The 72,089-nt window shown below is 41.4% G+C and overlaps 4 protein-coding genes across 4 annotated transcripts; 3 read left to right on the forward strand and 1 right to left on the reverse strand.

Annotated features, from left to right (window-relative positions):
- The first annotated feature begins 18,399 nt into the window (after window positions 1-18,399).
- Window positions 18,400-19,305, forward strand: LOC120359456. The gene has a single exon (XM_039456943.1). The coding sequence runs from the start codon at window positions 18,400-18,402 to the stop codon at window positions 19,303-19,305; it is 906 nt and encodes a 301-aa protein (XP_039312877.1).
- Window positions 19,306-19,596: 291 nt separating this feature from the next.
- Window positions 19,597-23,612, forward strand: LOC113004619. The gene is made up of 2 exons (XM_039456944.1): window positions 19,597-21,685; window positions 21,781-23,612. The coding sequence occupies exons 1-2, from the start codon at window positions 19,597-19,599 to the stop codon at window positions 23,610-23,612; spliced, it is 3,921 nt and encodes a 1,306-aa protein (XP_039312878.1).
- Window positions 23,613-35,969: 12,357 nt separating this feature from the next.
- On the reverse strand, window positions 35,970-51,901 carry LOC113006179. The gene is made up of 6 exons (XM_039456945.1): window positions 49,483-51,901; window positions 47,247-49,295; window positions 46,874-47,160; window positions 37,145-37,767; window positions 36,195-36,570; window positions 35,970-36,143 (listed from the first exon to the last, which is right to left on the reverse strand). The coding sequence occupies exons 1-6, from the start codon at window positions 51,899-51,901 to the stop codon at window positions 35,970-35,972; spliced, it is 5,928 nt and encodes a 1,975-aa protein (XP_039312879.1).
- A 973-nt stretch (window positions 51,902-52,874) lies between these two features.
- On the forward strand, window positions 52,875-54,062 carry LOC105205001 (zinc finger MYM-type protein 1-like). Its single transcript, XM_026132378.2, has one exon. The coding sequence runs from the start codon at window positions 52,875-52,877 to the stop codon at window positions 54,060-54,062; it is 1,188 nt and encodes a 395-aa protein (XP_025988163.2).
- The last annotated feature ends 18,027 nt before the right edge of the window (window positions 54,063-72,089 follow it).

Genomic DNA, 72,089 nt, shown 5'->3' on the forward strand with positions numbered 1-72,089 from the left:
ATAGGCAATAGTCTCAGAAGCAACCGCCATTCCAAAAGCTAAGTCGCAATACCTAATAAAGCATGTCACATAACACGTATTTCTCAACCCGAGCCCCTTACTTCAATTGGTTTAACTCCGCGTTGTGTAGCCTAGCCACCTTCCACCAGCACCAAATTAATCACACTATCATTTGCGACAGGTGCCAAAATAACTTACCCCCTCGCGATCGCGTATATTACAACTCAATCACGCGTCACCATTTAATTGTCGGCGGGGATGAAGAAGCCATACGGTGCTCGTCCTGCAATAGTTTAATCTCATTTACGGAGACCGCGGTTGACTGCGTCGAGTGCTACGAAGCACTAAACGATCTCGCGCGTCATTTATACGATTCAGAAGACAAGCCGTAGGCTCTTAACATCGAGCCTACTGTTATAGAGATCGAAGAAACGTTTACGTGTTCATGCCCCGAAGAATAATAATCACATACGATAAACTAGAGCATGTGCCCACCGCCGCGCATTGCCATTTTCTTGGTCCGTGCCCAACGCGAAGCGAATCGCACGTTCGGTGCATGGTTACGCAGTGCCCGGTGCGTAACCTCTCTGTATTTTTGCAACGACGATAAATCAACGGTATTATGCCTCGAATGTAAAAGCAAGCACTCGAGCACCAAAAAGGGAGATTACCTCAGGGTAATTACACACTATATTCATCTCGGCCATTCATATAATCCGCAAAAGTGCGATTCTTGCCACGCACCCGTAGCTGCCCGCCGCCACCCTCTCGATTGTGACCGTTGCCCACACGAGTTGGAAGAATTTATAACGTATTTAATCCGAGAAGGAGATAGTCCCTGGAACGACTATGACGCAACCATACTTGCGCTCTCGCGACACACCCTTTAAGGTTATAAAACCCTCCTCTTTAGGCCGTCGGTCGCGGAGAATTGGGCCTGTCCGCCGATAAATCCGGCCACGCAATTTGCTTCTGGGCTGTGGAGCCCCCGAAGCTTAGGCTTCGAAACAGCCAGTTTTGCCGAAACGCGCGTATTCTGCCCAACGGCGACCGCGCTCGGTCGGGACGTAACATCAGAAATTGAAGAACAAAAAATCTTAGAAATCTTAGGATATTTTATAATTAACAAATATAAAAAAAATTTTAAGAAAAGATGTAAACACTTTAAATATTTCTGAAAAGCATTCTTACAAAAAATCTGAAAAAGTTATAAAATTATACAAATTTTCTGAAAAATTATATGAAAAAATGTAAAAATGTTCATCAGAGATCTTTACGTGTCACTCGAACTTGAGCGGATTGCATACGCGCGGTCGACCGAAGCAGCTGTCATTATAGGAGCGTTTAATAAATTATAGGTGCAGTCAATAAATCATCTGTTATGGTAAAATTTTAAAACAACCATTAAGACTCATTCTGTATACACAGGACGTTGCAAATATATTGCAGCAAAATTGCAATAATCTTATATATTGCAATGCAATAAAAGATTGCTCAGAAGCATTGTTAAAATATAGATGTGCAATACAATTTTAATAATGTTGCACTGATATTTTAAATACGTTATAAGAAAGAACTGTTAAAAAACTGCTTTAACAAGCCAGAAAGGATTGTTGCTGGAAAAGATGCGAACATAAAGCACAGTAGTCGCACAAGGCCGTACAATTTAAAAATAATATATTCATTCTAAGAACATAAAATAATGTTTCTTATTTGACTGAAACAATTGTATTTTGTACTTCAAAACAATGTACACTTGATAGCTTAAGATTGATTCGTCTAATTTTCCTTCCATTGCATATTATATTTTTTTTTTAAACTTGTTGCCGCGCGAATGAGTCTTCGTATTTCGTTTTAAGATAGTTTAAGCAGCTATTGTTTTGTGAACAATGTCACAATTGTTTTCTCGTGCTGCAAGTATTTCCTACTTCGAGATTTATACAGAGTAGTAATAATCCGGTTTAATGCATTGTTCGGAAATTTTTCAACAACATTCACAAGTAACATTTATTATCTGATGTCATGTCGCTTACAACATCATTGTTCAGATTTCATGTTTGTGACAATATACAGGATGTTTCAAATCTACTGCACTGCCTACTAATAATAGATTCTTAAGATTATTGAGAGATTCTAATACAAAATGTTAAGGATACAATAATTTTTAAATGAGAAGTATTTAAAGATATCCAATCGGATTATCCAATTTTCGCGCATGCGCGCGGCGCGTTTAGGTTCGATGAATAATAAATATGCCCGTAAATATTAATATTTAAATATTAATATAAGTTTAAGTACACTTTTGAATTTTTTCTTTATAATTTTTCTCTTTTAATGTATGCTAATATCAGTATTATTTCTTCTTTCTATGTATGCTAATATTAATATTAATTGCGGTTTAGAAATTATTTTACAAAGTATTGATCTTGGAACCCATTGAATAGATCGAATTATCAATATATATCAAGCTGTCAAATCTGTCATGTAAAATATGTCGTAAATAAAAAGATCAGAAGATAACTACTTTTTCAAAAGAAAGGTAAAAAAGGCGCCAAGTGCGCGTATTTGCACGCCCCCACGTGTCTCAAATCTATATTTTTTCTGCAAAATCTAATTGGTACTATCTTTGTATTTTCATTGAAAATTTTTCCTATTCAAACTCAAGTGGCATATATTAATATTTTCTATAAAAACCGCAAGGTAATGATCAGTGAGAATGACGGCACAACGACAGGTATACAGCATGCTAAACAAAAGATTGAAGCGCGAACGAGAGCAAGGAAAACGAGCGGATGATGCGCACGGCCAACTCTGGATTGCAAGGGTTTTACAGGAATGTATGTAAATGATTCGGATAAGTATGCGGATTAAATATTGGATAAGTTTATATTTATGTTGCATGGGTTAAAAGTAATGTAAATGCGGATAGAATTAAAAGTACGATAAGTATAGATTTGTACTATGTGTAAAAACAATTACGCATAGTAAGTTTAACACCTACTATTAAGAAATCTGCTATGAAATCCAATGTTTCTTTCTCACATAATATACATTCCTCACATTTAGAAATCCAACAGTACTAATAACGCGCTCGCCGCGCAGAGAGTTGTGTATCAACTTTATTTGACAAAGACTCAAATTCAAATCTAACAAAAAACATTTGATATTATTCGATCGCTATCTCTCGGAAACAGAAAATCACCGAGAATACATTGCCACGAGAACACCTTTAATTACGTGATTCGGAACCGGCATTTAAAATATAAATTTTGTATAATTGTGTAAATGTCTACACTGGAGAATGCTAAAGAATCACAATAAGAGATTAAGGTCTAAGAAGAGAACAGAGAATTTTTTCCAATTCCATACAATTACCTTCTTAAAATGATGTTGGAGTGACGGATGAACTCACTTGATGTTGGTACTGTAGATTTGTCTTCGACGAAGAATCAGGCGACAGGCGGTCGCGCGTGCGGCGAAAGGTAAAAAAACAGTACTTAAACCAAGCAAGTAGGCTAGCGCTCTTTATCAAGCGCACTCATCAAAACATTATTTGTTCTTGTCTTCGATTTCAACGCCATCTAATTCAAGATCTTTCAAGTATCATGAACACAATTACAGCTTTTTGCATCAAATCTGCATGTAAATTTACATAAATAATTTTTAGACACTTATTTCTTTCGTACTAAAGCTTCTAAGATTATGCTGCAAACACTGTATTGTTCATTTGTTTAATTCACACGCTAGGAATTACTTCATACGTACCAAATTTAAAACTTTTATATGGGGCACATGTTGTCACGAGTTGGCTACAGAAACCGATAATTAAACTGTAATTTTTCAATCTATTTTTGTTTTTTGTATTAAATTGTAGTTTCCTATTTATGTTTTTGTCACTACAGTAATTGTGGAAAAGGATTTTATAATTCGTAAAGCCAATTAAAAATCTAAACTTGTAACGACCGTGTTTCGCGCACGGACGGTCGACGGTACAGGATCGGGCGCGAAAGGTCGCTTGGAGGAATTAGACGTTTTCTTAAAGGTAGAAGAATATCAACGTGTTTATTCTACTCGACGTTTTTACATTTGGCATCGGCGGTTGTACGGATGCGGTACAGAGCCTTGTGTTCGAGTGCGCGGACGAACGTGATACAAACTTGTTGAACTCAGATTTACAAGACGCGCGGACGGACGCGACACAAACTTACTTCTCTTAGACGCTCGGACGGACGCGATACATACTTAATTTTCTTAGACGCTCGGACGGACGCGATACATATATCCAGAGTTATATCGGTTAAGCGCGCGGACGGACGTGACACAACAATTCGGCTCGGCGTAGTCTGTATACGCGGGAATCTGTTTACAGGTGCACCTGTTGTGCGAGACGCGGTTCGGCGAATTTAGTCGCGTGTTTTTCGGCGAATCCCGGCGGCCTCGTTTTTGTGGTGCAAACTTCAGTGCAACTTCTTAAACGTGCAAATGACCCGGCTTATCGTGTGGTTACGCGGGTGGACGGAGCGAAGGCGCGTGTATGGTAGAGAGCGTATTGTTACAAATAAAGTATTAAAAAATGTTTTATATCAAAGTTTTACAGTACAAATATCTATTTAACTAATTTATACATTTTCCGAAAATGTTTTTTTTTTTTAAATTTACTTACCATACTTCGTATTTACAGATTATGTATTGCATTAAAATTCCTATTTTAATGAAACTTGGCATAAATATATAGAAGATAAATAAATGAATTTACAAATTTTTAATTGTGGTTAAAAACAGTTTGAGGAGCTGAACTAGTTATTTTTCTTAGCCCCGTATTTTTCCTAACTCAACCCTGTCACCGCCATCCATCCATTCTACTCTATCCGCCTCTGATTGTTTGCAGGCGAAGGGGAACGACTACCCGGAGCAATAATGCCAGTTGTTCAAAATGGGTGGAAAAGGAAAGATCAATCGCACAAATTTTTAAGAGACTCAGCGAGGACGAGATTCCACGCACGCCGGAGCGCGCCAACACCCCAAAGGTCGAGGCGCCAGCCAGATGCGACAGCGCGGTCAACATCGAGCTCGAGCGACCAAAACAAAACAAAGCGTGGGAAAAGAGCTACAAGCAAACTTTATTCAAGTAGTTTAAAAATGTAACCGTTCCAAGTTGGCTTGCCAGCCAACATTTCAGTTTTCTAAGTTTCATAATCGACAGTAAGCCGACACTTCTTTCAAGTTGGCTCGGCAGCCAACAGTTTAGTTTTCTCTTTTTTTCAATCGGTAACATGCCAATGTTTGCGTTTAAGTTGGCTCGCCAGCCAACGTTTTAATTACAAGTTTGTTTTAATCAGTACTATACCAAATGTATCAGTTTAAATTGGTTTGTTAACCAATCAGTATTTTAAATTTGACTTAAATTCTCTATTACACTGCTGCGAGCGCATCCAATCAAGCGTTAGAGACGCGCGTTGTTTAATTTATCATATTATTTTACGTCATTTACTTTTAATTAGATTAATTAGAGTTTAGTGTTTGAGTATGCGGCATGTGTGTGTGATTACGGGAGAGTGAGAGTAGATAATGGCTTGCCAGCTAATTGGCATTAAAAAAAATTTATTAAATAAGGAAAGCGTTATAACACCCTCGAACACGCAAGGATGTGTTCAGATAGCATGAGAAGCCATCATGCTTTCGATTATTTTCTATTGTCCCCTCTCACGCATCCGTAGCGTGACGCGCGCAGTGCGCGCCCGTACAACGTCACGCCAAAGGGCGTGACTCTCGCGACGCGGCGGCCCGCAATTGGCCAAGCGCAGCAGCGAGAGATGCCGTAGAAGCATTAAAGCCCCAAACGAGTTCAGGGAGGACGCAGTGTCAGTTTGGTTTCAGGACTCACCAAAGATAGAGTCACACGCAATAAAGAGTTCTCGAATAGAACTTTTGGGAATTTTTGCGCAAGATATCCCGCAAGGATATTAAGTCCGATTCGACGGCATTTTGAATCGTAGTATTCTTTTCTTTATTAACTTTTAATTATTTTCATTATCAAATCGCACTGCGATTACTTTTCCGTATTTAATATCGCAATTAAACACCGCGTATTAAAATCGTCGTCACAGGCGACGTCGGTGTTGCGTGAACCATCACGCAGCGTTTATGAGTGCGTGTTGAGTGCATGAGCGCGTTACGGGAAGGCGTACACGATTTTGCGAAATTTACTACGTTGACGCGAATTGAACATGTACTTTTATCAATAAATTTTGTTTATATCCATGCACTCGTTGCGTCATTATTTCAAGCGCCACACAAGATCCCGACACGCGCGTTCGAGCGCACGATATACATGCAGTGTTTAATACACGAGTCGAACATTGGATTGTCGAGGACCGAAAGCCCGAGGAGCGTCGTACGAGAGACAATGCCGAAGAACGCTAAATTCTACAGAAACGCCGTAACAGATCAGCAAACTTGTACGTTCGTTCCATCTAGAACCTTTCCCGTTAAGAACAAGTAGCGACCGTAGTTTTTGTGGCTGGCACGCCAGCCTTTCAAAGCAAATATCTGGTTTCACGGTCTAATTACGCGTCCACAATCCGTGTCCGGTTACAACCTAACCCTATTTTAGTCACAATTTGGCCATAATTTCAAATCTAAAATCGCAACGTGGTCAATTGGATATTCTTGACCAAATTACAATTAGATAGGGTTAGGTTAGATTAGAAAAAATACGTGATGGGGTGCAGAGGGAGGGGTAAAGCCCGTCTCCTGCCCATGCAGTCTTTGTACCACGTGGGTTTCTCAATTTATGAATAAAATAAAGGAGTTTAAGTAAATAATGTATATAACATTTTTTATAAAGTTTCTTAAGGTCTTCATTTTTTATCTAAAACTTTTGTTTTTAAAACAGGGGGGTGGGGCTTAAACCGTAGACCTAACCTTTTGCAATCCCCCGCCGTGCGTGCGTGCGTGCGTGCGTGGGTGCGTGCGTGCGTGCGTGCGTGCGTGCGTCGTGCGTGCGTGCGTGCGTGCGTGCGTGCGTGCGTGCGTGCGTGCGTGCGTACGTGCGTGCGTGCGTGCGTGCATGCGTGCGTGCGTGCGTGCGTGCGTGCGTGTGTGTGTCAGGAAAACTTGCGTGCCGCGAAACGTGCGTGAACGTGCATAACTGTCTTAGTGTCTTGAGAGAATTCGCGGATTCGCGTAATCCTACTAGGTTAGACGTGCCCCGTGGCTATACGTTCGTGTAATTTTGCTGCCGATTTACAAAAGCGCCTGGACCGCGAAACGTGCTAAGCATGATCTCGCGATCACCCGATGTGCCGCCAGTTTTATATCTTATTGCGTATTATATTCCCGGCCGTATTTGTATCGTGCTACTTGTACTTATAGTGCCCATCAATGCTATGAGTGTCCACTGGTGCTATTAGTACACATCAATGCTGCCAGTATCATCAGTACCTATTAGTGCTATTTTGAATTTACGTTCATCTGCGTTTTTACGTTATCTACTTTAATACGATCACGTCTGCTGACTGGATGGGGATTTAAAGAAGCAGTAATAGACATTTTTGTAGGTATGTACAATAATTTATCTATATGTAAAATTTATATTCAAAACGATAGGATTTTTTCTATTGGAAATCTTTACCGGAGTAGGGAAATTTTTACCAGATAGTTCTCCATTCACCGATCATATACGGGGTGTGATCAAAAAGTAAGGTGACTTTTCATTTTTATAAAAGAATATTCATTTATTCATCCAAAATTATGTTATCCCCTTCAAAATAATCCCCCTCTGATACAATGCATTTGTGCCAGCGCTTTTTCCAGTCGTCAAAACATTTCTGAAATGCACTTTTGGGTATTGCCTTGAGCTCCTCCAGCGATGCAGCCTTAATTTTCTCAATCGTCGCAAATCTTCGTCCTTTCATAGGCCTTTTCAATTTTGGGAAGAGGAAAAAGTCGCAAGGGGCCAAGTCTGATGAATACGGTGGCTGAGGCATGATGATAGTATTGTTTTTGGCCAAAAAAGTACTCACTAGTAACGACGTGTGCGCAGGTGCATTATCATGGTGCAGAATCCATAAATTTTCTTTCCACACTTCCGGACGTTTTTTTCTTATTGATTCACGCAAACGCCGCATAACCTCAAGGTAATACTCCTTGTTTACCGTACGACCTTGTGATAGGAATTCTTGATGCACAACGCCATGGTAATTAAAGAAAACTGTGAGCAAAACTTTCAAATTCGAACAAACTTGGCGTGCCTTTTTCGGTCTTGGCTCTCCTGGGCTCTTCCACTGGGATGATTGGGCTTTGGTTTCGACGTCATAACCATATACCCATGTTTTGTCACCAGTTATAACCCTTTTGAGCAGATCAGGATCATCATTGATGTCGTTCAACATGTCTTGGGTGATGTTCATGCGACGCTGCTTCTGATCAAAATTAAGCAGTTTTGGAACAAATTTTGCTGACACACGTGTCATACCCAAAACATCTGTTAAAATTGATTAGCATGAGCCAAACGATATGTTAAGATCATCAGCTATTTCTCTAATCGTGACTCGACGATTTTTCAACACAATTTCTTTCACTTCCTGAACATTTTTGTCGGTTTTTGACGTGCTGGGGTGTCCAGAGCGAGGTTCATCGTTTTAACATTTTCTCGGCCCTCTTGGAATAACTTATACCATTTATAAACATTTTTTTTGCTCAAAGTTGACTCACCGTACGCCACTGTCAACACTTCAAGAGTTTTTGAACACTTAATACCATTTTTTACACAAAAATTAATACAAACTCTCTGCTCCATTATTTTTAACAGCAAAAAATCGCCGAGCACGCAAACACGAGTCTAACCTTTATGCCTCTCATATAAAAACAACACATGCTATATAATCAAAACTGTGAACATATGATCGTGACGAGTGTACCAACACAAAAAAAAATTTTTGAAATTAGAGTGTACAGAGCGCGCGAAATTCAAAAAGTCACCTTACTTTTTGATCACACCTTGTATATATATTGTTACGGTTCAACTTGCGTTTGTTGTCCGTCACAAGGGCCGTATGGCCTGACTGCAAAGCGCGACACGGATGCTGCGTCCTTCCAGATCGGGAGCAGGCGCGATTCCGTTGGCGCGACCGTTTAAATGTGTGTGTTCGTCTCTGTGCCATCCCTGCGCCCACTATTAATTTCAAGTAAGCGGTAGGTCCGTCGAGGAGAGAGACGGTGACTGCGAGAAAACATCTTGTACGGGTAAAACGTCTCATCCACCCAGAGGCACCGGGAAAGAAGCAAGAATCTAGGAACATTGCCAAGGGATTTACAGAGCACCCTGAGACGCGGGGGCTCGCAGATTGTACCGCTCACACTGTCCCTTTCGTTTGCCGCCAAACAAAAACCTTGTCCGTCAGGAATTAATTTTTCAGGAAGTTATCAGTTCCCAGGGAGGCCAAGAATTACCTGCCGGATTTGGGTCTCGTGCGCTATCGACGTCGGAAGCGCAGAGCGATAGAATAATGCGCACACCGCCAGGATCTAGCCGCCTGATAACAGCCAATGCGGAAACGGTAGCAGCGATAAGTGGGGCGCGACGCCGCGAGCCTCCCGCAGGATTGAGGATCGATACTCACTTGTGCTGTGAGCGTGTCCCGAGCCGGAGAACAGAATACCAGAGGCTAAATCACGAGGGGACGCAGAAAGAGGTTCCGTGCCGCGCCGAAGGGTGAGACGAGCGCAACTCAAGTATTATAAAGTCACCGATTTCGCGATTGAGGGCGAGTGACGTCGCGACTGACAGGATTAAGTAGAATCCACTCCGTACGGTCTCGTATTCGCGTGTAATATCGTAAGCGTAGCCGTTGTTACAGCCGCGACGTTGCTCGCCCGATCCCGCCGTATTAATGCAGTTTCTTTAGTTTCGGTATTCGCGCCTGTATCGCCACAGCCAAGCCGTCGTTGTGTCGTAAGTTCATGTAATTGTACGAGTGTGAGTTTTGTCTAATTTTGCGGGTTGAACGAGGCTCAGTTACGGTAGTAGCGGTGAGAGAAAACGCGAGATCTTTTGGGTAGCGTGTGCATGACTCGCTTCGCGGAATTCCGCTTTGAAGTGTGCATTTTCTCCCGCGGCGACCGCCTCGCCGAGGCAATTGAATCGTTACGCTTGTGACTGCCGTCCGATTACTAAGCTTCGAGTAACATTCCGCGAATCTGTACCGCATTTCGCTGGTAAACCGCATGCGAGGTTTTGTAGTTTACTAACCCGAAAACTCCAAATATACGTTGGTATTCTCTTTGTTAATTCTTGCCTCGTTATTCTGCAATTCTCTCTCGCTCCCCCGATCACCACCTGCCCGCACCGACCCACCCCCGCGCCTCTACCAACTTAGCGGGGAGCTGCCGGATAGTCGTGTCGTCACCGCTCATGTTTAGTACGTTAATGTAGAGTTGCGAAATTAATGAGCCGAAAAGAGTGGCACGCTCTCTTGTGCCTGGCCGAGAGCGTGCAATTCCGTCCGTTAATAATTATTTGAGAGAAATAAATACCGTGTTCCTGTGATCCGCCGTAAGCGTGCGACTGAAACTTGTGTCAGATGCGTAAAAACACCGTCACAATATATATGTTCATATTTTATATGTTATATACGCTGTTAAAAATATTATAAAATTAAATATAGTTTTAATGCTATATAATATTTTTCTGTAATGTATACATAATTAAAAATTATAAATAAATAATTGTATACATTTTATAAATATATTGTAACAAACCGCCTCCGCGCAACCTCCCCTCAACGGACCGGTCATCGCCAAAACGCCAGCCGAACATCCGCCGAGCATAGAACGAGGCGCTACGCGCCGATAAACAACTTCAAACGCGCCAATACGAGCAGCGAGGCATCCGCGCGTCGCGATACCTCGCCGCGCATGCGCACCGGCCCAAACCGGCACGCGATAACGACATGCTCGCTCGCCTCCGTCCGCTCGCCACGCAACCGATCTCGAGCGGCGGGGACGCTGGCACCGACGCGAACCGAACCGCCACCGAGCGTTCCCGACGTCTCGAGATTCGGGTATAAAAGCGCCGGAGCAGCGAGATGCTGCGCTTCTTCTACGCCGACTGTTCGGACCGCTACTCCGCCGACTAGTCTCCGAAGAAGTCTCCCGAGGTAGTCCTGGGGTCAAGTGTCTTGGCCTCTGTCGAGCGTTCTCGACAGCTACCGCTGTCACGCCCGTCTCTCCTCGCCGAAGCTGGGCTCAAGCGTCTTGGGCTCTGGCAAGCCTACTTGCCCGACCGGCTTTCTCGGACCGATCCGATCCTACCACGGCGGCTACAGAAAAACGGGGTAAAGCGTCTTTGCCTCCGTCGAGTGTACTCGACGTAGCCGTCGCATCCTGCCTGCGAGAAATCACGCGTTGTACAACCAGCGGATTTAAAGGGACGCTCAGCCGAGCGCCGCCCCGCGTTCCGCTACCGCTCCGACGACCGCGAGAGCCGTGCACGCGACCTCTCAAGGCCGATAAACACGGGACCGCCCGGCGCGCCGAAAAGAACGCCGGCAACGTAAACACGCACCAGTCGCACGAATAACGGCAATCGCGCCGACGATCCGCGCACCGAATCCAGTACACACCGATATTCGCAACATTCGCTACCGAGATAACCGTCGCCCCCGAGCGATACGGCCGACAACGTATCAGCGGTGACGCTCTCGCGACTTTTGTAAATAGTAGTAATAAGACATTTGTATTTCGTCCGTGTGCCTTACATAATAAAAACTGTACATATCTTACACGTCAAACCGCAAATCTAATTCTCTCTTAACCCAGATCGTGCCCTGCAATTCCCGACGAGCTACGTCCGTGCGCGATATCTAATCAAGAAATATGGGTTGTTACAATATAATTTTATTACTTTTCAAATATTTTGTATGTCCCTAAACTACAGCAAGAACAAAATCCATTCACTAGTTAATTAATGTATCTACTTTGGCTACACTTTTAGCTGTAAAAAATATTTTGGATATAATCATTGGTTTGATTGCTACAACGATACTTGCAACGATAACAAACGTTGTGTCTTCCACATATAAATATGTTGTTCCCTGTACAACTACGATAATTACATGCATACCAACAGGAAATTAAGATTCCTATTGCTATGCATACGCGTAGCGGACTCGAATTCCGCATACGCAAGAAATATCGAAAGACGTTGATGGTCTGTCGGGCTTCCGGCCCGCAACACCATCGCGCTGTGCCAGCTAATGCTGAGTCGCTTTCCGGTATTCGGATTTTGGCTAAGCGTGAGAGCTGCATGCCGCAAGAATACAATTGGCCGAACCAAACGACGAATTTCCGCATAAATATCGCGACAAAATCGGAAAGCGACGGGAAAGTTTGACGAACAGCTGTCCGTGGTGTTATTCGCCATGCGTGACTTACACGTCGAGCTTGTAACACAATCCGAAGATAACAGCTGACTTATATATACCGGGCCGTCCGGGAAAAGCAAGCAAACGAGCGACATATATAATCATACTACAAGTGTAACGAGGGCAATACGGAAGAAAATACATTATCTTAACACTGGAACAAGCAAGTGTTTTATCTTCGATCACCGAGCGGCCCTTCCTACGAGTCCTAACTCCTAAGGCCTTAAAAAGATCCCGATATACCTACCGACGTGCCCGGAGCCTTCACCGGGTCACAACATTATTTTGGTAGCAGCGGTAGGATCACGCTTAAGATGACGATACATCCGCAAGTCGTGACGACAACCGAGCTGAAGCGCCTGGAAGCAGCACGCCCAACAACGGAGACAACACCTGCGAGACCACAACGGGAAGCAGAATACCCAGGACCACAGAAAACGTCAACGAGAACGAGACATCAGAATCGCCGGCTTATCTCAACAGCCAGCGCACCCTAAGCCGAGCCAGCTGAGGAGAGGCAGATAAGCAGCGCGACATCATGCGAGCAACCACGGTGATTTTATTGTAAGTTAGAAAATTCTTTTGTAAATACCCAGAGAGAGACGCGCTCCTGAAGGAACACGAAGCGACGAAAAGGCAAACGACGTTAGGTCAGACTCATCATCGTCCTCGATAGAAATCGTGGCAACCGCGTTAGAAAACGTTTGTGACGAAGTTTATAGAGTGTTAAACGAAACAGCGAGCAAGACAAACGACACAGACTTCGTTATAACAACTAGAAAATTTCCGATAAAATTGCATGATTTTAGTTTACTAAACATGGATGGACAAGCCAGTACCTCGACACAACAGACCGCTACAACAGCACGCTCTCCCGTCGAAACGTCGAGAAATCTAACTGCCAATGTAGCAGAAAATAATACAATTCAACAATACACCAAGCCCGAAGTAACGCAAAGAACAAATTACAATTTGCCCATAACAGAAAATTTCCTAATGCATTAACTATTGCGCGAAATAAGAGAACTGCGAGTATCACTCACAGGAAATGCACCAGGATTAGAAGCTCCGCCTAGAGAACCGACGCGAGAGTCGGTAAGCTTTCACAATCATACGCTCGATCTCTCCTACGGACGATCGACGCATGACATTAGAAATCAGAGAAAATCAACTGTTAGCTTCCTCACACTAAAGGATGCTCGTAATATGATCCCGGATATAGATGGGACATCTCGAGATTGTCTAAAGGAATTTTTAACCGCAAGTTCTTTTGCAATAAAGAACGTGCATCCTGCGGAAGAACACGCACTACTAGAGGCAGTACTTTGCACGAAATTCACAGGGAAGGCCATGACGGACTTCTAAACACGAGACATCCAGAATTACGAGCAATTAAAAAGAGAGTTAGAAAGAGAATATCTAGGAAAGCGGAGCACTGGACACTTACAACTGGAATTTACCTCCTTAAAACAGAAATATAATGAGAGCCCGCAAGATTTTGGTCGACAAGTGGAAATCTTGGCAAATGATCTGTACGAATCGATAGAAGAGGGCAAGAAACATACTCCTGCTCAACAGCAGGCCATCCTAGAAAACATAAAGGAGCAGGTTCTGCATAATTACCAAACGGGGCTGCGCGAGGATATTAAACTCCTTGTACGCGCTCAGCGTTACTCAACGCTAGCAGCGGCGATAACGGGTGCCACTGCAGAAGAAAAAATAAAAGGAGCAAATTATCAAAGTCCGACATATTATAAATGGAACAAGATGGGACCCCAGAAACAATCCCCCTCCCAAAAGGTACCGCACTGTGAAAAATGTAAAAAAACGGGGCACTACGAACAAGACTGCCATAGTAGCCAATATGCAAATCGTTTCTCATTACCGAAACGGGAAAGTCGCTCCCACATAAATTCTTTTGAAAAATATTGCAATCATTGCAAGAAGAAGGGGCACACCCGCAAGAAATGTATTCGGTACAATGGACGCAAATGACAAAAAACTAATTAATGAACAATTAACTTTATTACAAAATGAACAGCAGACGATACAGCACGCGACGAAAAACCAAATTAGGATATTACAAGAAAATATAGCCCACATAGATAAAACAAGGAAACAATACAAAAAAATGAAGACCTCCTCGGGAATGTGACAAAAAACTTAAGGCAACAACTAAAGTTCAATGATAGACAAAACAACATACACGAACACTTTCTAGTAATTAACGCGATATTAAGGAATTTAAAGCGCGACACAAAAGACATAGCAGATTATTTAGTATTAATAAAACAAGGGATACTACACCCACAATTAACGCCAGTTACAAGTATAATGGATAGTTTAAAAGAAGCGAACTTGCAATTAGCGAAAGGACTTCATTTCCTATTTCGAATTAACATAAATAAATGGTTTGAAATCGAAAAAATAACCACAATAAACGCATATTATAATAACGGTAAAATATTTACGATATTAAAATTTCCGTTAATCTCACACACAGAATACAGCATACTAAACGTAATTGCATTACCTATATCAAAAGATGAAAACCAATATGCTATCATTAAAATAAAAAATCCGGTAATAGCAATTAGCACAAAAAAAACGCTCATATATTACACTCCTGCAAAACATCTTAAATACATGTAAAAATATAGATAGAAAATACTTATGCGAAGAAAACTTCTCAATACAACGCATAAATACAAATCCAACATGCGAGACAGAGAGATACGTGGAAAATAAAGTGCAAAGCGACAATTGCGAAATAAGATACATAACTTCCAATAACACGATTTGGATACCATTAGGTAATCCGCATTCATGGTTATACTCAACAACAAGAAAACAATCAATAATCATCCAATGTAAAGACCACGGGAAAATAAAGAAAACAATTGAAAATACAGGTAAAATCACATTAAAAAATAATTGCAAATTAATAACACACGAGGTAACACTACAATCACCTAAAATATTAAACAAGACAAAAATTGAGGCATACATGCCAGATTAGAATATTTCATTACCAAAAGAAATAATACAAGAAAAAATGATTATGTCTCAAATAAAAATAGAAAGAATAGTGCAAGACCATCTAAAATTAAAAAATTTAGAAACAAAGTTAGAAAAATTAAATGAGGGTCTTGACACTTCGTATTTTTAATCAAAAAACTTTATTTACCCTATGGCAACAAGCGGCGTTATTATGTTGATAATCATAGCAGTTGCAATAGGGATAATACTATGTACTGTAAAAAGGAAACGGAGCAAAAAGAGAGAAACGTTAGAATACAAAGACAAGCATTATAATACATTACCAAGGTCAATTTTAAAACGCACACAAAGCACGCATTTCTAGATACTTAACAAACTAAAACATTAAACCGATCTGATATAATTTTCAAATAATTGTTGAAAACTACGTGCCTCCGTTTTCTTTCCCGGCGAGGGAGGGGTGTTAAAAGCAAAAGACTCCTTTTCCTCGTTTTTCTTTCCCGGCAGGGGAAGAGTGTTGTACCCTGTACAACTACGATAATTACACGCATAGCAATAGGAAATTAAGATTCCTATTGCTATGCATACGCGTAGCGAACTCGAATTCCGCATACGCAAGAAATATCGAAAGACACTGATGGTCTGTCGGGCTTCCGGCCCGCAACACCATCACGCTGCGCCAGCTACTGCTGAGTCGCTTTCCGGTATTCGGATTTTGGCTAAGCGTGGGAGCTGCATGCCGCAAGAATACGATTGGCTGAACCAAACGACGAATTTCCGCATAAATATCGCGACAAAATCGGAAAGCGACGGGAGAGTTTGACGAACAGCTGTCCGTAGTGTTACTTGCCTTGCGTGACTTACACATCGAGCTAGTAACGCAATCCGGAGATAACAGCCGACCTATATATACCGGGCCGTCCGGGAAAAGGAAGCAAACAAGCGACATATATAATCATATTACAAGTGTAACGAGGGCAATACGGAAGAAAATACATTATCTTAACGTTGGAACAAGCAAGTGTTTTATCTTCGATCACCAAGTGGCCCTTCCTACGAGTCCTAACTCCTAAGGCGCCGAAAAGATCCCGATATACCTACCGACGTGCCCGGAGCCATTACCGGGCAATAAATAGTGTGCGTGGTACAACTAATTACTATAATGCATGTTGCTGTAACAGCTAGCTGAAATATGTACTGTAGTTAAACTTTGTCTAACGGGCAGCAAAACTCTTTCAACTAAATAATATAAGTGTCATAACTACGATATTAGCAGTCCATTTATTACGACTGTAATTTAGTTACCATACGCAGTTTTTAACTACAGGAGTTACTTTTTTCTTTCCGTGGCTACCGGGATATCGTGAAATCTTTGTGAATTTGTTTAAGTGCGGGTCACGAATATTTCGAATAAAGATATTGCGTCTGTGTAAGTTCCATATTACATTCCAATCGCAAAAATATTATTATCCGTGCCGCACTACATTTATTTCACTCATTTTATTATTATATCAATCATCCGTCATTCTGTATTTTTTGCTCCGCGTCATTGACTCCGCCGCGAATGTGTTACGCTCCTCCGTGGCTCTTATTACTTTTTTGTAACGCTTGTTATAAACTTTATCCAGCTTTCAGTCAAAATTTCACTATCAATAATATCCGTTTTTTACCCATATTATAATATTATTATAGTAATCATCCGTCGTTCTGCTTGACATTGTTATACTGCTCAACTCTATTAAATTTTACTACATTGTTCACCACGTATCTGTCTTCTTAGGAAATATAATATTACAATTGTTAACCCCTTGTCCTACCTGCTAATTCTCGTTTGATCGGGCCACAATAAACAAGAAGGTCGGTCACGCGTCGAGCCATTTAGCTTGTTTAGCTGTTTGGGAACAGCGTAATACGCGAAAGCGTGTCACCCGCTACATGCGAGCGATCGATATCGATCCTTTACCACGCGAGGGCACCACCTTACGACGGTGTCCTGCGCAAGCCCCCTCTGGGCGTCCGGGAGCGCTCAAGCGGAAGCAGGCGTTTTTGCCTCTCAGATAGAGATTCGCAAGACTCCTAATCGTACGGCCATGACTGCCGGTTAATTAAATCTCTAATCTCATTTTTAAACTCACACGACCGTGTCTGTCGGTGTACCAAGTATCTCAGAGTACTTCCTTTAAAACTGTGCCTGTAGTGTCTAAGTGGCATTAAAGTAATTTGTGAACTTTAACGGTTTGTGTATTTCATTGCTCCGATTCTCACAGTCCAAAATCCTTCAATTACGCGACGATTAAGTGCGCACTCCTAACAAAAGAATTTGGTCCTTCGAGCCGGATTTGTTGAGAATCGGATAGACTGTGGACCGCAATCCGATCACACTTGTGAATTATCGGCCCGTTTCACTGCGGCATAGAAAAGTTGGTGATCACGTGATCGCCGAGATTCGGCAACGTGATCGGCAGCCGTTCGGCTCACGCGTGCTCTGTGCATATGACTCTTGTGCATTGACCTTTGATAATTTACGCGTGCTAGAGGTGCAGTGTATCATATCCCGTGAGTACAAGCGACAAAGCAGTACACAGGCGTGATCTAATGCTCTGTGAATCACGTGACTTCATAGAACGGCGCGTGAACCGCGCTGCGTGCTACACACGTGATTAACGATTTCTATCGTCTACGCGTGTAGACAGTGCACCGCACGCAGACATTGGGTCGGTGCGTTGCATCTGACTTTGTGCATATTGGCAATCAACGCTTTATGCAAGCTCGATCAAGCGCTCTGCTTATCACGTGACTTTCAAATTTCGGAGCGTGAGCAGTGCCGCGCGTCGGAAAACGCCGCGTGGCGCGCACGTGATCAGCGAGTTCGGCAGGCGTGCTACAGCGTTTACTCCAGGAGTACCAGGGCCGAGTGGATCGACACGGGTCCCCGTGTCAGACATATTGTCTTGCTCGTATTTGCGCAAGCATTATGGAGCGGCTATTAGCAGAACAAGAAGACGTTCTCTATCAGATTGCGAGGACGGTCGACAACTTCAAGAAGTTGGGGCAAGGCAATTTTACTACATCCGTCACGCGGAACCGGATGTCCATTTTGGAGAAGCAGTGGACTCAGTGCCAAAAGCTACATGCGGACCTCAAGGCGGCAGTCAAGCCATCGGAGCGAGATGAATGGCCGTATTTCAGTGAGGAGCAATTTCGGAAGGCGACAGAGGACTACTACGAAGCGTCTGACTATCTGAGCGAAGTATTAGAGAGGTTGACGAGACCTACCGCTCATGTAACCGCAAGTAGTACTTTAGCTTTAAGCTCGGGTCCGCCAAGCTCAATCCCGTTGCCGCGAATAGAGCTTCCTAAGTTTTCCGGTCAGTATACGGAGTGGGTCAATTTTCGGGATATTTTTGAGTCGATTGTGATAAAAAATGAAGGCCTCACAAACGTGCAGCGTCTGCATTATTTAAAGTCGAGTCTGACTGGCGAGGCTCGCATTGTTATTAAAAATATTTCCGTTACCGACGCGAATTATGAGCTAGCATGGGGAGCCGTGAAAGAACGGTACGAAAATACCCGCGCGATTGTTTCTTCTTATCTGAATACTATCCTAGAAGCTACTCCGATGAAGGCTGATTCCGTCTCCGAATTGAAACGCGTGCATGATAGTATTAATGATGCGGTCCTTGCGTTACGTAGTCTCGAGAGAAATTGCGTCGATGATTTCGTGGTTGCCATCCTGTCCAGGAAACTTGTTGTGAATACCCGCACTGAGTGGGAAATCAGCTTGGGCAATAAACGAGAGCCAGCTTCCTTTAACGAACTGAGCACATTTCTTGTTGGCAGAATGCTGGCTCTGAATGCAGCGGGAGATACTCGCAGTTGAAATAATAGTAAAACAAATCGCTCAGCAGCCACCAAGTCGTTGACGGCTGCCATCTCTAATGTTAAATGTTTATACTGTGCGGGCTCGCACCTTTTGTTTCAATGCGCTCAGTTAAAATCCTTATCCACGGAGCAGAGAAAGAATGTTGCGTGGCAGCACCGTTGCTGCTATAATTGTTTGACCAAAGGCCATTATCCGCGCGACTGTAAATCGCGGGGCCGCTGTGCACGTTGCCAACGCAAACATCATACGCTTCTGCATGACGACGATATTAGCGGGGGACAAACGACAATGGGTGCTCCTGCTATAGCGAGCACATCCAGTGTAAACACAGTAAATGACGCCCCCTCTAAATCAAGTCTTTCAGCAAGGGTAACAACTCCTTCACGTTCCCTCCTGGTCAAGGGTACTGTACTACTCGCAACTGCACGAATCTTTGTACGTACTGATGGAGCTCGTTGTATAAACCTTCGAGGCATGATTGATACGGGCGCTGAGGCTACATTTATCACTGAAAGGGCTGTTCAAGCGTTAAAAGCAAAGCGTATTAAAGTATATTACACTGTCACTGGCATGGGTGATCTACAGGCTGGGGTCGTTACTCATGCAGTTAAGCTCCATTTAAGTGCGGGTATACAGTCGAGTACTACAGTTACAGTGATCGCGTTTATCCTCCCTGTACTTACTTCTTATGCTCCAAGAAGTCCTGTTGATTTACTTGCGCATCCTCATTTGCAGAATTTAAAATTTGCGGATTCTGTTCCATTCAGTGATGACCCTATCGGTTTACTGATAGGACTTGACTATTATAAGGCCGTAACAATGGATGGATCCCGCCGAGGACCGAGCTCTGATCTCATGGCGAAACCTACTATCTTTGGCTGGGTTGTCTTCGGCCCGTGCAACGACACTTCTGAAGGAAACCCTCAGTCGGTGTCCTCGTTACGCTGCTCTATTTCTCCTGGAACGGATGCGCTGATGAGGCAGTTTTGGGAGATAGAGGAAGTCTCGGTTTCTAATCCCCTCAGTGAAGAGGAAGTCGAGTGCGAAAGGCACTTCGCATCTACACATTCTCGTTTGCCAAGCGGACGCTATCAGGTTCGCTTACCTTTTCGGACCGATTTCTTGAATAAGGTCGGTCGCTCCTTTCACGTCGCTTCTGGTGCCTTTGATAGGTTAGAGCGACGTCTAGCTCGCGATAGTGCATGGTCTGCCAGCTATCGTGGCTTTCTTTCTGAGCATGAGCAAATGGGTCACATGACCCGTGTAAACCCGAACGAGGTCATTAATAATAATTCGTTATATCTGCCTCACCATCCAGTGGTGAAGGCGAGTAGCAGTACTTCCCCTGTACGAGTTGTATTCAACGCCTCGAGTCCCATGGACAACGGGTATTCATTAAATGATCTGTTGCTTACTGGACCTAAGTTGCAGTCAGATCTTTGCTCTATCATTATGCGCTGGCGAACTCATCGCTTCGTTTTCGTCGCTGACGTCGCAAAGATGTTTAGACAAATTATGATTCATCCGTTAGATACTGATTTTCAGAGGATATTGTGGCGTCCTAGTTCAGGCCAGCCGATCCATCATTACCGTTTAATCACCGTCACGTACGGTACCGCCTCGGCGCCTTATTTATCCATGCGCGTCCTGCGACAATTATGCGAGGACGAGGGATCTACATTCCCGCTGGCTGTGTCTATACTCAATAATTCCATCTATGTAGATGACGTGTTGTTTGGGGCAGACAGTGTGTCCGCCATACAATCCACACGTCAGCAGTTGAATGCCTTGTTATTGAAAGGAGGTTTTCACCTTCGTAAATGGACGTCAAACTATGACGAATTGTTGTCGGAGATACCAGTGTCGGATCGACTGGAGGACAATAGTGTCGAATTTGACGAGGACTCCTCATTCAAGGTTTTAGGAATTTCGTGGAGTCCTATACTTGATCGATTCCATTTCAGGATACAAATTCCGGAGTTTCCGGTGATCTCGAAACGTAGCGTGCTATCCGACATTTCGCGATTCTTTGATCCACTGGGTTGGATTGCCCCTGTGGTAATCACCGCTAAAATTTTCATGCAGGAACTATGGCTGCGTAAGGTTGATTGGGATAGCCCGCTCTCGAGTGATCTAGAGGAACGATGGACTGAGTATTCTCACAGTCTGACAGATCTCAAAGAGATTTCAATCCCAAGGTGGACGAATCAAAGCAGCTCCGATCTGGGTACCGAGTTGCATGGATTTGCGGATGCTTCAACACGGGCCTATGCGGCCGTTGTATACATTCGCATTATTCACACTCGAAGCAGCTTTGGAATAACACTCTTAGCCTGTAAATCTAAGGTCGCTCCTACTAAACAATTAGCGTTCCCAGGTTAGAGCTGTGTGCAGCTACCTTACTAGCTCGTTTTCTTAAAAATATTGTTAGTACTTTAAGGTTAAGTTCAGTATCAGTATACTGCTTGTCAGATTCCATGATCACACTTGATTGGATTAAGCAGCACCCCAATACCTGGAAGACTTTTATATCCAATAGGGTATCAGAAATCCAGACAAGCTTGCCGCAAGCTCAGTGGCTATTTGTCGGGTCTAAAGAAAATCCCGCAGACTGTGCGTCGCGCGGCATCAGCGTTCAGGAGTTGAAGTCGCACTTGTTGTGGTGGAGTGGGCCTCAATGGCTGCAGTCACCCTCGACTGTGTGGTCGGAACAGCCCTCCTCCCTTCGATCGGACGGAAACATGGAACGACGTAGCGTTCCAGTTTATTTAGCTCAGCGGGGCGCGGCAGGGTGGGATCTTTCCGAGCAAGTTTCCAGTTGGCCTAAGTTGTTGCGGATCACGGCCTATTGCCTATTGTTCGTTCATAAGGTTCGACAGCGCCTTAGAAGGGCGGATAGTGATCAATTAGGTACGTTATATGTGTTGAGTGACGCTATCAGACAGGCTCGTAGTTTTTGGATTGCGTACGTACAAAAGATTAACTTTTCGAATGAGATCCAGGCAATAAAACGTGGTGAGGGCCCGTCTAAATCTAGTCCCTTGAAAAATCTAAACCCGTTTTTAGACACGAAGGATAACCTTTGTGTCGGGGGACGTCTCTGCCGGGCGTCCCTCTCTTACGATGAGAGACATCCCATCATACTACCGAGGCATCGCATATCGGAGCTGATTGTTGCGCAGGCACACGATCGAACGCTTCACGGTGGGACACAGTTGACGTTAGGAGTTTTACGCCAACAGTACTGGATTCTAAATGCTAGAAACCTTGTAAAACATCACATTCACAGGTGTGTTGTTTGTGTCCGCCACAGAGCTATTCCGATATTGCAGCAAATGGGTGATCTGCCGGACGTTCGAATAAACCCTTCTCGTCCGTTTCAACATACCGGCGTAGACTATGCCGGTCCTTTTCATGTCCTTCCGATAGTAGGACGTGGCCAGCGGACACACAAGGCTTATGTGGTTGTGTTCGTTTGTTTGGCCACTAGGGCCATACACTTGGAACTGGCCAATGATTATACCAGCGATGGGTTTTTGGCCGCATTTAGAAGATTCACCTCTCGTAGGGGTCTTCCGGTCTCATTATTCAGTGATAATGGGACCAATTTTCAGGGTGCCGAAAAGGAATTGCGCAATGCGTTCAGAGCTCTGTCGCGTGATCCTGATCTCGTCGCGTATTTAGCCTCCGACGGCATCACTTGGAGATTTATACCGCCCTCCGCCCCACATTTTGGAGGAATGTGGGAAGCGGGCGTAAAGTCCGTTAAGCACCATTTACGGCGTGTAATTGGTGCTCACACGCTTTCAAATGAGGAGTTCACTACATTACTAACTCAAGTGGAGTCATGTCTAAATTCTAGACCTATAGCTCCCTTGTCCGATGATCACTCCGATCTCTCACCTTTGACTCCTGCCCATTTCTTAATAGGTACCTCGCTGATTGCGACGCCTGAGGAGTCCGTATTGGATTTGAGGGAAACGCGACTCAATCGTTGGCAGCGTGTACAGCGGATGCACGAGCAGTTTTGGCGGATATGGTCGCGAGATTATCTCCACACGTTACAGCAGCGCTATAAGTGGCGTCAGAAAGCGACTAGTTTGAAAGTCGATGATCTAGTATTAGTTCAAAACCCGTTGCTACCGCCGACGAAATGGGAGCTTGGGAGAGTAGTAAAAATCTATCCTGACCCTCATGGTCTCGTTAGGGTAGTGGATGTAAGGACGCTTTCGAATACAAGTAGGCGTGCCGTTAACCGGCTATACAAGCTTCCTATCGAAATTAATGCGGGGTTGCCGCAGTAGAGCTCCCATGGCGGGCGGCGATAGCATCTCAATTTGTTTATCTCATGCGTTGTAACTAATCTTTATATTCACAGTTCATTGCGTCGTTATTAATTTGTATTATTGTTTAGCTTTATCAACTGATATTACTACACTAAGTTCTATTAGGCGTGATGCTTGGTCTCCCGGGTACATCATCGTTTCGTACTATCAGTACGGGCGAGCGGCATGTTTGGGAACAGCGTAATACGCGAAAGCGTGTCACCCGCTACATGCGAGCGATCGATATCAATCCTTTATCACGCGAGGGCACCACCTTACGACGGTGTCCTGCGCAAGCCCCCTCTGGGCGTCCGGGAGCGCTCGAGCGGAAGCAGGCGTTTTTGCCTCTCAGATAGAGATTCGCAAGACTCCTAATCGTACGGCCATGACTGCCGGTTAATTAAATCTCTAATCTCATTTTTAAACTCACACGACCGTGTCTGTCGGTGTACCAAGTATCTCAGAGTACTTCCTTTAAAACTGTGCCTGTAGTGTCTAAGTGGCATTAAAGTAATTTGTGAACTTTAACGGTTTGTGTATTTCATTGCTCTGATTCTCACAGTCCAAAATCCTTCAATTACGCGACGATTAAGTGCGCACTCCTAACAAGCCATGTGCTCGAACTTGCACAAAATGTATGAGTCTAATTCTTTTAAGGAATTATAACCTAAACGTGTGAACATAACAAAGAATTACATGTAACTAAAGTAAGAAAATATCAAGAACTAAACCACGAATTTGACTCGTGTTGTTTACACTAAAAGAAATCGTCTGGTAAGATCCATTAACGTTTAGTTAAATAGTGATTAAATGAATTTTGTAGTTACTAGTACCAAAAACGTAATTACATTTACCAAAATCTTTGTAATTTTTTGTATAAAAATAATTATTTTGTGAAGGCTACAAATTGTTTGGTCAAAACAACTAGTATATATATTTAGTAATTGTAACTATAAAATGCATTTGACCACTATTCATCCAAGCGTTAGTTAATTTTATCAAACATTTCTTTCAGTGTACGTTTGTCTCGAATAAAGTACCACGAGCCAGGCTCGTGTTGTTTACGTTTGGTCTGAACAAAGTATCACAAGTCAGGCTCGTGTTTATTGTTTTTAGCCCAAATTTCTTACTACAAATCTCACTCGTTGTTGTAGGACAAGGAGTTAATACTAAATTTGTAGTTGTGATTGCGTTCCCTTCTTTTTCACCCCGCTATCCTAAAGATAGCGCGCCCCTCCACCATACCGGTGTATGGTAGCGAGCCGCTGGCAGAAGTGTATCGCTGTTATTACGCATCTTCCGATTTTTAGTGGCGCGAGAGATTGCGCCTGGCGCCCAAATAATTGCTGATTGTCGTTAAATACCGCTTCCGGTTCCTTATTAATTGAGCATCCTCCCCTACGCATGGTGAGCGTAGAAAAAGAACGTTGCAACTTATATTTTGGAAATTTATATTAATGCTTATTAGTGAGGAGAAAAAAGATAGAAAAAATGGAAAAGAAAAAAGAATAAAAGTGGAAAAGGAAGGAACTAACCTCGTTTTCTAGATAAATCTTTCTCGACATTGTATCTTGCAAATTTTTTAGTAGTATGTCCAGTTTTTCATTCAATTTAGCTAACATTTGTTGCCTCTCTTGTAAAAATGTAATAGTATTCTCGTAGTCACGTTCAGCAGTAATAAGCTTGGCTTTTTTTGGCGCTACTATTTTAGCCACTTGATCATATAAAACCATTGCGTGTACCCATTTGCACAGACCTTCAGCTGCTCGAGAAGCACGAGCTACCACTTTTGGTTCAAAGTTTTTGTCCGTCATATACGTCTTTCTTATTTCCTAGTATAATAATATTACATTAATATTTAAATTCATAATTCATTTTTTATATGCATTTTTTATATGCATATAGATATAATTATTAGTAGAATTAATGATAAACTTTTGGAAAAGTATCTTCCTCGCAAAAATTAATAAAAATATACAATTCTTATGTAATTTTGCCTTCTGAATACGAATATGAAACTTAAAAATGGCGGTCAAAATCGGAAATACCGCAAAACCACAAAAACTATAAAAATTTAGTGTATCTCCGAAAATATCAATTTTAGAAACAAAAGTTTTAAACAAAAAAATAAAAATCTTAAAAAAAATTATAAAAAAGATAATATGTGTTACGGTAAATTTGATTAATCGGTTATTATGCATAATAACCGGTTATTATGAATAATTCCCAATTTGTTCAGTTAATATGATAAATGGAAGAGAATTAATCAAATTTACCGGTTATTATACATAATTCCCAAACAGTTATTTTGATAAATTATCTCATTTTATTTTCTCGGCAGTCTGAGGGTGCCTTTCAACAACGAAATGCAGTGAAATACTCTGACACAGTGTTACACATTGTCGACACAGTGTTACACTTGTAGTTAAAGTACTACCTGGTTTTTAATTTCAACGTTACATTTGGAAGGGCCCCAATTGCCTACAAATCGATAACCTATAGCATCGATAGCCAACGCACGTTTACCCCCAATTTTTTTGTACACAAAAATTTAAATACACAAAAACATTATATTAATTTTCAGTATTGTTTTGCGTAAAAAATAAACGCTTTGGCAGGGATGAGGCTTCGCCCCTCTCTCGCACCTCCTCTCTGACTTATCTAATCCTACATTTTCTGTGACCAACATCTACATGGGTTTGCAATTTTTCTTATGTAGAACAGTACATCTGTAGACCTCGTTTCGCTCATGAGGACACGAGGGAAATGGGGTGGACCTTGCTTCACATAAAAAATCGCAAACCCATGTAGAACAGTACGAGGTGTGTTCAAAAAGTATCGCGAATTTTGAATTTTCGCGGGTTACGTATATTCGAATTTCGATCTTTTTGTGGCGTTATGTTGGTACTCATGTCTCTCACTTATGCCGACAAGCTCGGCCATTTTGAATGTTCACTTAATTGTTGACAGCTGCTTTGCTTGCACGTGTTTTGGATTGTCTTCGATTTTTACCTATTCAAAAAAATGGATCAAAGAACCTGTATCAAATTTTGTGTGAAAAACGAAATTAAGTGCGCGGATGCATTCCGAATGTTGACTGTGGCATACGGAGAAGCTACCTTGGACCGAAGCAACGTTTATCGGTGGTACAAAATGTTCTCAGAAGGCCGAGAAGATGTGAACGACGAAGAGCGTGCCGGACGCCCGAGCACTTCAACAACAGACGAAAAAATTAATGAAGTGGAGAAAATGGTATTGGCCAATCGTCGAATCACCGTTAGAGAAGTTGCTGAGGACCTAAACATATCGATTGGCTCGTGCCATTCGATTTTTATCAATGATTTGGGCATGAGACGGGTCGCCGCGAAATTCGTACCAAAATTGCTCAATTGCGACCAAAAACAGCATCGCATGAACATTGCTAATGAGATGTTGGACTCTGTCCGCGACGACCCAAATTTGCTCCAGAGGGTCATAACTGGTGACGAATCGTGGGTTTATGGTTATGACGTGGAAACCAAAGCTCAATCATCTCAATGGAAGCTGCCGCACGAACCAAGACCGAAAAAAGCGCGCCAAGTTCGGTCGAATGTGAAAGTTTTGCTGACAGTTTTCTTCGATTGCAGGGGCGTGGTGCATCATGAGTTCTTGCCACAGGGTAGAACGGTCAATAAGGAATATTACCTGCAAGTTATGCGCAATTTGCGCGAAGCAATCCGCCAGAAACGCCCGGATTTGTGGAAGAACAAAAATTGGCTTTTGCACCACGATAACGCCCCTGCTCACACATCGTTGCTTGTGCGCGACTTTTTGGCCAAAAACAACACACTAATGATGCCGCAGCCACCGTATTCCCCAGATCTGGCCCCCTGTGACTTTTTCTTGTTCCCTAAACTGAAGAGGCCCATGAAAGGACGACGTTACGCTACGCTTGACGAGATAAAGACGGCATCGAAGGAGGAGCTGAACAAGATAAAAAAAAATGATTTTTTGAAGTGCTTCGAAGATTGGAAAAACCGTTGGCACAAGTGTATAATATCTCATGGGGATTACTTTGAAGGGGACAAAATAGATATTCATGAATAAATAAATAATTTTTGAAAAAACACAAAATTCGCGATACTTTTTGAACACACCTCGTATGTTCATTTCAACAACAGATCCGAACTGCCCACCTGTTTCTTGTAAAACAATAAACAAGGCGACTTGAGTAATCCACTAGTTGATACAATTGGTTGTATGGTATAGCTATATATTAATGAATTCTTCGATTGTGTTAAACATTCAACTTTTGCTGTTCATTTAAAAGATAATGTTTGTCCTGCATGTGATTCATAATTAAAACCAGACTGATCTGAATTATAAACGTTGTCAGCTCCTAATAATGAGATTTGCTCCCTAATTTTGGATACAAATTGATTTGATGCTTGTATTAAATCATCTTTCTTTGATAAGAGCGATTGGGTAGTGAATTTATTAATTTTTCTGGATACGATTCCGTATTTTATTTTAAGCCTAGCCGGAATACCTGTTAATACTTCCTCTCTAACGTACTTGGCTGCCGCCCGTTCTTACTGGGTGTTATTTATTGCCCCTCTAAACTCAGGTTCTTTGCAAATATCTGACTTTGAGAGACTCCTTCCTACTTTCTCTGTAGCCGTGCTCATAGGAGATTTCAGTATCAACCTTAATCGCTTAACTTACGACACTGAATCCTTGCTCAATCTGTACATCTCTGATTGTCTTTTCCTTGTTCCTTTTTCCAACACCAATTACATTTCCTATTCTCACACCCAAATTGAGCACTGCCTCGTCAATGACCAAATGCTCCTTTCGTCAATATCCATTGTCCTTCCTTTTAATGCACGATCTAATTGAAATCACATTTCCTCGTCTGTCGTCTTCCTTCTCACTACTCTCGATTACTCACGTTTTGATCCAAAGTCTTTCCTGCAGTCTTTTATCTCTCTTGAATGGTCGGTATTTGTTCGTGCGCGAACTGCTGAGGCAAAGCTCAATTTCCTCAACAATAGTCTTTTTCATATCTTGGACTTCCATGCTCCTCTTCGGTCTTTCAAGGTAAAAAGACTGCTCGCTCTTAGCTTGATCGGTCGATCCGGGCCAAGATGCAGCAGCAACATGCTGCAAGAAGAACCTTTCAATCCTCTTCTAAGCCCGGAAAACTCCATGCATTTTACCTCCTTCACAATGAGGTTAAGTCTTCGATTGACACGGCCAAAGATAACTACTTCTTTCGCAGGCTTAACAGCGCTCCAAGCAGCGCGTGCCTTTGGACTGAGCTTTGCTCTCTCTCGGCCTTACGAAGTCCAAATTTAAGCTACCCTCTCTCCCACCTGATCTTTCCTCTGACAACCTTATCCTTTCGTTTACCTTGTTCCATCTCCTCCCCTCTCCCACCGCATTGTCCTCTGCTCCACTATCCCTCTCCTCACCACTTCATTGTGTCCTACGCCTGCACCGGAGTCACCCGTTTTCTCCTTCTGCAATATTACTCTTTTTATTTTTAATAGGAACGGTAACATTGCCCTCTTGGATGGTCGTGAAGACAGTTGCTACCTGTTCTACTTCCATCTCGGGTGATATACTCGGAGTGGCATCTCTCTCTTTAAAATTGTTCTCAGATTCCATTTTTGATCTCACAAGAAACTAGGGAAAGGATTGTCGGCCACGGCATAGCCCCGTATGCTGCAGTAAAGGAATTTTAAAGCTTGAGGTCCCTTTTTCTCCAGAGTCCGTATGCTAAAAGCCGAGCACCAGTTAGGCAACCAAGCCTCCCTCAGTTAGGCAACCATGGGCACACGCTGATTCACCACTAGTTTGGGGTTTTTTAGAAAGATAGTCTTCTCTAGGTCCGAGCGTTGAAACTAAGACCCCTTCCCCACTGCTCGCGAGACATGTCCACAGACAATAGTGGGTGGTATGACGGGTGTGGTCCTACAAGAGGAAACCACAATATCTGGCGTCATTTTTTCCATTATAATACTCAGCCACGACAAGACGGCTCACTGCGAGAGATGATTTCTCTACCTTTTTTGGTACAGATCCGTAGTATTCTGCTAGACAGGGATAGGTTGGGATTCATCACCTGCTCCACGATCCTCGGCAGGGAGAGGCTAAGATTCTATGTTGTGTAGCACTTGCCGCTGGTTAAAATCAACCCCCTGTCTTATGGTCAGATGTGCTTGTAAAAAGTGCACGAATTTTAAACATGTTTGTGAGTAAATACATATTGTCTGTTTTAATTACACAAATTTTCTGCTTTAAAAACATAAATTAATTTTTTATATAATATTTGTTTTCTTAAAACAGAGAACTTGTGTTTTAAATTAGAGAATTTGTATTTTAAAGATAAAAATTAATTTTTAAAGCAGAAAATAATTTATTATTTAATTATCTTAATTTATTTTGACCCGTAATAGTTACACCAGTAGTCCAAAAAACTCCACGCTAACTTTAAGAGTACACAGACCATTCAAAATCAAACAATCTTTTATGAAACAAATTTTTATCTGAAAGTATACTTTCTTGAAAATACACCTCTAATTTTTTGTTGAATTTAATTGCAAAATTTGACTTTTTAAAAAAATATTTATAAAATTTTTAATTTTATGAATATTTTTGTAAAAAAGTCAAATTTTATAATATTTTTATTTTAATTTTTCTTTTATGTTAAATTCTAATTAAAAAAATTATTGGATGATAAAGAACAGACTTTAAAATGTGTCCAGTATAATTTTTACAATGTAATATCAAAAAGCTGGCAAATGGCGATTAATTTTGTGCGAGGAGTGCAGTGGACCCTATGTACCCGTTATGTTATTTGGAAGTGTGACGTTCACGGCTTAATTTATTTATTTTTATTTATAAACAATTTAATAGATATATGCATTTATTATTGAAATCATCAAGGGGTGCATTACATTTGTGCATAACAATTTTTTCAAATTTGAATAACAATTGTTTCAATATGATTTTTGTATGCGCATATAGTCAGAGAGCATGTGCATTCAGCCAATCTTCTGTGTTAGGTTAGATTACCTCCGTGTTACCTCCGTAATCCGTAATGCAATTGTTGTGCTCCTGTGACACCTAATCCAGCATCTTTCGATAACTCTGCCTACAGAGGTTTATTATGTCAATAATACTCACTTGAAACTAAGCTAAGTTTGCAATGAAATAATAGTTGCTGACATTGCCATCACTACTGGGGCAGTGTTGACATTATCCACATCAAATCAGGTTATGTACCTTAACCATTTTAAATAACTTTGCCTGAAGCTTGATGCGGCCTGGGTAATGCCGACGTTGCATCTCATGCAGACTTTGCCCGTAACATATAAATCAGAAAAAATAATGATGTAAAAAGTTTGTAATCTATTTTAACCTATGTGATATGTATTCGAAAGAATGAATAAAATCTTTTAATTGCGCCAATTATAAAGAGAATACGTTATTCTTTGAAATATATAACTGTGTAATAGACTGTTTTTCTAAGCTGTCTCTCAAGGTGCGGTTTGATGGAGGAAAGATGACGCAGCTGCTCTTTGATGTCAGAGAAGTCTTGTAATTTCGCCTCAATACCTGATAGTTTAGTAACGAATGTAGTGTCAACGTCTCCTGTCGAGTCCAAGGCGAAAGGCACCAGCAAAGCAGTTAGTGGTTGCGGTAGAACCAGCAACCAAAACAGGCGGTGTTCGTCTAGAGGCGTGTTGCAGTCTAGAGGGGCAGGCGACTAAAGATCCGGCCGTCAAGTCCTCAAAAACCCCAGGACCGGCAAGAAAAGCATAGCATTTGTCGTGATAGAAGTGCTTAGTAGGGCAATCACATCGGAGCGAATGCGCGGGGGAGATAAATTTCTTGTAGCCAGAACAAGCAAAACGCATCTTGAGTTTGAAAATCGAGACCACAGCCAATCACCGCAATATAATAGGTGGTACCCTCTTTAAGTGCATTTAGAAACAGTCTCACTCAGAGTGTGTTCAGGAACGCGGTTTCAAATCGTGAGTTTTTGGAACGCCAAAGTAAACAACAACGCGCCGCTGTGAACGTGCTGAGGCCGAGCCTGCGTCTAAGAGCGCAGGCGCGTCGCCTAATATGAGGTGCAGCAAAAAATAAGAAAAATTCATGTAATACTGCAAGAGGGGTACTCACAGATTCAAAGAACGCTGTAGGAATTTAGTTATCAATATTTAAGTATTGGTGCTGCCATCTATGTGTCACCAGCAATTAGGATTTAATGCATGAGATGACCACACACTCACTTTTACTTTCATTGTTCTGTTCTAAGTTCTTGTTACATAAGTATTTCTAAAAAATAAGTGTTCCGAAAGCTAATTCAATAAACGGTCCAATATATATTGATGTATACAGGGTGTCCCAAAATTCGCGTATTCGGAGTACAAGATGTGATACTTTATGATAAAAGAAACAACTTTTTCCTTTAGCAAAATTGCATGCGACAAGTAGTTTTTGCAAGGGAGCACGTTAAAGTTAACTAATAAGCGTTCTTCGCTCTGCGGCCGGCGCGCGCGTTTCTCACTCACTTGTACCTAGTCATTGGCTAGTGATTGTAAGTAATGTCTTAAGATGCTGATACAATTTTGTTATAATTAGTTACGACATTTTAAGACTGTAGAATCAATGAATAGTGGCCGTTAACCTCTTCCGTATTGCTTAAAATATGAAAAGTTAATAAATTAAATATTGATTTCATTCCTTACGTAAGAAATGAATAAAAAGTTATCTGATTCCATAGGTTTATTTGAAAATAAAGATTTAAAAAAAACAAAGAATTTGTTTAAAATTATTAATTTTTTAATGTTATAATTAGAACATAATAATGTAAAATTAGTAATAGTAATAGAATCGTATCAGCGTTAAGACATTATTTACAATCATTATCCAGCGACTAGGTACAAGTGAATAAGAAGCGCGCGCGCCGGCCCTGAGCGCCGCAGAGCCAAGAACGCTTATTCGTTAACTTTAACGTGCTTTCCTGCAAAAACTACTTGTCGCACACAATTTTGTTAAAGGAAAAAGTTGCTTCTTTTATCGTAAAATATCACGTCTTCTACACCAATTGCGCAAATTTTGGGACACCCTGTATATCCATTTATATACGTTTGCCTGCATATCAAATTTGTTCATTTTTTTTTGTCGAAACATTAAACTGTGCATTTTGGTCACATCATAATCTTTCTTGTTCATTTGAAACAAACCACGCTTATCACAACAAGGTTATAGGCCCAGTGCTGCGTGGCAAAGCGAACAGGAAATAACAAGTAATGATGAACGGGCAGGAATATACGATGGGAAACTTAGAAGATATTCAGGTATCTACTAACGAAGTTCCAAAATTAACATCACAACTCTTGCATTGACTAATTATTTGGAATAGAAATAGAGAATTCGATTGTTGTTGAGACAACAAGGCTGCTTAAAACTAATCGACGGCACGGAGTCTCCACCGGGATCGGATGCCTCGACGAGAGAAATAGATGCTTACCAACGTAAAGAAGACTGAGCAGTTACTACGATTTTGTTTAGTTGCTCCAACAAATTATTGGCCATTTTAGACGACTTAGATACCGCGATACGGACCTGGACTAAAATAAAGGAACACTTAGAGCCAACTATTAGAGCGAGGTTAGCCCTATTTAATAAATTTTACGAAATGAGATTCAAACCAGATGAAGACTCTATAGGTATGTACATTGGTGGGATAAAGAAAAAGATTAATGATATGGTAGAAGCTGGATTCATATACTCGGAGCAAATGGTAACATTTCAATTGATTAGACGCCTTCCAAAAGAGTATGATAGCATAGTTCAAACGCTGCATAGAGTACCAGACAAGGATTTCAAGGTTGACCACATTGTAAAGGCTTTGATAGTGAAAAATTGTCGTGTTAAACAAAGAGCTCGAGATGACAAAGTCGATAATGTAAACAACGCTTTAACTACAGGTAACCAAAAGAATAAAAGATATCAAAAATTGGGGCCACAACAAAATAAGGCACAGTCACCGCAACAAAAAGGTCAGATTACGTGCTTCAGATGTAGAAAGGAGGGACACATGGCAAAGGATTGTCGAAACAAATTTAAAGGCAATGCACGTACGGGGGACGAGGCAGAATTTTTGTAACAATACCACTTTGTTTACAATCACAAACTACTGAGAATAAGTGGATAGTCGATTCAGGTGCAAGTGCACATTTCTGCAATGACATCTCACTGTTTAAGAATTTTCAAGAAATTCGATTGAATGTGAAAGTTACTGATCTCAATACGATGAGTGAGGTAAAGAGTCGGGGAGACGTCACTTTTAACTTAAAGGTAGAAAACGAACGAAAAACTCTTCACCTGTATAACGTCCTATTTGCTCCTACTTTCAGAATTAACTTGTTATCTGGAGTAAAATTAGATCAAATCATCACGCCGTGATCACCGAAAATGCCTCTTGCATCTACAAACCAAATTGGAAGTTTTTCTTCGCATTCTTAAAGAATAGAATGTACATAGTACCTGTTATATCCGACGTGGACGAAATTACCGCAAACGTGTTAAAGATGGACACATACATTAATTTATAGCATCGCCGATTAACACACTCAAATAATAGCACTATTAGACAAATGATTCAAAAGAAAACAGTAACGGGAGCCTCTTTCTCAGGAACCAAAAAAGGAAAAGACTGCTCAATCTGTTCAATGGCGAAATCCACTCGTAACTCATTTAAACCACTTCCCAAACGAGTGAGTAAGGATATTTTGGAACTAACGCATATGGACATCTGGGGACCATCCAAGGTCAAGACAATGCGAGGCTTTAGATATTTTCTTTCAATCAGTGACGATTTTTCAAGAAAAGCGACTGTTTACTAATTAAAAGAAAAATCGGATGCATTCACCTATTTTAAGAAGTACATGATTAAAGCTGAACGTCAAATAGGAAAGAAACTAAAACAAATCTGTACTGACAACGGTAAGGGATTTTTAAACAACAATGTTGAAAACTTTCTTTATCAACACGGAATCAAGGCTGAACGTACATTGCATTATAATCCTGAATAAAATGGTATATGTGAAAAATTCAACCGCACCATCATAGAGGGTGTGCGAGCAACATTACTTGACTCAGGTCTCCTTGAGAGATTTTGGGGTGAATTACTAATAGCAAGTACCCATGTTTGTAATCGCTGCTTTAGTCACAGAACTAAATATGGCTACACCTCTAGGAAAATAGACGAACAAATGACCGTCAATTGGTCACTTGAGAACTCTAGGTTGTCGAGCCTATGTACACAGACCAAAGGTGACGAGATCAAAATTAGAGTCCAGAGCTGACATTAGATATCTGGTTGGATACTCCCTTTGCACAAGAGGATACCGGGTTTGGATTCTAAAACTAAATGAAGTAAAGGACACTATCCACGTTAGATTTGAAAAGTCGGTCATGTATAAGGACGACATCCAACAACGAAGAAAATCACAAGATAAATCATCTAAAGATACACTACTATACAATAATAAAAGCGAATTGGACTCTCGTCAAAGTAGAGAAAGTATTAGGTAGAAGAAAATTGAGTGACCGCATAGAAGTCTTTTATTATTTGACTCATAATCCAGATGGCAAGCGAGAACGAATGAGATCTTTAGATGTCCAAAAATATTGCGAAGAGCACTCGATCGAATACCGTCTAGAAAAATTCGACTTCAATACTAAAGAAGAGATCGAACACGTGCCAACTCTCAAACCCATCGCAAAAACGAATGTTGAATCTTCTGATAGCAAATGAAGCTTCTGATAGCATATGAAGATCTGGAAAATAGCGAAAACAAGAGTGGTTTGGAAACATGACTAGTAAATGACAAGAACATCCAGTCTTGAAGCTTTTGTAGACATTGATATTGTTAACTAAGAGGGTTTCCGGATGGATGCCACGTGCGTGTAGGGCACTTTGCCGACGTTCCGCAAACATTGCAGCTTGCATCATCAGGGCTGAGAGCTCCGATACTGAGCTCCCTTCGGTTGTGGTGGTCCTTATATATCCCCGTTGCTCCCGGTGGGGGGTGGAGTAGGGGGTTAATTTAGTCAGCCAATCAGAGCGTTTTGATTGACCAGCCGGTCAATTGAAAAACCCAGGAGAACGGTATGCTAAATAGAATTTACTTGAAGGCCTTTGTAGTTGTTGAGGTTGTCAGGATGCTTCAAGATTTCCAGACCTTCCCGATATTTTTTGGCGAAGTAGCCAAAATATAACGGAGGCCAACATAGTAGACTTATCATACCGCACGGCATGTTGTCTCGGCGACTTCAGTCTCCATCCAATGTTCCGCCAAGGCTGATTGCAAAAAGTGGCTGTATTTGGCACACCTCTGGTGTTCCTCGATCCGTGTACTGATCTTTCTCCTGGTTTCTCCTATGTACACTTTTCCAGACGCAAGGTATCTTGTACACACCTGGTGTTTTCAGGGTTGGTCTTTGATCCTTGGGGTTAGGGAGTAATTGAACAATTTTCTTCTAGGATTTGAAGATTACCTTGATGTTATGCTTACTCAAAATTCTGCCTATGCGCTTTGTTGTACCTTGAAGATACGGAAGGACAGCCGTCATTTTTTTTTCTCTTTCTTCATCCAGAGTTTTGGTGTCATTGGGACTGGAGATCTTGTTCTTTAATCTCTTAGTTATCTGATTAACGTTCTTGCTGTTGTACGCATTTCTAGTCAAGGTCTGATTAAGATGTTGTAACTCCTCATCTAGGAACGTTGGTTCAGAAACTGTGAGGGCTTTGTATACCAATGAGCTGATAGCTGAATTCTTTTGTGACGGATGGTGATGGGAAGCTGCGTGAAGATATCGGTCAGTGTGGGTTGGTTTTTGGTACACCTGATGGCCTAAGGTATCATCTCCGTTTCTTCAAACCAACATGTCTAGGAAGGAAATTTGGTTTTCCTGTTCTACCTCCATTGTGAACTTAATGTTTGGATGTTGGGCGTTGAGAAAAGTGAGGAAGGGTGGAAGAATTTCTTTGCCGTGGCTTCATATAACAGATGTCATCTACGTATCGGAACTACGTGGAAGGTTTGAGGGTGCGGTTTTCAGAATTTTGGCTTTGAGATGTTCCATGAAAATGTTCGCAATAATGGGTGAAACAGGGGATCCCATTGCTGCTCCAGAAGTTTGTTCAAAGAACTCTCTTTGAAACTTTAAATAGGTCGAGGTTAGCCAATATTCTATTAGTGGGAAAACGTTATCTGGAAGTTTGTCAGACTTTTTGATAATGTCCAACGTATCCTGGATCGGAACATTTGTAAACAATAAAACCACATCAAAACTCATCAGGATGTAGGTTTCGTTTTGATCTTTGCAATTTTGTTCACAAAATCAATAGAATTCTTGATGTTAGATTCATTGAGACCAGTGAGTTTTTGAAGTGGTTTGGTGAGGTAGCGGGCTAACTGGTAAAAGGGTTCCCCGATATTTCTGACAATAGGGCAAAGAGGGACCGATTCCTTATGAATCTTGGGGAGGCTGTAGAATCTGGGAGCCGACGATTCCCGGGGGATAAGGTATTTGGCAATTTCAGGAGAGAAGCCTGAATTTTGAGCAGAACGGATGTTTTCTTCTCTATGGTGGATGTCAGGTTCCGTTTCAGTTTTCTATAAACGCTGCAATCCGAGAGCATAGCATTGACCTTATTACAGTAATCTTCTTTGTCCATTACCACTATGGCATTTCCTTTATCCGCCGGTAGAATTAGAATGTTGTTGTTCTGTCTCATATTCCGGAGTGCCAAGCGTTCTACTCTGCTGATGTTTTGGCTGGGTGGTTTAGTCTTGCGGAGGATGTTGACTGCTCGTTGTCTAATGTCGTTGCTTGCTTCGGGTGGGAGACGGAAGATAACTGTCTCAATTTGGCTGATAATTTCTTCCGTAGGAATGCTTGTGGGGGTAACGACAAAATTGTGTCCTTTTGAAAGTACAGACTCTTTGGATTGGGACGTGACTGCTGAGGTTCTTAACTGTGTTGGAAGTGGGAATCCAGCCTGTGGAGAGATCTTCTTGTATTTTTCCTCCTGTTTTCGTTTTCTCACCTCGGCAGAACGGACTGCCTGTTCGTGTGTAATACGGTCCAATGTTTGTCACAGTATAATCCAAAAAGCTTTTGGGAGGTACTGGCTATACTACTTCTTTTGGTTGCCGAGATTCTTTCCTTCAACAAAATAAAAAAAGTCAACAGTATAGTGGACCTACTACACGCGCGCTAATTTTCAATCTTTCATTTTTTTTAATAGGCTAGCAAAAAATTAGATTTATTACATATGTTTCAGATTAAGTAGACCTAGACGCAGATTTTTTTTTTTTTTACGAAATTCGTGTGTTAACTTTGTATGGTTCCCTCGTAAGATTCGATCACAAATTTCATCTTTCATAGAAACCTGGCTGCAGTGTAGAAAGGGGCATAGGCTGCTCTTTATCGCATATCCAAAGGCCAAATAAAGCACAGTAATACTTTCAGGAAAACAAACTGGCGAAATTTGACGTTGAATTTCATGGCCGAGTGGCTCGAAGAAATAAAACCTTGCGTGAGTCCAAACCGATCTGTAGAATATTTATACGCTCATGGCGAGTCGTCGTTGTCGTTAAAGCACTTTCCGTCAATTAAGCTCCTACTTTTCTCTTTCTTCGAAAAAGTTGAAAAATGGCAAACTTTTTGCAATCAATTCACCACGTTCACTATTAATAATAAAAATTTATCTGATTTTGTACGTATGCATTTTCTAGTCTCTAGTCTAATGGCCAGTGCTCGTGTCGTCATAGATAGTATTGAAAGAACAGCAGATAATTTCATAGTCACATGGCAAGCTTTCTGTATGCGATTCGAAAAAAAACGACAATTAATTGAAGTAAATGTTGCAAGTCTGTATAACCTACTTACGATTAGCGAGCGACTTAAATGCGCTGCAAAATCACGTGGACAAGGCATTCGCAGCACTCCAGCGACTTAACCGAACACCGGACGACATACTCAATAACATTCTTGTTTATTTCGTTTCATAAAGTCTCAATTTGGTTACTCGCAAAGCTTGGAAATTCAAACTCAGCGAACAATCGCAACCGCCACGGTAGGAAAAATTAAGCCGGTTCATATCATCGTGCACCTCTGCGTTAGACAAACTCGTAACACTAAATGAATCAACACGCTCTTTTAAAATAGTGCTACGGCATCCATTACCGTTGCGCCCATGTGCCCTCTCTGTAATGAGCATTTTATAAATATGTGTTCACAATTTATTACAAAAAATCCGAGTCAACAGCGTGAAGTCATCAAGCAAGCTAAACAATGCTTTAATTGCTTTAGCAAGAATCATATACTTCAAATGTGTTCAAGTAAATAAACTTGCCGATATTGTCAACAAAAACATCACACGATGCTTCACCTTGATTCAAATTCTTCGACAGACTCGGACGATGTTACTGCAGATCACATAATGCAATCTAGCAATAGTAAGAACGTAAACATATTACGCTCGTCATGTTCCGTGCAAACAACATCACAAATTCTTTTGAAAACCGCTCGAGTAATAGTACGCGCCCTTCAGGACCGTGCTCTCTCAGCTAAAGCTATACTCGATCAAGATTTTGGAGCTACATTCATTTCAGAAAAATTTGCTCACATATTAAGATTACAACAAATTAAAATTTATAATTAAAAATTATAGTAGTTATAACAGTTATTGGCTGCGTTGAAGCTGGTACCTGTCGGCACAGCGCGATGATTCGTATACAGTATAATAAAGAGTCTATATTTTCGTCCGACAGCCTATGGAACTGTGGTTTATATGTGAATTACATCTTTTTCTGATAATATTATAAAACCATAACATTGATAACTAGAAAATAAAAAATTGTTCCGGTTAGGTTATTCAGTGTTCCTTGACTCAAAGTGTTAGCAGCAAATATACTCGCACGCTTAATAGAATTTGTCACTCCTTCCTACTCCAATCGGAGTAGAATTAACCATTTTCGTAATTTGATAGTTTTGACAGTTCGATTTATGTATGGTTTGATATTTCATAACATTATGTTGACATTAATCTTTATGAATAATTTAAATTAAATAATCATTAATGAACAAGATAAAGTTTAAAAGTGACTCCTTATCATTGTTACGTCTACGAGTATTTTCCTTCACTTATGGTGTCAGTACTGAATCTCTATTATCCGAGGCGACTCGACGCGCTCAGGATAAAGATCGCAGAGGGCTTATAATCGGAAAATATAAAATAAACAAGCCCATGCCAAACATCGGCCAGCAAGAGCATTGAGAAGTCTGAAATGATCGGCTGTCATTCAAACTGTTCCACTAAACGTCCCACCACTCGTAGCTTGCGAGATAATAAATTGGATAACCGACATACTCTATTCGGTAAATAAGCCTAGTTTATGAGACAGGCGGAATACACTACCAAGACTATATATGGGAATGAAAACCCAGAGAATCTCACTCCATTCTCTGATGGTACTAACACCGCTTGACTAATCACAAGACAAAAAAGACGCGATAAACAAATTAGAAACGTCTTGATTGGATTTGGTTGAAACGATGGGAGACCAAAAATAATCCGATCCACCCACTTTTCTTAATATAAAAACGGCCGCACAGAGTACAGAGCGTCATTCCTTAAGTCATTTTTGAGCTCTTTTAAAGTTTTCTATTATTCAACTCATTCTTCAAATTTGGACTTAGATTTCGACTGTTCATAAATTTATACAATTCTATTCGGACTTTGAAAAATCTTAATCGCGAGTACATTGAAGAAACATAGCAACCTGCAACCAAATCCAACCAGCCATTGACTGTCTCTATACCAAGGCCCAATAGCCCTTCTGCTGCGCACGTGTTTTCCATTGTTTTGTGATCCGACTCCGACCAACAAATAGTAAGTGACCTGAGCGACCTCTTATTTTATGTTATTTGTGTAAATAAGCATAATTTTTTTTTTTTTATTGACTCTCCGGAAAGAGACGCGTCGCTTATTGCTAATTATCTATCCTTTTAAAAATAATTATACTGGTCAACAAAAATTCAACATTTTTTTGGCCTTAAAAAAAAATAAAGTCGTTTCTGGTAGATTTTGATGTGTTGATTACGAATCTGGTTACAGAAATGTTGTATCACGTCAAGTTTTTGAGATATTCTAACTAAAAGTGCAAAAAATGAGGTTTCTGGCCATTTTCTACGACTTCTAAAATGTCTAACAATTTTTTTTTCCAGCATCCAACTTGATATCACATTAAAGTGTGATTCTTACTCTTTCCAATGTATATTTGACTGCTATGATACGATTTCTTTTTTCGCTGAAATAAAGAGAATTAAACTTTTTTGTTTTTTTTTACATTTTGATTCATCATCTTAGATCGGCCATTTTGAATTTTGAAAATCTGTCTTCAGATTTATAATCAGCGATATAAAAAACGCTCGAATACAAATTTTTGAAACAAACGGTTTGATACAAATAAATGTGACACAAAAGGTTAAAAAACAAAACAAATTAATTTGCTCTATTTCAGCAAAAATAATTGGATCTTTACAATAAAATATGCGTTAAAAAGGGTAAGAATTATACTTTAATGTGACATCCAGCTAGACACTGGAAAAAAAGACAATTTATAAGTCGTGGAAAGTGGTAAAAAACTTCATTTTTTGCACTTTTAAGTTAAAATATCTCAGAAACTTGACATAATACGACAATTTTGCGGCCAGATTCGTAATCAGCACATCAAAATTCATTAGAAACAACTCTATTTACTTTACAACTAAAAAAATATTGGACAATATTTTTTTAGAACTGTATACAACCAGCGATTTAAATCCGGGTAATATTTACAGGACAGGTGCCTATGGCACCGCGGCTTAGCGGCGTCGTACGCATGTACTCGTGCGTTCGCGTTGTTCGGCGATCAGGTTAGAGGTCTCTAACCTATAAATAGCCTCGTGCTGTTTAAGATGACCGAGCGTTTGTAGGCCAGATGACCGTGCGAGCACGGCGGTACCGCGCAAAATTTTTTTTTACATTTTGATTCATCATCTTAGATCGGCCATTTTGAATTTTGAAAATCTGTCTTCAGATTTATAATCAGCGATATAAAAAACGCTCGAATACAAATTTTTGAAACAAACGGTTTGATACAAATAAATATGACACAAAAGGTTAAAAAAACAAAAAAAAATTAATTTGCTCTATTTCAGCAAAAAGATCTGATCGCAGACGGGCGCAACGCGTGGCGGTTAACAGCGCTTATTTTCCGGCGGGTGGCAACGTTCTACGCCAAGAGCACTTGGTAGAGGCGCGGAATTCCTGCACCCTTTGTCGTGGATTGTTGCCGAGAACAGGAATTAAGATGGGATTTATCGAGCAGTCAAGATCGCTTGACCAAGCCCAAGATCGCTTGGGCCCAAGATACTTGACAGAAAGCAGGATCGCAGCGGTCGTGTGCAAAAAGTACTTTGCGGAAGCCAAGGCACTTGACACCGTTTTAAAGAGTGGCTTCTTCTGGTCGGATCAGGAGAAAAGAACCACGAGATGCGCGTTCTTGTAGCTTATATACTCGAGCTCGGTGGTTAGGAGATGCTCGGGGAACGGTCGGAGGCTTAGCGGAGTTAGCATCCCCGCCACTCGAGATCGGACACGGCGCGTTCTTGAACGTTTGAAATCGGCAACGACTGCGTGTACGCGTCGAGATTGCCGTCATGCGAATGCCTCGTTTGAACGTGCGCAAACGTGGAAAATATTATTGGCACGGCGCGCCTTGTCGCTGCTGTCCGGCGGATATTCGGCCAGATAGCGTGAGACGATAGACGGTCCGGGGGTGGCGTCAGGGCGGTTTGTTACAACTGGCAGTAAATTTTGGAACGCAGTCAATGTATATACTAACTTTTTCTATTTTTATAGAATAATAATTGCAACAATGAGCGATCTAATTAATTTGACAGATAACATAATAAACAATAGTTTACCGACAACAAATGATATTTGTAAAAAATCAGTAGTTGCTGAAAAAGTACGTACCAATAAAATGGATAAAATGGTAATATAATTCTACATCGATATAACTATTATATTTGCATAACAACGAATAACAATTTATTTTTTTAATACATTTAATGATTGGAAAATAAGCTAACGAGAGTCAGCGCGGATAAGAGTGCGCAATCACAAGTATTGATATTAAATTGTTTATTCAATTTAAAATTACAAAACGAACATTTTGACTCGCTTTGGAGTCATCTTCAGCGTAACAAAAAATAGTAAAAGTAATAGAAATAAGAGAAATAAGCCATTATCAAAAACGGGAAACATCCGAGTCGCCAATGGTTTGATAAATCCATGGTGGCATCTTTAACCGTGGTAGTGTTGCAAGAGATGACACTTAACTGTATAACAGTCGTATTATAGTATTTTGAATGTCAAAAAATTAATTTAATTGAGACTATTTTTTTGTGGCCGTGTCGCAAGAAATGATACTTTACTATATAATTGCCAAATAATTGTTTTAAATGTCGAAAAATTATTTTAATTAAGACTGTATTTCCTCATGTATCCCCATTTGTGCTGATGACGACTAATGAAGTTTTAGATAAGTTTTGTTCAAAAAATTAATTTCTCTTAACGGAGTAAGCATTCAAACGTTATTCGTTTCATACCAACACGTGCTCACAGTTTCAAGTCCGAATGCAAACTAACTGTCCGAAAAATCACATCTTATACGTTACACAGAAGGTCAGGCGCTTGAAAATAAACACGGCATAAACAAATGCATAAGTACCAACGTATAATTACTGTAAGTTAAAGGAAGTCATATTATTAAAAAATATATAGAATAAAATAGTGTTGAGTCAAATATTATAATGAAAGTTAATAAACCTGTAACGGTACGCGATTTCGGTGTGACGGTGCGGTGCGGTGCGGGAATCGGTCCGGATAAGGTTCGTCAGGATGGTCAGGAGTAATGATTATACCCAGTGTTTCAAGTTGACAAAATAGAGAATGATTTATTTAGAATATGAGTGGTAGTTGTGACAAAATAATAATTGCGAAAAAGAGTTAACAAAATGAAAGAGAGCTCGTCGGCGTCCAGCCAATCGCTGATAATCGGATTGCTAGTTGCGCGGCGGAGTGACTTCGGAGACTAAAGGTTTATTAACGATTTATACTTAAACAAAAAAACTTAACTACTTATTTATATGCTTAAGCTAAACTAGTGTGTAGTCGGATACTACGCGGTGAGTTATGCGGGCTGTTCGCCCGTACAGTCGAGGAGTCGCGGGGCGTGGCGGGATTGGCTAACGCGGTGGTGTAAGTGCATGCGCAAGTGCGGATCGTTGCCGGCGCGGTCGCCTCCGCGATTCGCCCGAGCGCGCCCCGTGCAAGTGGGACGCTCGATCGGCAGGTTTATGCCCTGCCGATGAATAGGTTACGAAACGTGGCCGTTTGTCGGTGCGGCAGTAAAGGTACTCGAGGGCGACGGTAATTGATCGAGAATGCTCGGCCGGTTAGGTTAGGTTAGATGACTCTCGTTAGCTTATTTTCCAATCATTAGGTATAATGACGAGCATGCTCGTCGAGGATCTCGGACGTGATTGGTCGAGAATGCTCGGCCGGTGATAATGACGAGAATGCTTGTCGAGGATATCGGAGTCGACTGGTCGAGGATATTCGGCCGAGGATATCGACGGGAATGCCCGTCGAGGATATCGGAGTGCGACGAAAATGCTCGTCTTAAGGAAGCGATCGAGAATGCTCGGTCTGTGGACGGATCGGATAGTCGGACGGATCTGCCTTGTGCGTTCCCACTGCCGGCTTATACACAGGGGCGGATTTCTCACTAGGCTGGATAGGCTATAGCCTAGGGCGGCAAATTTTAGGGGCGGCAAATTTTCAACTTTTGAATTAAAAAAAATTTATTAACACTCGATTTATATTTGAAATACATTCTGATTTTCATCAAAAGATATTGATAGATTTATATCATAATATAAATATGTTCGTGATCATTATTGTTAAAGATCGTATAAAGTGCTATTTTTTCCGGCGTTTTTGGCAGAAATTATTTCCCGTTTTTCTCCTCCAATTCTCAACCGATTTTGCTGAAATTTTTTCTTTGAGTTTTTTTAATAGTAAAATTAATTTTACGTTCTTTACATTTCTGGGTTTATATGTTCGGAGTAACATTAAATATCATAGAAAAAAATGTCAACAAAATCGGTTGAGATGTGGAGAAGAAAAGCTGGAAACGTGCGCGCGCGAGAGAGAATGTGCATATGCATGTGAGTTTCATTTGTTGGCGCCGTTGCTCGAACTCGAAAAACAGTAGAAAATCAAAGAATAGGGATAGACGAGATGCTGGCGCATTAATGTACAGAAGGAGCGAGCGACTCGTGACTCGATTGTCATTGCAAACAGTGAATATTCAGCGACGAAATACATTTTTAAGAATCAACCTTATTTCTGTGCCTTTTTTCCTCAGTACATTCAATAGCATAAATGTATGGTATTATTGTGCAAATTACGTTCCAGTAAATAGTTCCAGAAGTGTTTTAGGTATGTATAATAAATCAGAAAAAATTTAGAACATTTTTTTTAATCTGAAAAAGTTAATTTTTTTAAAGTATTTTTCGATTATTAGAAAGTGATATATATTTATAAATTTTTATAGAACTATTTTTTACAAAGTTCAACGATGAGTGACGGAAGAAAACGATTAAGCGGTTATCAATTCAGAAAAAATGCTAAAGAAAAAAGGGAGAAAGAAGAAAAAGTATTGAAACAAACTGCTACACTAGAATTATTTTTTTCAAAGTCTAACAGTACTAGTGTTGCTTGTGCTAGTACAAGAAATGATAATAGTGAAACAGAAGCAGTTAAACGTGATAGTATCTTAAATCAGTCCACGACTGCAGTTTGCAAGGAAGAAAATGACATAATAATAAAAGACGTAGAAAAAGAGACAACAACAATAAACGAGATCGTCAGTACATGCGATAAAGACCCGGCTAAATGGATATTAAATGAATCAACTCGCGATTATTTTGCTGTCAACAGATTTATACAAAATAAAGATGCTGATTTTAAATTATCGAAACGAGAATATTCTGATCAAGCACGCTATTTTTCATCGAGTTTATTTCAACGTAAATTATTAAATGGTGAAAAAAGTTCAAGAACATGGCTTATATATTCTGAAAGTACAAATCGTGTATTTTGTGGACATGTCGATTATTAAATGTGGATAATTATTTTGCAAAAGAAAGTTTCAATGACTGGAAAAATATGATCAAATCTATAGAATGACACGAAAATTCCAATTTTCATAAATCATCTATATTAACTTTAAAAATAAGAGGAAATAAAATAGGACAAGTTGATAAAACGTTGATAAAGCAATTAGATGAAGAAATATCTTATTGGAGAAAAGTGTTACAAAGAGTAGTAGCTGTTGTGAGGTGTTAGTAGTGCGCACTTAATCGACGCGTAATTGAAGGATTTTGGACTGTGAGAATCGGAGCTATGAAATACACAAACCGTTAAAGTTCACAAATTGCTTTAATGCCACTTAGACACTACAGGCACAGTTTTAAAGGAAGTACTCTGAGGTACACCGACAGACACAGTCGTGTGAGTTTAATATGAGATTAGAGATTTAATTAACCGGCAGTCATGACCGTACGACAAGGAGTCTTGCCAATATCTATCTGAGAAGCAAAAAACGCCTGCTTCCCCTCGAGCGCTATCGGACGCCCAGAGGGGGCTTGCGCAGGACACCGTCGTAAGGTGGTGCCCTCGCGTGATAAAGGATCGATATCGATCGCTCGCAGTAGCGGGTGACTCGTGTTCGCGTATTACGCTTTTCCCAAACATGCCGCTCGCCTCGTACTGATAGTACGAAACGATGATATACCCGGGAGACCAAGCATCACGCTAAATAGAACTTAGTGTAGCAATATTAGTTGATAAAGCTAAACAATAATACAAATTAATAACGACGCAATGAACTGTGAATATAAAGATTAGTTACAACGCATGAGATAAACAAATTGAGATGCTATCGCCGCCCGCCATGGGAGCTCTACTGCGGCAACCCCGCATTAATTTCGATAGGAAGCTTGCATAGCCGGTTAACGGCACGCCTTCTTGTATTCGAAAGCGTCCTTACATCCACTACCCTAACGAGACCTTGAGGGTCAGGATAGATTTTTACTACTCTCCCAAGCTCCCATTTCGTTGGCGGTAGCAACGGGTTTTGAACTAATACTAGATTATCGACTTTGAAACTAGTCGATTTCTGACGCCACTTATAGCGCTGCTGTAACGTGTGGAGATAATCTCGCGACCATATCCGCCAAAACTGCTCGTGCATCCGCTGTACACGCTGCCAACGATTGAGTCGCGTTTCCCTCAAATCCAATACGGACTCCTCAGGCATCGCAATCAGCGAGGTACCTATAAAGAAATAGGCAGGAGTCAAAGGCGAGAGATCGGAGGGATCATCGGACAAGGGAGCTATAGGTCTAGAATTAGGTTTAGACATGACTCCACTTGAGTTAGTAATGTAGTGAACTCCTCATTTGAAAGCGTGTGAGCACCAATTACACGCCGTAAATGGTGCTTAACCGACTTTACGCCCGCTTCCCACATTCCTCCAAAATGTGGGGCTGAGGGCGGTATAAATCTCCAAGTGATGCCGTCGGAGGCTAAATACGCGACGAGATCAGGATCACGCGACAGAGCTCTGAACGCATTGCGCAATTCTTTTTCGGCACCCTGAAAATTGGTCCCATTATCACTGAATAATGAGACCGGAAGACCCCTACGAGAGGTGAATCTTCTAAATGCGGCCAAAAACCCATCGCTGGTATAATCATTGGCCAGTTCCAAGTGTATGGCCCTAGTGGCCAAACAAACGAACACAACCACATAAGCCTTGTGTGTCCGCTGGCCACGTCCTACTATCGGAAGGACATGAAAAGGACCGGCATAGTCTACGCCGGTATGTTGAAACGGACGAGAAGGGTTTATTCGAACGTCCGGCAGATCACCCATTTGCTGCAATATCGGAATAGCTCTGTGGCGGACACAAACAACACACCTGTGAATGTGATGTTTTACAAGGTTTCTAGCATTTAGAATCCAGTACTGTTGGCGTAAAACTCCTAACGTCAACTGTGTCCCACCGTGAAGCGTTCGATCGTGTGCCTGCGCAACAATCAGCTCCGATATGCGATGCCTCGGTAGTATGATGGGATGTCTCTCATCGTAAGAGAGGGACGCCCGGCAGAGACGTCCCCCGACACAAAGGTTATCCTTCGTGTCTAAAAACGGGTTTAGATTTTTCAAGGGACTAGATTTAGACGGGCCCTCACCACGTTTTATTGCCTGGATCTCATTCGAAAAGTTAATCTTTTGTACGTACGCAATCCAAAAACTACGAGCCTGTCTGATAGCGTCACTCAACACATATAACGTACCTAATTGATCACTATCCGCCCTTCTAAGGCGCTGTCGAACCTTATGAACGAACAATAGGCAATAGGCCGTGATCCGCAACAACTTAGGCCAACTGGAAACTTGCTCGGAAAGATCCCACCCTGCCGCGCCCCGCTGAGCTAAATAAACTGGAACGCTACGTCGTTCCATGTTTCCGTCCGATCGAAGGGAGGAGGGCTGTTCCGACCACACAGTCGAGGGTGACTGCAGCCATTGAGGCCCACTCCACCACAACGAGTGCGACTTCAACTCCTGAACGCTGATGCCGCGCGACGCACAGTCTGCGGGATTTTCTTTAGACCCGACAAATAGCCACTGAGCTTGCGGCAAGCTTCTCTGGATTTCTGATACCCTATTGGATATGAAAGTCTTCCAGGTATTGGGGTGCTGCTTAATCCAAGCAAGTGTGATCATGGAATCTGACCAGCAGTATACTGGTACTGAACTTAACCTTAAAGTACTAACAATATTTTTAAGAAAACGAGCTAGTAAGGTAGCTGCACACAGCTCTAACCTGGGAACGCTAACTGTTTTAATAGGAGCGACCTTAGATTTACAGGCTAAGAGTGTTACTCCAAAGCTGCTTCCAGTGTGAATAATGCGAATGTATACAACGGCCGCATAGGCCCGTGTTGAAGCATCCGCAAATCCATGCAACTCGATACCCAGATCGGAGTTGCTTTGATTTGTCCACCCTGGGATCGAAATCTCTTTGAGATCTGTCAGACTATGAGAATACTCAGTCCATCGTTTCTCTAGATCACTCGAGAGCGGGCTATCCCAATCAACCTTACGCAGCCATAGTTCCTGCATGAAAATTTTAGCGGTGATTACCACAGGGGCAATCCAACCCAGTGGATCAAAGAATAGCAAAATGGCGGACAGCACGCTACGTTTCGAGATCACCGGAAACTCCGGAATTTGTATCCTGAAATGGAATCGATCAAGTATAGGACTCCACGAAATTCCTAAAACCTTGAAGGAGGAGTCCTCGTCAAATTCGACACTATTGTCCTCCAGTCGATCCGACACTGGTATCTCCGACAACAATTCGTCATAGTTTGACGTCCATTTACGAAGGTGAAAACCTCCTTTCAATAACAAGGCATTCAACTACTGACGTGTGGATTGTATGGCGGACACACTGTCTGCCCCAAACAACACGTCATCTACATAGATGGAATTATTGAGTATAGACACAGCCAGCGGGAATGCAGATCCCTCGTCCTCGCATAATTGTCGCAGGACGCGCATTGATAAATAAGGCCGAGGCGGTACCGTACGTGACGGTGATTAAACGGTAATGATGGATCGGCTGGCCTGAACTAGGACGCCACAATATCCTCTGAAAGTCAGTATCTAACGGATGAATCATAATTTGTCTAAACATCTTTGCGACGTCAGCGACGAAAACGAAGCGATGAGTTCGCCAGCGCATAATGATAGAGCAAAGATCTGACTGCAGCTTAGGTCCAGTAAGCAACAGATCATTTAATGAATGCCCGTTGTCCATGGGACTTGAGGCGTTGAATACAACCCGTACAGGGGAAGTACTGCTACTCGCCTTCACCACTGGATGGTGAGGCAGATATAACGAATTATTATTAATGACCTCGTTCGGGTTTACACGGGTCATGTGACCCATTTGCTCATACTCAGAAAGAAAGCCACGACAGCTGGCAGACAATGCACTATCGCGAGCTAGACGTCGCTCTAACCTATCAAAGGCATCAGAAGCGACGTGAAAGGAGCGACCGACCTTATTCAAGTAATCGGTCCGAAAAGGTAAGCAAACCTGATAGCGTCCGCTTGGCAAACGAGAATGTGTAGATGCGAAGTGCCTTTCGCACTCGACTTCCTCTTCAGTGAGGGGATTAGAAACCGAGACTTCCTCTATCTCCCAAAACTGCCTCATCAGCGCATCCGTTCCAGGAGAGCTAGAGCAGCGTAACGAGGACACCGACCTAGGATTTCCTTCAGACGTGTCGTTGCACTGGCCGAAGACAACCCAGCCAAAGATAGTAGGTTTCGCCATGAGATCAGAGCTCGGTCCTCGGCGGGATCCATCCATTGTTACGGCCTTATAATAGTCAAGTCCTATCAGTAAATCGATAGGTTCATCACTGAATGGATCAGAATCCGCAAATTTTAAATTCTGCAAATGAAGATGCGCAAGTAAATCAACAGGACTTCTTGGAGCATAAGAAGTAAGTACAGGGAGGATAAACGCGATCACTGTAACTGTAGTACTCGACTGTATACCCGCACTTAAATGGAGCTTAACTGCATGAGTAACGATCCCAGCCTGTAGATCACCCATGCCAGTGACAGTGTAATATACTTTAATACGCTTTGCTTTTAAGGCTTGAACAGCCCTTTCAGTGATAAATGTAGCCTCAGCGCCCGTATCAATCATGCCTCGAAGGTTTATACAACGCGCTCCATCAGTACGTACAAAGATTCCTGCAGTTGCGAGTAGTACAGTACCCTTGACCAGGAAGGAACGTGAAGGAGTTGTTACCCTTGCTGAAAGACTTGATTTAGAGGGGGCGTCATTTACTGTGTTTACACTGGATGTGCTCGCTATAGCAGGTGTACCCATTGTCGTTTGTCCCCCGCTGATATCGTCGTCATGCAGAAGCGTATGATGTTTGCGTTGGCAACGTGCACAGCGGCCCCGCGATTTACAGTCGCGCGGATAATGGCCTTTGTTCAAACAATTATAGCAGCAACGGTGCTGCCGCGCAACATTCTTTCTCTGCTCCGTGGATAAGGATTTAAACTGAGCGCATTGAAACAAAAGGTGCGAGTCCGCACAGTATAAACATTTAACATTAGAGATGGCAGCCGTCAACGACTTGGTGGCTGCTGAGCGATTTGTTTTACTATTATTTGAACTGCGAGTATCTCCCGCTGCATTCAAAGCCAGCATTCTGCCAACAAGAAATGTGCTCAGTTCGTTAAAGGAAGCTGGCTCTCGTTTATTGCCCAAGCTGATTTCCCACTCAGTGCGGGTATTCACATCAAGTTTCCTGGACAGGATGGCAACCACGAAATCATCGACGCAATTTCTCTCGAGACTACGTAACGCAAGGACCGCATCATTAATACTATCATGCATTCGTTTCAATTCGGAGACGGAATGAGCCTTCATCGGAGTAGCTTCTAGGATAATATTCAGATAAGAAGAAACAATCGCGCGGTTATTTTCGTACCGTTCTTTCACGGCTCCCCATGCTAACTCATAATTCGCTTCGGTAACGGAAATATTTTTAATAACAGTGCGAGCCTTGCCAGTCAGACTCGACTTTAAATAATGCAGACGCTGCACGTTTGTGAGGCCTTCATTTTTTATCACAATCGACTCAAAAATATCCCGAAAATTGACCCACTCCGTATACTGACCGGAAAACTTAGGAAGCTCTATTCGCGGCAACGGGATTGAGCTTGGCGGACCCGAGCTTAAATCTAAAGTACTACTTGCGGTTACATGAGCGGTAGGTCTCGTCAACCTCTCTAATACTTCGCTCAGATAGTCAGACGCTTCGTAGTAGTCCTCTGTCGCCTTCCGAAATTGCTCCTCACTGAAATACGGCCATTCATCTCGCTCCGCTGGCTTGACTGCCGCCTTGAGGTCCGCATGTAGCTTTTGGCACTGAGTCCACTGCTTCTCCAAAATGGACATCCGGTTCCGCATGACGGATGTAGTAAAATTGCCTTGCCCCAACTTCTTGAAGTTGTCGACCGTTCTCGCAATCTGATAGAGAACGTCTTCTTGTTCTGCTAATAGCCGCTCTATAATGCTTGCGCAAATACGAGCTAGACAATATGTCTGACACGGGAACCCGTGTCGATCCACTCGGCCCTGGTACTCCTGGAGTAAACGCTGGAGCACGCTTGCCGAACTCCTTTTCCGACGCGCGGCACTGCTCACGCTCCGATATTTGAAAGTCACGTGATAAGCAGAGCGTTAGATCACGCCTGTGTACTGCTTTGTCGCTTGTACGCACGGGATATGGTACACTGCACCTCTAGCACGCGTAAATTATCAAAGGTCAATGCACAAGAGTCATATGCACAGAGCACGCGTGAGCGGAACGGCTGCCGATCATGTTGCCGAATCTCGGCGATCACGTGATCACCAACTTTTCTATGCCGCAGTGAAACGGGCCGATAATTCACAAGTGTGATCGGATTGCGGTCCACAGTCTATCCGATTCTCAACAAATCCGGCTCGAAGGACCAATTCTTTTCTTAGGAGTGCGCACTTAATCGACGCGTAATTGAAGGATTTTGGACTGTGAGAATCGGAGCTATGAAATACACAAACCGTTAAAGTTCACAAATTGCTTTAATACCACTTAGACACTACAGGCACAGTTTTAAAGTAGTACTCTGAGGTACTTGGTACACCGACAGACACGGTCGTGTGAGTTTAATATGAGATTAGAGATTTAATTAACCGGCAGTCATGGCCGTACGATAAGGAATCTTGCCAATATCTATCTGAGAGGCAAAAAACGCCTGCTTCCCCTCGAGCGCTCTCGGACGCCCAGAGGGGGCTTGCGCAGGACACCGTCGTAAGGTGGTGCCCTCGCGTGATAAAGGATCGATATCGATCGCTCGCAGTAGCGGGTGACTCGTGTTCGCGTATTACGCTTTTCCCAAACATGAGGTCACTTTCTTCCCGTGCACTTCCATTGAGAGGTCACGAAGAAAAGTTTGGATCACCCAAAAATGGAAACTTTCTTATGGCACTAGAATTAATCTCACAATTTGACCCTTTTTTGGCCAAACATATTAAAAGATATGGTAATCCAGGTAGTGGGCACACTAATTATTTATCTGCAACGATTTATGAAGAATTAATTCAGCTAATGGCCAAGAAGACACAAGAGACTATTCTTGCGGAAATTAAAAAAGCGAAATATTATTCTGTGATAATAGACTCGACACCCGATATATCTCATATCGATCAGTTGCTTTTTATTATAAGATATGTTCAAGAATGTGGTTCACCAGTAGAACGTTTTATTATGTTTCTTCCAAATACAGGACATAAATCACAGGAATTAGCAGAAACCGTCACCAAAACACTTATTGATTTGGATATTGACATATCTAGTTGTAGAGGCCAATCTTATGATAATGCTGCTAATATGTCTGGTGCTTATTCGGGACTTCAGATGAGAATCAAAGAACTAAATCCTTTAGCTGAGTATGTGCCATGTGCTGCCCATTCGTTAAATCTCGTAGGAACCTGTGCCGCAAGTTGTTGTACTGAAGCAACAAATTTGTTCGGTGTCCTCCAGGAACTTTTTAATTTTTTCTCGGCATCCACACACTGGTGGGAAATATTACAATCATATATGAAAGCCAAACTAACACTGAAGCGACTGTCAACAACACGGTGGTCTGCTAGAGATGACGCTTGCCGAAGTTTGAATGAATCTTGGTTGGAGATTATTGAAGCTTTGTCCTTCATTGAAAATAACGCAGCAGAAAAAAATATAATCAGAAGTGAAGCAAAGGGATTGCGAATTCGTTTAGAACGATTAGAAACCGCGTTTATGGCTATATTTTGGGGTACTTTGCTTTCAAGATTAAACGCATCAAGTAAGAAACTACAAAGTATAGATATTGATATCTCCATTGTTTTAGAATTGTATAAGTCTCTTATTAATTTCGTCCAAAGGATTAGAAACGACTTTGATGAATTTGAGAACAAAGCGAAATTATTGTCAAATGAGCAGAAATACGAAAGATGTAAATCCCGAATAAAGAAAAGAAAATTGCAACTTGACGAATCACGAGATGGCGATGCTGATGAAACGTTCAGCAGCACAGATCGTTTTTGAATTGAAACATTTCTTGTAATTTTAGACAGTTTACGAACTGAATTAGAAAAACGGTGTTCTGGGTATGAACTTATACATGATAGATTCATTGTGCTCATCAAATTAAGAGAGTTGAGTTCAGTAGAAATAAGAGAACATGCTATCCGCGTCTGTGAAGGCTTTCCCGATGATATTGAACTCAGTATTGTTGAAGAATTGTTACATTTGCGTGAACAATTACTCTTGCCAAAAAATATATCCGTGTCAGTGCAAGATATATGCACATGGATGAATAAACATGATTTATGCGATGTGTATCCGAATGTGAATATTGCAGCAAAAATATTTAGAACTAAAGCATCCTCAAACTGTACGGCTGAACGTTCATTTTCGTGCTTGCGACGAATAAAAAATTATTTGCGATCTGCAATGTCAGAAGATAGATTAAACGCGTTGGCACTTCTGTCAATTGAGTCCGAAATAATGTCAAGAATATCTTTTGATGACATTATTCATTCGTTTGCTAAAATAAAAGCGAGGCGACATTTTGTTTAAACTTTGATATACTTTTTTAACAAGAAAATTGTTTTGTTAATATAGTTCCTGATTTCCAAAGATTAGTTCAAGATTAGTTTAAGTTAAGTTTAAGATTTAAGCTGATTATTTTATATTCCAAAAAAGAATTTTAAAAATCAATGTAGTGTGTTATTTATTATTATTCAAAAAATCCTATATATAAGATACTTGTTTCCTATTTTATTATCTATTTGTCTTTAAATAATAAAAAAATTCTCCCTTGCTCCACTGTCATTAAGGGGCGGCAAATTTGATTCAGCCTAGGGGCGGCAGAAACTGAAATCCGTCCCTGCTTATACATATATCCGAACGCGCGGCTGGGCAAATCAATCCGCGCGCTCGGTCGGCCAAGCCGGAGTGGGAGCGTTGTGGAACGCCACGGTCGGCGCGCGTGTCGCCGCGTGGTTGCACGGCGAAGTTCGGTCATGCGCGCACGTGGTCCCCTGCCACGCTTGGCGTTCGTCGTTCAGTGGACGGAACGGAGGCGCACGGACGGTGGAGGGGCGTATCGTTACAAATCTGATATCTCTTTGACGGATTAAATCAATTATAATTTACTCAATAACGAGAGATACGCATGATGCAAACATTCGATGTCCGTTTATAAATTAAGACTGTTATCTTTTAACTGAATATGTAACATTCCGGAAATCAACCGCTTGCACAAGTAGCGTTCATTATCTAAGATTTTGATGTTCTCCAAATCAAATTCATGATTACAAGTAAGTCTATGTTTTGTAATGACAGAATGACTGTTCGTATTCCAATTAATAGTGGTTGCGATACTCATTAATTCTTGTTTTCAATTTCCTGCTGGTTTGGCCCACATACAACGCCTCGTAGTCCTTACATGGAATTTTATAAGCGACATTTCTCTTTAAATTATTCGGGAAAATATTCTTCTGTACTTTAATATGTAATTGCGCACTCTTACTCGCGCTAATTTTTATTAGCCTATTTTCCAATCATTAAATGTATTTAAATTTTGAGAGTCTGGAACTAATTAATTAATCTATTTTTTTACAGGAGATAAATGCAATATTTCTCGTGAAATATTGCAAAACGAAAATATAGAATGTAGGGATGTGGGAATAAAACATATGAAAGATAATCCATTTTTTCTATAGAAAAGCACATATCGAAGTCAGCAACCACTACTTTAGAAGAAATATACAGCCCTAAAAAAATTTCAAGTACAAAAGGATGTTAAATAAAGTCGAAACCAAATCATAAATGTGCTTACACCTCTGATAAAAAGGTCTCATTGAAATCTCTTGCAGATGCAATTTGTCATCTCAATGGTACGTTACAAATATCTTTTATATATATTAATATAAGATTTTTTTATTGAATGTCATAATACACACTTAAATATAGTGAACCGTGAACGCGAGGCCTGCTGGAACTGCGGCTCGCTTGGGCATTTCGTCTGGCGTTGCACCCAGCCGCGCACGGTGTATTGCTATCGGTGCGGACGACGGGGTACCACGGTTAACCGGTGCCCCAATTGCCAAGAGGGTTGGTTCCGCCAAGGACCGTACGACCCTAAGAGGGATTACGACGGCTAAGAGGCGCCCCGGTACCAGGGCGGCCCATCGGGGGATCGTCGTCGAAGCCCACGTTAGACTGCTGAAATTTAAGAGAAAACGCACCAAATTGGCATTAACCTAATTCCATTTTCCTTTTTTTTGTATTGCTCGTTTTGTTTTCTTTATGTGTGTGTTTGATGGTTGCGCCTCCGGAGAGAGCCCCAGTTATTGGTCCAGGGAAAAAACCTTTTCTTTATGTTATCCGACTCTTGCCACCCCTGGTGCTAACCCAGCCTGCCCCTTCCTCCTATCCCGTCTGCCGACGTGAGAATGCGAGGTAAGAGCGCATAGAAGTCGATTGTCCAGGACCGGAAACGGCGGGACCGCGAAACAGAGGAATGAACGACCAGAGGATGACCATTTTTCCCTGGCCACATTCTAGAAATTGCAGAAAATTTTTTTGGGTATCGTTGGCTTGACGGTTGCCGTTTTCCTTTTTTTTTTCGTTTCTTTGCGAACAAGTATATTTTTTTTTGTATTGTGCCGTCTAATTTTTTTTTTGTGGTATTACAGTTGACATACTGGAGATTTCGGTCGCTTTGAGACGCCTTTCTCGGTGGCTCGTAGCTGCAGAGGGGCATCTGGACCGACACGGTCCCGCTTGGCATGGGGGCGTTGTGACGTGGCAGTTTTACCTGCCGCAAGGAGGCGCATGTGACCGGGCTGGGCACTAAGCGAGAAAGCGAAGTCTGCGGCGGGACGGCATAGCGGTTATTACTTTTGTTTATTTATTCGCGGCTTAATTTTATGTAAAATCGAGCACCTTGACAAACATCGTCGAAGGAGCAGCAGCGACGAAGGATGTCGACAGCAGCTGGACGAGGCAAGAGCGATCGTTCAGGGCCGGAGCACGGAAAACTGCCGATGAAGAGGAGGACGAGGTAAGACGCTGCGACGACTAAGCGGCGCGCGGGAGAGACTCGCGCGAGGCGCTAAGAATGGACAGGCTAGAGCGGACAAACGGCCAGAGCAAGGGCCGTCGGATGTCGGCTGTCCGAGATGATAGCGACGAAGAAAGCTGCTGTCGTCCGCAAGGACGGTGAGAGCGGCAAGGATATCGGATGCCGATGGAGATCGCACGACACCGGCGGAGATCCGACACTGCGCGCGAGTGACGTCACAGCTAGATAAGGGCGGCCTCTGATAAGCCGCGCCGCTAGGCGCAAGAATATCGCGCACCCTGTGGGAGAGGTAACGCCCATCAATTGCGCATGGAGCGCAATCCTCGCAACTTTTGCGTGCAACCCGGCTTACGATAAGGACCAAATGTTACTTTTGGCAAGCGAGCGAGATATTGGACGTGATATCGGCAAGGCGTGGAGAAGTGTCTGGCCTGGACGTGCTCTCTCCCGGCAATTTCCAGGACCGAAGGACAAGGAGCAACGTGACTGTGTCAAGGTGACCCTCCTACAATTCGTGTAAAGCCACGAGCTGTCCGTGCCGACTCGCTCGTGTTCTAGGGTGGAGCCATTAGATTAGTGTGCATCCGCAGCGTTGCGATTGAACGCACCTTTTTTGTGTTTGATGGCTCTCCACCTTAAATACGAGGCGTTGTCGCGGCAATCAGCTGTCGGTTGCCGTGTGTCACGTTAGCTGACCCACCGTAGAAGCTCGCGGACGACCGGTTTCCCGGGAAGCCGCAAAGTCCTCGTGCACGTGCGTGAGTCGTGCCACGGTCGTGATCGCACAATTGCTCGGTATTTTGGTGCGTTGTCATATAACGTTGCGTCCATTAACGGTTGTAACAATTTTGGATCTTGGTTGCAACGACTGCATTGTCGTTTGTGCGCGCATCTTTTAGCGTCTATTGTAAATTAGATCCATTCTTTTCGTGGAGGTGGTTGTTGTGTGCCGCGCCGCTCAGAGCACACGCAATTTGCTGCCGTGTCCTGCGCGTGAGTAGCTACCGTATTTTTTGTTTCCGCGTAACTGTTATCGCAGTTAGGCTAATTATCACGTTTGATTATTCTTTTTTGTCAACTTCTTAGCTATTTCGGTTAATTTTTTTTCCTTGCGTTTGTCTAATATATTTTCTTTGGCTGTATGTTATCTCTGCCTTTCCTCGCAATATATTCTATTTTGCTTGTTATATTGGCCTAGCTTTGCTTAATTTTTTGCCTACCCGTCTCCTCCAGTAAGAGAGTTGCTTTGTTCCTGTCTCCGCTACCACGCCCCTCTACCTGTTACAGGAGCTAACTGGCCGCGTGTGAGCAACAATTTCGCGTTTTTGTGTGACGAGCTACGGCGTGGTATGAATTAGCGTTTAGAGTTGAAGAGTGAACCCAGTGACGCGATATAATCGCGTCTGGCTCCCAATTTCGCGATTTAGCGTGGACAGAGTTATCGGTACTTTCGTCGTTCTCGCGTGTGTATTGCATATAATCTCTGCTACCTTGTTCGCGTATTTTGCCGTCGCTCTCCGGTGTAAAAAAAATACGTGACTATATATATATGTATATATATATATATATATATATGTGTATATATCTAGTGTGTAACAAAACAAAGGGACCTGGAGTATACCATGAGTTAGAAGATACGAATCCAAGTCGATAGGTCCTGAGTCATTTTTTGATCTGAGCATTCTATTCCATGCTATATGATGTTAAAGTTAGCGAATGAGCGCCCGTCTATAGAAAGAAAGCAGTGACGGACAATAGACGGGCGGAGCGGAGGTGACAAACTACGCGGCGGGAGAACAACGATGAGCAGCAAAACGGCTGTAATCAAAAACACACACACACACACTCTCTCTTTCTTTCTCTCTCTCTCTCCTTCTCTCTCCACCTTTTTTAAAAAAAACCTTAAAGATCCTAAGGTGCATAACTAAAATAAACGTTTCGGTGTCATTGTAATTTATCAATTCAACGTGAATTAATGATTTATTTCTTTATAATTATAATAAATGTTTGAAGTATGCTCCTCCTACTTCGATACACGTTCTTGCTCTTTTCTATACATTTTGCGTAGCTCTTCGAGCTTGAACATTACTAATTCCCTCAATAGTGCGGAATACTAATTCCATCATCTTGTCAGCTGTCTCGATGTTGGTGTGTACAAATATTTTTTTTCTTTTATTGCTCCCCAAAGAAAAAAATACACGGATTGTAATCCGGAGATCGAGCAGGCCACGGAGTTATCGAACCTCTTCCAAACAATTGGGGAAAAGTTTCATCGAGATAACAGCGAACTATACCTTTAAATAAGATTTATTGAAGTTGATATTAAAAGTATTTTAAAGAATAATTACACTTGAACATAAAGTTTGTCTCAAACAAACGATATGTTTTTAATACTAATTCTAATTAATCTAATTAACGAGAAATCATTGTATAAAAGCAAGATATTCTATTTATGTACACTGTGAAAAAAATTTTCGTGGTTTAAGTAAATATGTTATTCAAGCAAATTATTTACTTTACATAAATAAATGTTACTTGTTTGTAGAAAATATTATTTCTTTTAAGTATTATTTATGTTTTTGAAGTAATATTTATTTGTGTGAAGTAAACGATTTGCTTGAATGGTCCTAATAACGTATTTACATGAACCACAAAAATTTTTTTTTATTGTAATAATGACTATTGTTGGTAAGATTTTTATCCATGATATAAAAATTAATCTATGAGAGTACACGATAGTGTAACTGAGAAAGCGATCTTTAACAAATTTGGATAGATTTTAAATTTTGTAAGTAATAAATATTTTTGTAATAAAAGGATATCTTACGTGCAAAATGGGCAAGTGCGCCATCGTGCATGAATAATGGAGCTTTTCTATTTAGTGCTACATCGTCGAAATTATTTTCTGGGACTAGCAAATTCGGCAGATCGTTTCTTAAAAAGTCGAGATATCTTTGCAAATTTAATCGTTCTGGTAATATAAAAGGCCCAATCTAAGAATTCGTTTAATAAAATTATATCAATATTATTATTAGTAACATCAATAAAATTTGTTAAAGATTGCTTTCTCAGTTTCGACACGATCGTGTACCCTCATAGATTAATTTTTATATCATGGATAAAAATCTTACTAATAATAGTCATTATTACAATGAGAAAAAAAATTTTCGTGATTTATGAAAATATGTTATTAGGACCATTCAAGCAAATCGTTTACTTTACACAAATAAATATTATTTCAAAAACATAATTAATACTTTAAAGAAATAATATTTTCTACAAACAAGTAATATTTATTTATGTAAAGTAAATAATTTGCTTGAATGGCCGTAATAACAGATTTACTTAAACCACGAAAATTTTTTTCACAGTTTACATACATAGAATAACTTGCTTTTATACAATAATTTCTCGTTAATTAAATTAATTAGAATTAGTATTAAAAACATATCGTTTGTTTAAGACAAACTTTATATTCAAGTGTAATTATCCATTAAACTACTTTTAATATCAACTTCAATAAATCTTATTTAAAAGTATAGTTTACTGTATTCTCGATGAAACTATTCCCCAATGGTTCGGAAGAGGTTCGATTACTCCGTGGCCTGCTCGATCTCCGAATTACAATCCGTATGATTTTTTTCTTTGGAGAGCAATAAAAGAAAAAATATTTATGCACACCAACATCGAGACAACTGACGAGATGATGAAATTAGTATTCCGCACTATTGAGGGAATTAGTAATGTTCAAGCTCGAAGAGCTACGCAAAATGTATAGAAAAGAGCAAGAACGTGTGTCGAAGTAGGAGGAGCATACTTCGAACATTTATTGTAATTATAAAAAAACAAATAATTAATTCACGTTGAATTGATAAATTACAATATACCGAAACGTTTATTTTAGTTATGCATCTTAGGATCTTTAAGGATTTTTTTAAACAAGGTAGAGGAAGGGGGAGAGAGAGAAAGAGAAAGAGAGAGTGTGTGTGTGTATGTGTTTGTGTGTTATTGATTACAGCCGTTTCGCTGCTCATCGTTGTTCTCCCGCTGCGTAGTTTGTCACCTCCGCTCCGCCCGTCTATTGTCCGTCACTGCTTTCTTTCTATAGACGGGCGCTCATTCGCTAACTTTAACATCATATAGCATGGAACAGAATGCTCAGATCAAAAAATGACTCAGGACCTATCGAACTGCCTACTTTTTATTGCATATTCTTGTAGCTTATCTAGAGACCTTTCAAAAATACTGTAAATAAATATTTCTTTGTTAGGTATTTTTCAAGTTACAAGACTTGAAGGTTACAGTACTGCCGGCTAGATTATCGACTAATTTTATCTTGACTGGTAGTATCATCCGCCAATTTTTCTTCGAACACAAAAGAAATGTAAATCCGACTAGGCAATCTGCTACACTTGGAGTGATGCTAATGGAGGCGGTACTGTAAGTTTTGAGTCTTGTAACTCAAAAAATATTTAATAAAGAAATATTTATTTATAGTGTTTTGGAAAGGCCTCAAGATAAGCTACAAAAATATGCAATAAAAAGTAGGCAGTTCCATTTAAAAAATTAAAAGTGATTAACGTGACCTTCAAGAAACAATTTAATGTCAACTTAATGACACCAATTTATGTCTTCCTCAAAATTATTCCTACAAATTTTGTAGGAAATAATTTTGCTGAAAATGCTTCATTGAAAAATTATTGAGGTCCGCTTTTTAAAATAGAACACCCTGCGTATATACATGTATTATACACACGCACGCACGCGCGCACGCGCGCACGCACGCACACATACATGAGGTGTTTCATTTTAAGAGGCACCCAGAATAACTCCAAAAAAGTGAGTTTCAAAGAAAATGTTTTAAATATAAGTTGTAGGGTTTCAAAAAATCTATTTACTGATCTTATCAGTTTGACTTTGGATGGCGTCGCCAAGGTCACATCAAAATCACATTAATTTTTATAAATAGAACACCCAATTTTTTATTCTAAAATCTAATAGCTGATGTCAAGAGCTTTCCGAAACCCTACAAGAAAGTTTATTTTTGTCGAATATTTTCCAAGTTGTGAAGCTTGAAAGCTACAGTGTACTGTAACTTTGTAACAACCCGTTTCTTGTTTAGAAATCGCGGGCGAACGTAGCTCGTCGATAACTCCAGGGCACGATCCGGGTTAACAGGGAATTAGGCCGTGATTTAACGTATAAAATATGTACAATATATTTAGAAAGACGAAATACAAAGTAAGTTGAGTATATACAGGATCGCTTCCGGTAGTTTTACGTCGTCGGCCATAGCGTTCACCGGTGACGATCGCATGGTAGGCGCACGGTACTATTTGGGGTGCCGAACGCCGCGATTTACAGTAATGCACCGGATTCGGTGCGTGTATTGTCGGCAGCGCGGTTGCCGCTGTTTGCACGACAGGTGCGTGTGTTGACGTCGCGGGCGCTTGTTCGGCGCGACGGGCGGTCCGTTTTTTCTTTTAATGTTTATCGGCCTTTGAGGCTGCGAGCGCGTTTCACGATCACCGACGCGGTAGCGGGGCGCGAGGCAACGCTCGGCTGGGCGTCCCTTTAAATTTGCCGGTCTTGCGCGGCGGTGTATTTCGCAGGCGGGATGCAACGGCTAGGTCGAGTACGCTCGACGGAAGTAAAGACGCTTTACCTCGTTTTTCTCTAGCCGCTGCGGTAGGACCGGATCGGTACTAGGAGGCCGGTCGGGCAAGAACGCTTGCCAGAGCCCAAGACGCTTGAGCCTAGCTTCGGCGAGGAGAGACGGGTGTGAGAGTGGTAACCGTCGAGAACGCTCGACAGAGGCCAAGACGCTTGACCCCAGGACTACCTTGGGAGACTTCTTCGAAGACTAGTCGGCGGAATAGCTGTCGAAAAGTCAGCGGAGAAGAAGTGCAGCATTTCGCTGTTCCGGCGCTTTTATACCCAAATCCCGAGACGTCGGGAACGCTCGGTGGCGGTTCGGTTGGTTTCGGCGCCAGCATTTCCGCCGCTTAAGATCGGATGTTCGGAGAGCAAACGGAGGCAAGCGAGCACGTCGTTAGCGCGTACCGGTTTGGGCCGGTGCGCGTGCGCGATGAGATACCCGAAGTGCGGATGCCTCGTTGCTCGTGTCGACGCGTTTAAAATCTGTTGTGGGCTCGCAGCGCCTCGTCTTACGCTCGGCGGTTGTTCGGCCGTCGTTTGGCGGACGATGACCGGTCCGTTAAAGGGGTTGCGCGGAGACGGTTTGTTACAACTTTCAAGCGTCATAACTCGGAAAATACTTAACAAAAATAAATTTATTTATAATATTTTAAAAAGTTCTTGAAATTAACTACAAAAAAATGCAATAAAAAATATAGAATGTTAGGGAACTACCGATACTCTAACATTATATTTGTAATGAACCATTGTGTTTTAATTGTTTTTACGATAAGTATCACTTTAAAATCTGTAAACTAATTGTAAAACAGTCGTTGTAAATTTTTATTGTAAATATGTTTTTTGTTGTTAATCTTTAAGTCCTTTATTCTTGTGTTATATATTTATTTGTTGTGTTCATGACAAATTATAATTTAATTAATAATAAAAAACATTTTTTAATTCCTTCATGTTTTGAAAATAACGTTTTATATTAAATAATTAATAATGATTTAAAAATTATATATAACAATAAAAAATTATAAGATAGAAAAAAGCGTATCCACGAAAATTAAACCTGGGATACCAAACGTACAAGTTGACGTCGCATACCCTTTCTACGTTGCTTACTCGAAAATTATTCTTCTGTGACGGTACTATAAATGCTGGAAATATTTAATCGTCATTTTCTCAAGAATACCTAAGTTTTGCAACAAACAGCTTAACTACAATAAAAGTCTGAGTGAGTATTACACCCATAAAATTTTATTAAAATTGGCGAGATTATTGTTGAAGCTTTTCCTTGTCAGCTCTGAGTTAGAGTGGGCACCAAAGAGAGTGCCGCCCGCTCTCTATCCCCGCGTTCCTCCGTCGCACGTCCCGCCACCATCTATCGGATCCCCACAGTTCAGCTCTTCTATCATCCGCCTCGAATGACATCTTATTGTTCGATTCTGGGTTAGTCCATCTTTTCAGATATTTGGCACAGGTGGTAGTCTTCCTGGTTCTTTGCAATTGGCAGTTTTAACAAGATTATATGTATTGTACAGTTTGATTTTTACTTTCCAAAGTGATCTCATTTTTTACCCAAATTCTCTATTAAAAAATAGCACGCAAAAAACTTTGTATAATTTACCTCGTCATCATTTAAAATAAATACCATTTAGTTCTAATTAATATTATTAGTACATTAATGATTTAACCTGACCTATCCTATGCGGTACACGAGCACGCGTGCGCGCGTCTAGCTGTCTATGTGTGTATATGGTCCAAGTCTGTAGCCATTTTGTTTTCATCCTTTTCGGAGACTGTCTTGAAACCATAGACATTCGCGGCAAATATTTATGGGAGGAGGCACTCTAGACATTTGATCATTCACAGAATATACTATGACTATCGCAGTACGTTTGAGAATGTTCTAAGATTATCACAATTCTACTTTTGCAAAAGCCCCAGAATGTCCTTAAGAAATCAATGTGCTATTAGAGAAACATCTCCGACGTCTTCAGATTCGAGTATAAAAAAACTGCAGCCAAGAGAAGCTGCGTTTTTCATCGCCGACTAGCCAAGCTAGCAACTCCGCTGGTTAGTCTCCCAAAGCAGTCGCCTAGGCAGTCCCAAGGTGCGGCGTACCTTGTGCCTACCAAGCGTTTTCGGCGACCGACGCTTGCTACCCGTCTTTTCTGCCGACAACGAACCCAAGTGTACTTGGTCGCTGTCAAGCGTTCTTGACCGCCAGTTTTTCGAACACCCAAACTGATCCAATTGTATTGACTGGCTCAAACAGGAAGTGTCTTTGCCTCCGCTAAGTGTTCTTTGGACAGTTGCTGCATCTTCGACCAACAAAATATGCGCACGATAATCAAGGAACTCGTGTATACAAAGTTAAATGCCCGCGCGCTGTTGTGTCGCGATGCATCCCGTCTGCGTGCCCGCCAGCTACAACACGCGCTGATGTCGCCGAGCAAACGTTACATAGAAAAAGCGGCTCGCACCTTATGTGCGACGCCCGAAATAGATCCGCCAACTGATCACTGTAACAACAAATCGCAACGTGTAACCTCGTATCAAACTCACCGACAAGCAAACATGATTAAACGCAGTACCGCGAGAGTATCACCGCTCCAATCACCCTCAAAGGACCATTCTCATAATCACCCTTCTGATTCTCACAACAAGCTTTCATCAACAAAGTTAATGGACGAAAACTAACGAACGACGCCAATAAATCCTCCGCAGTACAACCATGAGTTTATCGTCATCGCGTTCCAGAAATCTATTATAAACCGGATTTATATTTCCGCTACCGTTCACGATTATCTCTGAATGTATTTCATTTCTCAACCACGTTTGTAAATATCGCATTTTCTTTTCTCTTGTATTTATATCACTAATCTATTTAAGTATTCAGTATTTAATAAACGCAATTTGTCATCACCATCTAAACAAACATCTAATTCTCCTGAAAATTCCGGCGAGCTACGTCCGTCTATGAGAAAGCAGAGTCGTTATAATTTATAAAATAGATAATTTACAAATCTTTATTTTTGCTTAATGGTTTTTCCTTAATAAGCTCACAATATTATAAATGTTTTTTGGAAATACTATTTATTGTCATATTTTTGAAACTCTAAACTTTCATTAAAAAAAAGTTTGTTGTAAAACATTGATTGAAACCAAAATTTTATCCTTTCAAAGTTGAAAGAATCTCTCAGATCTCTATTGTGTGTCAAATAATTAATATCCTCATATTAAAAAAAATCTAATTGACATATATTTTTTTCTTTTTTCTTATTTTAAGAATGTGATTGTGTTTTAGAAGTATCATTGTAATCTGTACTTTTTTCAATATCTTCATTTTGATAACATAAACTTATTTAAAAAGAACAATGATTTCTTTCCAAAAAAGTATGTTTATCTTATAAAAGATATTTATAAATGATACTAACATCTCAAGTATGCAAAGATGTACTTTCTAAAAAATCTACTTAAAGACATTATCTCATTTCTTAATATTCTCCTTCAATATCTAACATCAATTTAAACAGAATAATAGTTTATTAAAAAAGTGTTTTTATAAAGTTGTATCGTTAGCCTAAAAAATTGTACTTTATAAAAAATGTACCTAACCTTTAGACGGCCGGAAAGTCTAAATATAGACGCTACGGAGGACTCCCTATTATATAGGTTGTATCAAAGATATAAGTACAATATATCGGGAATTTTCTAAGGGAATTGTAATAGGTCCAATGCCGGCCGTTTAAAAGTTAAAGCAAAATGTTCATGTATTTCATGATAACACTTAAGAAGTTAAATTCTTCAAGTAACACAAATTAAATGCATACCTGTATTACATGCTCTGGAATATTATCTTTGTTGTATTGTCGTAAGGAATCCAGGAACTTGATATCACCTAATAGTCGTTTACTGGGTGTCCAATAATCGAGAATCTTAGTACCAGTAATTGGATCATCGATTTTGTTTGCCGGTACATTCATCATTACGCATACAGCTGCCATCACTAGCTTGATAACTTCTGGAGGACTTTTCATAGTTTTTACCTCAGCAATATCCGCTGGTTTCAATGTATCGAGTGCGGCTGTTATTTTTTAAAAGGTATGATTTTCAAGTTACTTGAAAGTTAGGTTGGACAAGTTAATATTTTTCAACTAAATTAAATTAAAATTAATAGCTTATAAATTATAAAAATTAATTTACGTTATAATTTACGTAACCAAAAAATTAATCAAAGTTAAACATTAAATCATTTAAAATTAACTAACAATGTGTAAAAAGTTATTAACTTTTTAACCTTCTTATTTAACATTTTTATTTTTTAATTAGTCACTACTCAATTCTGTCGAATAACTACTACCCAATCAAAAGTAAAAAACAATAGAGAAAATAAATAAATATAATAAATTTCCTACCACATACCAAGTGAAATTTTAACTTGGTACGTTACGTGTTTAAGGCGATGTTGGAGTGACAGCCGAACTCCGACGGTCCTGCGCCATCTACTAAGTGGAACTAAAAATGTCGATAATATCGATATTTTTAGATCCATTATCATTTGAGTTCTGCACTCATCCTTGTCTTTTCAACAAGCGAAACCGCCCAACTCAGTACCATATATTTCGACAGGCTCGGACCGTCTTGTAGGCGGATGAGTTTACGCGAAACAATTTTTTGTCCGACCTGTTGGGTTTCTGCTGTTGAATAAGGACGTCATGTGTTGGCAATATACATTGCACTTTGACACTACGCTATCTCTTTTTGCTGCATGTAATAAAAAGAGATTGACGTTAGTCAGACTAAATGTTTAGCACATTTATTGCCATTTCATTAGTAAATTATATATATAATACATAATACTAAAATTATATTTTCATATCGAACATGAATATGGCAATATTTTGTAGGCAATATGGAATGAATCCTTCATTCCCATCGCCCATTTCTATGAAACGCAAAAATTTTTCATAGTTTCTCTATTCTCGTTTGCATATGTTTGCCTATAAGATGGGCAAATACAAACTTAAAATAGTCAGCCCACGATAAACGCCTCTGATAATTAATTAAAAATAGTCAGCCCACGGTAAACGCCTCTGATATCTAATTAAGAATAGTCAGCACACGGTAAACGTCTCTGATATTTAATTAATAATAATCAGCCCACGGTAAACGCCTCTGATATTTAATTAATAATAGTCAGCACACGATAAACGCTTCTGATAATTAATTAAAAATAATCAGCCCACGGTAAACGCCTCTAATATTTAATTAATAATAGTCAGCACACGGTAAACGCCTCTGATAATTAATTAAAAATAATCAGCCCACGGTAAACGCCTCTGATATTTAATTAATAATAGTCAACACACAGTAAACGTCTCTGATATTTAATTAATAATAATCAACACACGATAAAAGCTTCTGATAATTAATTAAAAATAATCAGCCCACGGTAAACGCCTCTGATATTTAATTAATAATAGTTAGCACACGATAAACGCCTCTAATAATTATTTAACCCTTTCAAGACGGTATACATGTGTACCTGCTACACATGTGTACCTCGAAAGAGTTGATAGTCAGCTCACGATGAACGCCTCTGACAGTAAATAAATGATTAATAAAAGTACAGCTTACCACTGTAAACAGTCTGTGATGACAGAAACCTTTTGACATTATATTGTCATTACAGGTATCCTACATCTCTGCATTATATCCTTTTTTGGACAGGGACAGGTTAGGTTAGGTTGACAACATTTGGGTGTACGTGTCGGGCACGTTGCTTGACACGTACGAGTGAAAGGGGAGCTGGCCCGGGAGGGCATGATGGTGACGCCCAAAATGCTAGAAGTCAGGAGAAACCTGGCCAAGGCGGGCATCATCCAGCACTGGCAGGAGCGGCTCCCACACGCCAGGGTGGTCCTAAGGGTGGTGGAGGCCTTCCAGCCCGGTCTTAAAGAATGGCTGGGAAGGTCATATGGAGGCTTGACCTTCCATATGACGCAGGTGCTCTCCGAGCATGGTTGCTTCGGAAAGTACCTGCACGAGATGACCGGGCGGGAGGCCACACCAAAGTGTCACCACTGCCCCGAGGAACGGGACACGGCCCAATACACCCTGGAGAGGTGCCCAGCGTAGGCGGCGGAGCGGCGCGCTCTTGTGGATGTGATAGGGGGCAAACTGGATCTACCCACAGTTGTGGGGAGGATCCTGGCTGCCCCCGAAAATTGGGATGCTTTCGCCTCCTTCTGCAACACTGTCATGTTGCAGAAGGAGGGGGCAGAGCCGGCGCGGGAGGAGGCTCCCGACGCGCCGCCAGAGAAGAGGTGAAGGGGATGGAGGCGTAAAAGGTTCCTGCAACAACATCAGCAGGGACCACCTCCTCCCCCTTAATTATCAAAACGCGGGGCAGTGGGCAGGGAGAGGGTGAGTTCGTTGCCCTCTTCCTGCCCGATACAAGAAATCGCCGGTGTTCTGGCGGCGACGGATTTGTCGCCGCCGGGGACAATCCACCGGCGCGGTTACACTTCCCTCCTTCGCTCTTCCTCAGGGAAGGGTGAAGGGGGGAAAGCCGGGAAGGAACAGTGGGGAGGGAGGACCCTCGCAACGGCTAGACCGTACAGAGGGCCCTACTCTCTCTACTGTTGAGGAGGTGCGCCTCGGGCGGAATCAGCGGCGGGGTAGTTGCCCGGCTGACCCGTCCTGGGGCTTGGGATGCGGGTGTGCGTACCTAGGGCCCTCTTCCAGGAGGGTCCGACACACACCCGGCATTCCGGTTCGGGTTGCTGAGACTCGACCAAAGTCGAGTCCCAGCCGCTAACTCCGGAAGGGGGTTCCTGCTCTCGAGCGGGAACCCGTTTGGACTGGGATCGCGGTGCATGCTAGTTCGATCCCGTGATCCGTCCCGAGCCCAGACGCCGGAAAAAGTTGGGTTTTAGTGAGTGTGCCGGCTACTAGCTAGGCCGGCGAGTTTCACATACCCCGCATTCCTGTCCCCACAGGACCGAAGACTCATAAAGGCGTTTCCCAACTATAAAAAAAAAAGTGGATTTTATTTAAACACACACTAAATAGACAAATATTACAAGTGTGAAACTTTGTAAAAAATGATGATAATGAAATTCTGAAAAAAGCATTTTATAGCTAGAAAGCTCTACTTCGTTAAACAAATTACTATTTTATTTTACGATGCTACACGGATTTACATTTTTGAAAAGGACATTTTTTAAAAGGAAAGGAAGCAGGAAAGCGCGACACAGATATAGAGATTAAAATAAATAAAATATAAATTATTTGGATGATTATTTATTTTAAAAGTATTTTAAAGATTTTAATTAGAAATTAAATGTATAATAAATTATGCTATACAAATATATATTTGCATAGCATTTATTTCAATTAACTATCAGTCAAAACCTTACACATTTTTATGTTTCATATGAGAGTAATTATTAATCATTTATATTACTAATTAGTCAAATCCCTACCTATTTTAAATTATTTTCATTTGGTATTTTTACTTATGTATTAATTCTTAGTAACTAGTCATTTGAAAACACCTTTAAAATACTTCTAGAATAGTAAAAAATAACACAAATAAAATTTGCGCCAAACACGTTATGACATGTCTTTTTCAACATTTACCGTGCCTTTGAGGTAAATCCTAAAATTTACCAAGTGAATGGTAGTGAAAGTTCGAAATGAACGATGAAAAACTGTTCGGACTTTTACCATTAAGAGTTGGTAAATCTTAGGTATTACTGGAAAATCTTAGGATTTACCGTAGTTCGGGCTTTTACAGTAACATATATAATTTGTAAATAATTTTTAAATATTTTATGCTAAGTACGTTATTATACCAAAATATTAGGAAGTTTAGAAATGCTTTTGTATTATCAATTAAATTAAAATTTCTCAAGAACACAAATGATATAAACATAAAACAAATGATATATTTGCCATGAAAATTTTCAATAAGTGTTTTAAGAACGTCAGAAAAAGTGTTAAATTTTTTAACTGTGTCCAATTTTAAGTTGTAACGTTACGTCCCTCCGCCGCGCCACCACTCCGGTCCAAACGCCGAACGCAACGCGTAAGACCGAGCACGTGCACGCGCTCAGCTAAGCTTGCCGCGATCACGCGCTACCATGCGTGCCGCGCGCCGCGTTCGGCAAGCGTTCCTACTCCGGCCGGCCCAACTGCACGCGCTGATTGGTACTTGCAACCGCGCGGACCGCTACATAAGCCGGCAGCAGGCAGCGGAAATCAGATCGCTCCGAGCCACCGATCTTGAACCTACTCCGCTCCTGCGCCGGGTATTCTCGACTCTCCTTAGCTTGGGCATTTTCAAACACTTTCTCGGAAACGGGCATTCTCGTTCTAACTTTCTCGCGACGGGCATACTCGTCACTCCTAATGGCTGAGAATACTCGGCCGATCCCATCCTCCGTCCGCGACGGGAATACTCGTCGTTTCCGCGGCTGGATATTCTCGGCCAATAGGAACCGTCCGTCCCGCAATTCCGTTCTCGGGGATTCTCGAGACCAGCACCGTCGTCGGGAATGCTCGACGCCGTCCTCCGACTCATTCCGCAAACCTGTTCCCTATGGGGCGACAACACTCCGCAGGGAGAGACCGCTTAGGTCTCTATCGTTGACCGCTCTCGCGTATCGCGGAACTGTCCGCTGCACCGCGCACTGCCGATTCCGCGATCGCGACCGTCCGTCGCGCGGGCCAATCACGGCCTGTTTAACCGTAAGTTAAGTTAGCCGCTTCACGGCAACTCCGATCATTGCTTCCGAGCGCCTGGCGCATAATGCCTGTCCGTCTGTTGCTATAACTATCCGAGTCCGTTCTTTAATATTAAGTGACACCGCGAATTATATATTCTTGTCCGCGAAACCGATGATTGTTTAACCGAGCAACCCCGATTGCTACCTCCGAGCGCCTAGCGCATAACACGTGTCCGTCTGCTTCCAGAGTTTTTAAAATCCGTTTTTTCTAAGTGTTTAGATATTAAATACGTCGCGAATACATTGTGACCGTTCTCTTAGTTTCACGCGGGTCGACGACCGCGCAATTAAGCACTCCAGTGCCGTAATACTATTCGTGGAGTTCAGTATTATCCGATAACGATATCGGGACCTTATGATTCTTTTGTACTAAACCATAGCAAAATGTATTTAAATATTTTGTCCGACCATCAAACCGCGGCTTATCATTTGATACGAACCCGGACATCCGGCGAGCACATCCAAGCAACCGATCCTGACTCCAATCCCGAAACCTACTACACCGAGAAACTACCAGCGTTACATGGCGCCCGAACAGGG

Source organism: Solenopsis invicta, chromosome 13 (genome assembly GCF_016802725.1).
Source record: "Solenopsis invicta isolate M01_SB chromosome 13, UNIL_Sinv_3.0, whole genome shotgun sequence".
NCBI lineage: Eukaryota > Metazoa > Arthropoda > Insecta > Hymenoptera > Formicidae > Solenopsis > Solenopsis invicta.

Coding starts and splice junctions, on each gene's coding strand:
- LOC105205001 (XM_026132378.2), top strand. CDS start 52,875: ATGAGGTCACTTTCTTCCCGTGCACTTCCATTGAGAGGTCACGAAGAA.
- LOC113006179 (XM_039456945.1), bottom strand. CDS start 51,901: ATGCGGAACCGGATGTCCATTTTGGAGAAGCAGTGGACTCAGTGCCAA. Junction 49,296..49,482: donor TTTAATCACCGTCACGTACG/GTACCGCCTCGG, acceptor TGTTATTGAAAG/GAGGTTTTCACCTTCGTAAA. Junction 36,571..37,144: donor CGGTCCCTCTTTGCCCTATT/GTCAGAAATATC, acceptor GTTGGTTTGAAG/AAACGGAGATGATACCTTAG.
- LOC120359456 (XM_039456943.1), top strand. CDS start 18,400: ATGGAGCGGCTATTAGCAGAACAAGAAGACGTTCTCTATCAGATTGCG.
- LOC113004619 (XM_039456944.1), top strand. CDS start 19,597: ATGGGTGCTCCTGCTATAGCGAGCACATCCAGTGTAAACACAGTAAAT. Junction 21,686..21,780: donor TAAACAATTAGCGTTCCCAG/GTTAGAGCTGTG, acceptor ACTGCTTGTCAG/ATTCCATGATCACACTTGAT.